Below are 72089 nucleotides of genomic sequence, written 5' to 3' on the forward strand. Positions count from 1 at the left end.
GAGACTATAGAGTTGAATTTTGATAAGAACAAGTTTGAGAGGACTGGAAATTATCTCCAAAGTACTGGGCTCAAGCCAGGAACCCTGGAGAGAATTCTGGAATGCAGAGAGCTGAGGAGGAAGAACTTTGAGGGGCCACTTCCTGTTCCTGAGCTGGAAAAGGAAGGTGCAGCTTTCCTGGACTACCTGTCCTTAACCTGTTTGTGGAAGTTTAGAGGTTCCTTTTCAACCAGGGAGCATCTTAAGGAAGATCTAGTCACTCCTGTCTGTTGGGCTCTGAATTTTTTTCCCTCAGGGTTAGACCCAGCTTTGGGTGGACTCAGCCATCTTGAGGCCACACTTAGTAGATTTTGGAGACAATTTCTTAGAGAAACCACTAAACTAAAGCCTGGGGATGATAGCCAGGTAGATTAGTGAGCTTTTGAGGAAAACCTAGCTAGAAACAGCTGGCAGCATAGCCGGAAGAACAGACGTGTCCATCCTGAGATGTTTGGTTGAAGTATAAGAAATTAGAGTCAGGGTCCTCACAGTCTACACTGATTTCTAATAAATATAGATTTGTTTTTGTTTTTTTTTTTATAACATAATATTCAGGGCTTTTATGTGTACTGGTCAAGTGGAGGGAAGTGAACTTTGCTTCCTTTTACCAAAAGGGAATTGTGATACTTAATAGCCAAATAAGTATCCAAACCAGTTCCCTAGTGTGGATAACATCCTCTATCCACATCATTTCAATTGGGGAGTAAGTAGGACAAGAATCTAGAGTATTTTGTGTTTTTTAAGGATCAATAGCCATTTCTGATCCTTTAGAATTTTTGCACCAGGGGTGTCCCAGCCACCAGTGAGAACTCCAGCAGTTGCTGGCAGTTGTGGTACCTGTGTGGCGCTGATAAAATTGCTTGCTTCAGCTGTGATGAAGCATGCAAGTGTTCCTTTGTAAGTTGTTGGGGTTCTTCTACTTCATTCTTTGTCAAATCAGTGAGACATTTGGAGATGTTAGAATAAACATTGCCCACTGCCTCAAAAATCCACAAATCCCAAGAAACACCCTTAGCTGTCTTTTTGTTCTTGGGACTCGTAGTATTTAGATGTCTGCTATTCTTTTGGTAGAAATTTTTCTAGTGCCCTTTTCTAAGATGAATCCCAGATATTCTACCTTAGGTGAGACCTATTGCAATTTCTTTCTGAGACCTTATGCCCTCTTTTGTATAGTTCTATTAGCAAGGTTTTTGAATCTTGCAGGTATATTTTTAAGTTCTCTCTTACACCTATGATACCTGTTTGTTTGTTTTTCTAGTGACAATGCCAGATTATTTGTATGACCTTCTTGGCTTTGAAATTTTGCAATCATTTTTTGATATGACTATATGGAGAGCCCTGTCATATATGCCGTTACTGTTTATGGTAATAAATAGGTTTTATAGAACTGGCCTGACTAGCAATTTTCTTCAACTACTTGAGCAGCCATTATTTTCAGTGGTCCCAAACTTCCTTATATTTAATTATTTTATAAAATAAACATTTCTACTGTCTACATCTCTAGGGGTATCTGTCTTCCCTAGGACCACAGGATATTGTTGGTGACTTAAATTTATGGAGGGTTAGTTGATCCTTTCTTATCAACTCCTTCCTTGTTTTGACTTTCATAGCCTACCTGTTCTTTCTAAACTTCACCTTCATCCAGTTTCCTCCTTGTTTCACAGACAAGACCTTTCCTCATTTGACTGGGCATTTTCTCTGGCTGGCCCCCATTCCTGCAAGGCTTTCCATCCTCATTTCTGCTACTGACTTCCATCAAGTCACACCTAAAATACCTCTTTTTTCAGGAAGTCTTTCCTCATGTGGTTTTCCTCTCAATTATTTCAAATATATCTTTTATGTAGCTTTTGTACTTAGTTGTTTGCATGTTTTCTCCATTCGACTAAACTAGAGGGCCAACACTGCCTTTTGTCTTTGTTTTCCCAGTGCCTGCAACGTACCCAATAAATGTTTAGTAATTGACAGACAGTAATAGGATCACTGATTTAGAGCTAGAAGAGATCTGAGAGGTGATCTAGTCCAACCCTCTCATTTTGTAGATAGGAAAGATGGGAGAAGAGAAATTGTGACTTCCCAAAGTCACACAAGGAGCATGTGGCAGACAGAATTTGAACTCAAATCCTTGGACACCAAGGCCAGCACTCTTTCCACTGTATACTATGAATAATTTTTGTTCTCTTTTCAACCAAATATTGCTCTTGGTGGAGAAAACACTAGTTCAGCCTTTTAACTATTATCAGTTACCCATGGGTCTTACACAGACAGCCTTAGCTTTTTTGAGCTTCTTCCTGCCTCCACCATTGCTAAAACACAAGAGCATTCCAAATTCCTTTTCTGTTGTCTTTAGCATTCATGGCCAACCTCAGCTGATTCTGATGATCTCAAATTTATCCTGTCTATAGCTATACAAAATTGTTTGCTTATTAGAATGTGAACTCCAGGAGGGCTTCAAGGATTGTCTTCTGATTTTCCTTGTAGTAGCATTTAGTACTGTACTTGCCACATAGTAGGTGCTTAATAAAAGCTAGTTGGTTGCCTGAATTCTTTACTTTGTTCTTCTGATTGTTGCCTCTTACATTAAATAGACCAGCAAGAACTGAATCCACAGTACAGTTTCTCCAAAGAGACGAACAGATTTAGAATACAAAAATACAAAGATGAAAAAAATCTGGCAGGAGAAAATCAAACAACAAAATCTTGAAAGAATACATGATCTTCTATAAGCCATTACCATTAACCTTAAAGACAGGATGAAGAGAGAAAATAAGGATAATCGGTCTACCAGAAGAAAATGACAAATCAAAAAACCTGAACACTATAATGCCAGAAATGTGAATTAAAAAAAAACAACTACCCCAAACTTATGAATACAGAAAAAAAAAAGCTTGAATCAACAGAATCTATAGGTGGCTTCCAGGGAGAAAAATTCTTCAAACTCCAAGACAAATGATTAAATTAAACTATTATGATGGGAAATAAATTCTGTAAGTGGCCAAGAGATCTTCATGTGTAAAGAAGAGGAAATTGAATACTCTCTAGAAACCACCAGAGGGTATGAATAATATATTCTGAAATGTAAAGTAGCTCAGGCTACAGTACAACTTGCAAAGGAGTCTGATCCTCAATTATAATAATTAACATTCAACAAAGGTATTTATTTGAAGCAGTCCTGCAAAGTAATAGGGGCATGAATAGAATATTCCATTTGCAAATACTTGAAAACAACAGAACCATCAGAAAGATTAATAACTGCAATTACTAAAGAAAGAAATGAACTAAAGAAATAAAGAAAACTATACCTTTAGAAGCTGGTTGTAATTGTTATTTTTTAAGAGAATGAGACCTATCTATAGAGTTTAAAAGTCATCCAGTTAAAAAAAATAGCACAGAAGGGCATAAAGATATAAGTAGAATTTTTTTAAATGGACATCAAAATAGAAAAGCAGTATCGAAATATGATGGGTGAAACCCCACAGCCCCAACCTCTATAGATGAATATATTTTGTGGGACACAATGTCAGAGTGGGAAGGGACATTAAGTGGAGATGGCAAGGTGAGGTGGTGGGGTAGATGGAAGGCAGAGGGTAATGCATCTCCATAGGTGAACAGGTAGGAGGAGTGGGGTTGCAAGAGAATAAGAGAGGTGGCAAGTGGAAGAAAAATTGAAATTGGGAGGATGAAATGAGAAGTCTATCTGAGAGTGACCAAGCCCAACAATAGTCTATTGGAGCTCCAACTAATAGGCAGGCCCACAGTTATGTCAATTAGACTCAAGCCTGAGCCAGGAGCTTGCAGAGTTCAGACCAGGAAGGCCATGGTCAAAATGGTTTGAGTCAACTGAGCTGTGTTTGAGATCCTTAAATAATACAACACTCAATGCCTCAAAACAAGCAAACCCCCAAACCCCAGCAGGTTTCAAAAAGACATCAAATGAGGCTAAGCATAGCCAGACATTCCCTCCGGGTTTGTGCAGAGCCTGGCCCTAATGCAAGGTAAGGTTAGAAAAGTAAGCAAACAGAAAAAGATACCAGGTGGAGCTATTATGGTGATAGGGATGCTCAAGACACAAGCCCAGTGGAGAATGACTCCAAAACAGTCCAACAGAAAACAGGTAGGTAGAATTTCAGGAAGAAATGAAGAAAACAATTAGGAAAGACTTGGAAAGAGAATCAACAGTTTGAAACGAGTTACAAAACCTTGCCATATATAAGCAGATTCTTTGAGAATTGAAATGGGCCAAATAGAAATGATTGACTCCATGTGACAACAGGGAATACTAAAACTAAGTTCAAAGGAAGAAAAAGAAGAGAAAGAAACAGTGAAGGAGGAAGAGGAAAAGAAAACCATGGCAGTGATGGCAATGATGACAATGGGAAAAATATAAGGTATCCCTTAGTTCTTTTATTTAATTTTTAAATTAAATTAAATTTTTTTCAATTACATGCTGAAACAAATTTTGACAATTGTTTTCTAACATTTTGCAATTCAGATTCTCTCCCTTCCTCTCCACTTCCCCAAAGTGGCAAATAGTCTGATATAGGTTATTCATATGCTTTCCTGTAATACATATTTTCATATTCCTTATGTTGTAACTGAAGGCATATATTACATATACAATTTTAAAAAACTCATGAAAAACATAAAGTGAATGATGTATATTTTTGGTCTAAGAGAGACAACTGAAAAATCACCGGACTACCTAAAACCTATGACCAACATATTTTTTAAAAATTATAAAAGAAAACTGCGTAGTTTTTCCTTTTAGAAAGAATCCACTAGAAAACTCTCCTAAAAGAAAGCCCTAAATAAAAACTCCCAGAGCTTCCAAGTAAAAAAAAAAAACCCAACTCAATAGCTAAAAAAGAATTCAAGTACTGAAGAGCCCCAGTCAGATATTACAGGTTATTGCCCCCTTTATAGATGAACGAAATTGAGGTTTAGAATGGTTAAGTAACTTGCCCAGGGTTACACTGCTATAGGGTTTCAGAAGCATAATTTGAACCTAGGTCTTCCTTGCTCCATGTCCAATATTATTTCTTCTACACTATACTTCCTCTAATCCATATCCCCCAAGTAGTGCATAATCCACTAGTTTGAGATCTATTGTTGACATGGGCACTGTACCCCAGAAACCCAGGCGAATTATTGTCAAGGAAACTCCCTTGTTGTTTTTCTAACTCTGAGTCTAAAAACACCCAATGACCCCTCTAGGGTCCTGAGATGACTATCTTCCTTTGATCGTCCTCTAGATGGTCAGAAAGATGCACCTTCAGACCACACCTCGATCCTATCGGACATCTGTTTGTCCCCTAAAACTAAGGAATCTTTATGTCCCCAGGCAGACCCCAGTACGATCACCCCACTTCATGCCTGAGTGACTAACTGTTGTGAAGAATGTATAAAATCCCCAGAACTGATGTCGTCAGGGGGACAGCCTCTCCATCCATGCTGTCCTCTTGGGGGAACAGCCTTTCCTTTCATGCTGTCCTCCCAGGGAACTGCTCCCCATCTACCTTGCTATCCTCCTGGCCACTCTCAACATTACTCTCTAAATTAATAAATCTCTTTTTGTTTTTAAGCTAAGTTTGGAGTCATTGCATGCTTGCAAAAGGCATCCTTCCCGAACCCCAAAGGGTATCCTTCCATGCCCATAACATTGTGTTACATGATAAATGAATTTAGAATAATCATTAATAGGTCAATGGTTTCTAATAGAGTAGTGCCCCCAGGAATCTGTTATAGAATTCCTGTTATCAACATTTTAATCTAATTTACATGCAAGCATAAAGGGTAGATGTGTCAAATTTCTAGCTCATGCAAAGTTTTATGGGGTGGATAGCTAACATTCTTGAAGGACAGAATTGATATTCCAAAAGATTAAAATAGATTATAATGATAGGTTAAAGCAAACAAAATGAAATTTAACAGAGTTAAATGTAAAGTTCTATATTAGGGATTACCAAATTAATTTCACAAGTACTGGATGAAGAAGACATAGCTAGACAACAGTACAATTGAAAAAGAACTGGGAAATAGAATTCGCTTCACATTTAACTTTAATCTCAACATAGCAGAATCATAGTTCTAGAGTTCTGCCCTTTGAGATTACCATTCACTCTCGAGCTCTTTAAATCTGCTATGTAAATACTCATTTATATATTGTGTTCCCCATTAGAATGTGAACTCCTTGAAATCAAGAACTGTTGTTTTTTGTTTTTGTTTTTGTTTTTGTTTTTACCTTTCTTTGTATCCTCAACTATGTACTGTTGTAAAGGATTAGCTTTGCAAAAAGCAAGAAGCAAAGACAATCCACAGGGCAATGACAGGGCCAACATTCTACTCAGAATTCCCAGCAGCTGGAACTGGAGACTGAGGCAGTTGCTGACAATTGGTGAACTCCATAGGAGGGAGAAGCTGTTTTTCCCTTGCTGTCAGGATAAACTAGAGGATAACTGTCTGATATTTCTGGGGTGGATCCAGAAAACCAGTGGTTCCTTTACTTTGGCTGTCTTGATATTTCTTTCTGTTCCTACTGCTGATGATACAGAGAAAGTGGATTTCTACTAGTGCTGGTGACATCTCTCTGGGACTGCTGTCTGGACTCTTGGTTGTGAGATTTCTTTGGGCCCTGTTGTCTTTCCCCTACAAATCCCTGAATAGGAGTGATAGAAATACTCAAACCCTAAGTAGCCTTTTTTATCTCAGCCTCTCTTAAACCACCTCCTCATACCCCAGCCTCTGGCCACAACCTCTTTCCCAAGTCTACTTGTAACCAGTCAGTGTGTGTTTCCTTTCCTTCACTCCCTACAGCCTACATAGGACTCCAAGTTCTTCAGTTCGTTGGAAAAAATCCCCTTTCAAAGTGTATTTTCCTGGATATTGTGTTCCCAGAGTCCAGAGCGTGCCTCTATGTGGTATCTTCTGCATGACCCTGTGTGGTGGCCCTTAGAGCATTGTCTCCCTTTTCCTGTTTAGAGACTTGTTCTTTCGGAATGTGGAGAAAGAACTTTGGGGGTAGAAATGCAGAAGAAAAATATATGATTGATCACTTGGTTGGATGGGGATATGATTGGGATGTTGACTTTAAATTATCACTCTATTACAAATATTAATATTATGGAAATAGGTTTTGATCAGCGGTACATGTATAACCCAGTGGAATTGCTTGTCACTCTAGGAGGGGGGATGGAAAGAACAAGAATCATGGAACCATGGGAAAATATTCTTAATTAATTAAATAAAAAATGAAGAAGAAAAAAAAGGCTTGTTCTTTATATATATAATATATATAATATATAATAACAGCACCCCATCAACTTGCCTCTGGTCCTGTAATCCCTTTTTGTCAAAAGGATAAAAATCCCAGACCCCATGCCCTCTAGGAGGCAGTGTCTCCACCTAAAGCTGCCTCCTGGTCATTCAACTCAATAATTCAACTTGCATTCAACTGAATAAGTCTCTCTCTTTTTAAGTTAACCACTGGAGTCAGTCATTCCTGAGGGAGTAGTCCTCCCAGCCCAGGTTTTCTCCCCAGCTCTCCCACAATAGTAATTATGTCCCTGTTTGAGGCATGTATCTAGGGGCAGCTGAGTTGCTTAATGGTTAGAGCACCAGACCTGGAGTCAAGGAAATTTAAATCCCTCCTCAGAGACTTATAACTGTATGACTCTAAGCAAGTCACTTAACCTCCAGTTGCTTCCTGCAAAATGGGGACAATAATATTGCTTACCTCCCAGGACTGTCATTAGAATAAAATGAGATATTTGTAAAGGCTAAGTGAACCTTATAGTGTTAAATGGATTCTAGTTATTAAGGTTGTGTCATTTAAAAGAGATTAAACATGATGTCATCTTTAAAAATTTGAGGCCAGTAGTCAGCCCTTTGGTCTGTAGCATAACCTTCTGTTATATTTGTTAAAGGAAGATTAAATCCAATTTAGGTCATCTTTTATTCATAGCACCTTTGTCCAGGGTCTTGTCAGAAGAGTATAAGTTCTCTCCTGCTTTCTTAGACTATCCTGACTAATGTTTAACCTCTTAAAGATTCAGGGTCATCATTCTGAATGCAATTGTTCTGTTTTACCCTTGTGTTATTGGATTATTGTACCATTGTATCCCAGTTAATTCAGTCATGCCTTCTGGTCCTCTTTGGGTACTTGGGGTTATTTCCTCCAACACAACTTGCCCCCAAATTCACTGCTTGCTATGGCTAATTTTTATGAGTTGAATTTCCTCCCTTGTATCTGTGCTATTATTTCTCTTACTCCTGCCAATGCACCTATCTCTAAAGGACTGTTTCCAGTCTTCTGTGGAATGTAAACCAGATAATAATCAGAACTGTTAAAATAGTGTGTAAATGTTGGGTAATGAGACTTTGAGTGAGGGCTTTTTACTCCTTTGACTGATATCTATGACTATTAGTGCCGGGTCTTGATGATTTCTGCCCTTAGAGGGGCAGAGTAACAGGACGGGGAATCAGATGATCTAGGTCTGAATTCCAGTTCTGCTGCTTATGTTGGTGACCTTGTATAAATCACCATCTCTCTGACCCTCAGCTTCCTCGTCTGTAAAATAAGAAGCTTGAATCAGATGATCTCTCAACATCTTTTCCGGTCCCAAAGCCTCTGGTAGACTATGATCAGAACTTGTTGGCTTATATTCACAATAAGTGAGGTGGCACAATAATGGAGTTCCAAAAGAGTGAAACGCCAACTCCCCTTGAGGCTGAGCATTATGAGGCTATTTGGCTCCTTCTCCCAGGCCATTGCCAGCTGTGCTTTATCCCAGGACTATGCTTTGCTGCCAGATGTCGCATCTCATTGAGGCTAATAGGCAGACATTGATTTCTTGCTACTTTTCATGTCTTTGGACCCTAACTGTAGAGCTATCGTGTGTTCTTATTTTATGGTAGCGAAGCGGGGCCTGAGATATTTGTATTTTCACTTTTTTTCTCATTAGCTCTATGAGAATCTTGAATTTCCGTTTTTATTTCCCCTTCTCTCTCCTTTAACTTGATAGTCTTGAAGGCAACTTAAAGGTCCTCCTTTGTAGAGATGAGCATAGATTCTATCAAACTGCGTCAGATGTTGAAGGTCCTATCATGCTCGAAAGGCTTTCAGGGCAAGTCTAGGACACATGACAGATGCAGTCAGTGTCTCCCATCCCAAGATGAGCTTGGCTAGGCTTAAAGAGGCTGATCAGCGGGCTGGCACGACAACTTTGAAATGTTTTGAATTTGAACTTAATCATGAACAAATACAAGCATTACTACATACATGAAAGATTGTAGAAAGAAAAGAGAAAGGAATATAGAAAAGAGAAGAGACTGAATTCCTGTTGTGCAATTAAAAATAGAGAGAGAGTTACTGCATCACTAAGGGTAGTAAACAAATACAAATGTGTCTTGGGAGAGCTTGTTATCATAGGTTCTCCTGGAGGGTGCTCTCTTCAAGAGTGCCCAGGCGGCGATGAATATCTTTAAACCTAGAGCAATGTACTGAGTTGAATGGCCAGGAGGCAGGTGTGGTTAAAACTGCTCCCTGGGAGGCAGTTGCCTCCCTGAAGAGAAGGGTCCAGGATTCTTATGCCCAAAAGGAACAGAGACTATGTGATCTGGAACAGAAGGTGGGGAGGGGGATAAATAAGGAGGATTGGGTGACATTCCCATGTGAGGTGCCTTGGTGTCTGCGATAGAAGCACAGGTATGTTTGAGATTCAAACAGAAGATGTGCTAAAAACTCTTATCAAAAGGTCTAGGGGAAATGCTCCTGAAGCAAAAGGCCTTTGATCATGCAATTTGTCCCCACGGTGGCATTAGGACCTGCTTCCTTTACCTCCAGCACTGCAGGGGACCAAGATTGAGAAATTCTTCATATATACTCTGCCCTGGGATTCCTCTAGAGACTTGGGGTGTCCAGGGGACCTGTACCCCCGTATTAAATGAATGGATAATAAATACACATAAATAAACATGTGTACAAACATCTATGAATGTGATGCACATTTCTGATAAATATTTATATTCTATATACATGTAGCTTATGGTTAGTAAACAGATTCTTTATTCACACACACATGCCTCTGTCTTAACAAGGCAGTAATGGAATTGCTGTTTCCTTCTGTATTCAGTTTTCTTCTTCTGTACTGTAGTAAGGAAATTAGGAAATATATTGATTAGGTATTGGTAAGATAAGAACTTTGAAAAGGGGGTCTATGAGGGGTCAGACAAGGCAGAGTGCTGTGCGTGAGATCAGAATTTGGAAGGTAAGAAGCAGATAAAATTCTGACAGTTGGTGACTGAGCTGGGAGAGTTACTGACACTCACTCACTCACTAGCTTCAGTTAGAGAGACTCTCTGGCTTCTGGTGAAGACAGACACCTCAGACCTTTGCTCTTTGCTGTATAGATAGGAGAGAGAGAGAGAGAGAGAGAGAGAGAGAGAGAGAGAGAGAGAGAGAGAGAGAGAGAGAGAGAGAGAGAGAGAGAGAGAGAACTGCAACCCAACTGAAGAGGTTTTCATACCCTCTTTACTGTGAGAACTCATCTTGGAGAAAGAAGTTGGCAGATCTGCTTTGGTGGAGGACAATTTTGAGAGAAGAAAGATCAAAGGCTTGTTTTATCTGGACTCTGGACCATCCCAGAATTACCCTCTGGTTTGACAGCCGCTGCCATACTGGGCTTACTGACTTGGTTTTTACTTGGAGACATCTTTAATAATATTAAGTTAATTTTAATAGGATTTTAGGTAGATTGTAGTCAGATAGCATTTTGGGGTTTTTTAGTAAGTGCTAGGCAGTTTCAGAGTAGCTGGAAGACAAAGAAGAGTCAACCATGAGGCAAATGTAGAAGGTAAGTGAAAAGTTTGTTCCCCTTTAGTGTTAAGGCCTTCCTTATTAGTAATCCTTACATTCATATTGTTAAATATAAATAAATAAATAGCTTGTATATAAATATTTAGTCTGAGGGGATAGTGGAAAGATACTTTTGTGAACATCAACAAAGTATTTCTCCTCAACAACATCAATAAACAACCACAATGTTTCAGTATACTTAAAAGTTAATGTCCTTCATTGCCTAGCTCTTCTGCCTTGGAACCAATACATGGTATTACTTCTAAGATGGAAGGTAAGGTTTAAAAAAAATTAATGTCTTTATCTTCATGTCTATGTATCCTCCCATTAGCCCTCTTCCCCACATTCCACCCAAGCCCAGGAGCAGCCCTCTCTGGTTAAATGCAATATGAATGTAGCCATCCACACCTCTCATACAGGGCATATAGATACTTTCTGGGCTAACTTGCTTTTTGTAACTTGTCCTCAGATAAACGTCACTACCATGAATCTACTTTCAAGCTCTCTCAGGATCCTAGGGATACTCCTGTGATGGAAGAATATATTTCTCCTACTGACCACTTTAGTTTTCAAGCTACCACCAATGTGTTTCCATTTACACAAAATCACCTACCCACAATAATAATATTTTATATCTTAAATATAACATCAATAAAGAAGAAATAATAGTATCACTAGTACTCATATTAAAGCAAATTCAAGAATAATAAATGCATTTTTGAAAGCACACAAAAACCTAGGTCATGTTCTCCAACCAATGCAACTCAGTATATATGGAGCAGAGTAGACATACAAACACTAGCCAAGTAATGGTAAACCTATGGCATGAGTGCCAAAGATGGCATACAGAGCTCTCTGTGAGCACATGCACCATGCCCCTCTAAGACCCCCAGAGCTCCATCACTAGAAAGACAGAGGGACTTGCATGGAGCTGCTCCCCTCCCCTCCTCTCCACCATGCCTGAAGACATTTTTTCATATTCCTGCCCCTCGGCCCAGCAGCCCAAAGGGAGTACTTCCTCCCTCCCCTATATGGGGTAAGAGTGGGACAAGGTTCATCTGGCACTCAGTGGGGGGACAGGGCACAGCACTGGGTCTCTGGGGGGAGGGGGCAGGGCATGTGGTTTCTGAAAGATTTACCATCACTGCACTAGCCAAAAAGGAACATAAATGAGGAAGACTCGGGTATTTGGAGTCATTGTATGACTCACAACTTTGGAACTGTAAACTTTGGTGGTGTTTTTCTGTTTCTGGAATTTTCCATAACAGTTCCTTGATCAATATCACCTCTAACTTAAATAGATGTGTCCATTGCTAAGATAAGTTGATTTATGCTTTGCTTGACTTAACACCTAACCAGATCCAAAGTATCAGCCAAGCCAGTCAATCTCCAGAATGACTTCATTGATTCTCTGCTTTTGAGCTGTCCTGCTGCTCTGCTAGACTTACTTCTCAATACAGCTATGGACTCCATCACTTCTAGCTTCCAACTATTGAAATCTGTCCTTTTATTAATCTATCTCTTAACTTCCTGGGTTGAAACTCGGAGTCCTCTCAATAAAAAAAAAAACTTATCATAGGTTATAATTAGTAACTACATTCTAATCTTCTATTATCAGATAAATTACATTTTATCCTATAATCACAGTTTGAGAGATAATGCTTGTAAAGTATTTTGCAAACCTTAAAGTGCTAAATAGAAATTAGCTATTACTGCTATTAACTCTCTCAGAACTCCGAGTCAGAGTACTTACATTTTTAGAACTTTAAGTGGGTCAATGCTTCAAACAAATAAACTGTCAAAGCAAATTTAAATCAGCACCTGCTGTTCTTAGAAACAAACTCATGTCCTGTACAAATCCCTCTCTTAAAGGGTTATTGTTTTACACATCTGATTCAGTATCCCTAGAGGCCACCACTTCTCTGGCAGGAGGAGTGCTTGTTTCATCATTAGCATGTGGAAATCATGAGTGATTGCTGAACTGCTCAGAGTTCTGAGGTCTTTCAATGGTGTTTTCTCATATACTATCACACATATATGGTCTCTATATAAACTGTTCTGCTTCTGTTTTTGATCATCTATATTGGTTCATCCAGTTCTGTTCAAAATTCTCTGAAGTCAAAGAAACTTTATGGCACAAAGTGATGACTTTTTTAAAGCTATGGTAGGGCTTTTATGGTTCTGGCAATAGGCTAAGTCTGTTTTTCAAGGACCAGCCTGGCTAAATAGGAAGAAGATTGCCTGCATCATACTGGTGACTTGGTGATGAATTTTTTGGCTATGGCAACCATGAAACAAAAAAAAATACATGATCCTCAGTCAGACTCTCTTTTGTTTCGTCAGTGATGAGGGGCAGAATGGTAGAAAAAGTGAAGGGTCAATCAATCTTAGAACATCTATAGGCATTCATTTAACAATTTAATTATTACCCATTTATCTTTAATCTTTATTAATTATTGCTATTCTAAATATGAGATCCTCATCAAATAATAATTGAGTAAATATGGTATGTGCTGTAGTGGATGAATGAAGTCAAGAAGATTTGCCTTTGAATCCCTCTGAAAACACTAGTTTTGATCCTGGCCAAATCATCTAAGGTCTCAGGGCCTCAATTTCCTCATTTGTAAAATGGAAGTCCCTTCCAACTCTGTCTGTGATTCTGTGATCCTGTTAGCTGCATATATCTGGACTTTCTGACTATAAATTAAGCCAGATGAAAAAAAGAAGTTGCAGCTAAATAGAAGGATGACATACAAGACATTGATGGGATTAGTTTTATTGAGACTAAAGGCAACATATATTATTTCATAAGATATTTGATCATCTTATATTGATTGTTCATTTTAAGCATTTGCAAAAAGCCTGTGTTGCAGGGCAGCTGGGTGGTTCAGTGGATTGAGAACTGTATTATTATCCTATAATACAAAGTTTAAATTCTTTTTGAGAGTAATTTTAGGATAAGAAACACTCATGCCATGGAAGGCTGGGGAGGTAACATGGTCAGACTTCAAGTTTAGGAAGAGCAAGATGGCACCTAGTGGTGCTTGTGAACTCCAGGAGTGGGAAGGGAAATAGTAAGGATCATATAACTTGGGGAAACCTGTGGAAATTTGTTATTAAAATAAAATAAAGATAAAACAAAAAAAAGTAACCAATCTTCATTATGGATCAGGGTCATCTGGCCTAAGGTCATGGAGAACTTATTATCCTGGGGCTTCCAGGTGACTCAAGGGATAGAGAATGAGGCTTGGAGACAGGATGTCCCGGGTTCCAACCTGGCCTCAGACACTTTCTAGCTGTGTGACCCTGGGCAAGACACTTAACCCCAACTGCCTAGCCCTTATTGCTCTTCTGCCTTGGAACCAATACACAGTATTGAGTCTAAGATGGAAGGTAAAGGGTTAAAAAAAAAACGTGGTTATTCTCTTGCATGCAACCTGTCTTGAATGCCAGATTCAATGCCAAGATTTGCCCATATCACCATGTACTCAATGTTCTTATATCCACCTGCCAGGATTCCGTCATCCCTGCGAGTCCCAGGGCTGTAGATAACCCAACTTTGCTCCTTCCGAGACCCCTGCTGAGGGTTATTGTTCTGCCTTGGCATCATTAAACACAACACACCTGGCCATCATTCTAACTCCCATGTCTCCCAAGCAAGGCATCTATCAACAATCCTTCTTCATTTCTCAAACCCTCCCTGGGAAAGAGCTGTCAACTGTTGACTTCTGGGTACTTCAGTGGCTGCAATGTGTAGGGGCTTTGCCACTGGAGGTGATAAAATCACTTCTGTCTACCTCACCTTCCATCTTAGAATCGATACTGTGTATTGGTTCTAAGGCAGAAGGGCTGAGACACAGAAAGGTCCCAGGGAAAATTGTTTCTGAGTCATCATTTAAACCATGGTCATTATCAATTTAAATTTAGGGCTCTAGCCACCATTGTACTGTTTTTTTTAAACCCTTACCTTCCATCTTAGAATCAATACTGTGTATTGGTTCCAAGGCAGAAGAGTGGTAAGGGCTAGGCAATGGGGGGAAGTGTCTGAAGTCAAATTTGAACTCAGTACCTCCCATCTCTAGGCTTGGTTCTCAATTCAATGAACCACCCAGCTGCCCCACCATTGTATTCTTTTATATATATATATATATATATATATATATATGCATGCATAATAAACAGATGGACAGTGGACAGGAACACACTGGTTTCAAATTCCACTTCAGACATTTAGTAACTGTGTGACCCTGAGCAAATCACTTAACCTGTGGACCTCAGTTTCTGGAACTGTAAATTGGAGATAATAGTAACACCATCTCTTGAGGTCCTTGTGCCTGACAAATAGTAGGTGCATTAGAAATGCTTACTTCTTTTCTTCTGATTAAGAAAAAAAAGCTAGGAACCAGACTTGTGATTTCATTGATATAAAGCATGCCTGGATGCAGAAGCTCTCTACCAATGGGAGTGGGCATCTTCTTGGAAAATTCAATTTTTGATGAATTCCGTCAGAGCCCAGAGAAGTGACTTGGCCAGTGGAATGTCCGAGGTAGGACTTGAACTCAGATGTTCCCGGGCCATTTCTCTGTGTGTGTGTGTGTCTGTGTGTGTCTGTGTCTGTGTATGAGAGAGAGTTCAGTGAGCAGCGCTGGGTGCTTCTGGAGCCATCACACCCCTGTAGCTGTCCAGTCCCTGCCCGGCCAGCTAGGCCCCGCCCCCTTCCTTCCCAGGCACCCCAGGACTCCACCCCAATCCTCTTCCTCCTCTGCCGGCTGCCAGCCCAGCTAATTCTTCCCTGCTGGCTGGCTGCCCGGAACAACTAGGACTGAGCCAGACGCCCTTGGCCATGGGTTTAGCAGCTGGGGGGGGCGGCCGGGCCGGGGGGCGCCTAGGCCCGAGGGCATCCTGGACACTCGCCCTCTTCGTGGGGCTGCTGCTGTTGCAGCTGCAGGTGGGGAGCCGGGCCAGAGCCGCCAGCCTCCTCACGGGGCTGCTCCCTCCTCGCTTTAACGTGAGCCTAGACGAGGCGGCCACGCAGCGCTGGCTGCCCGTGCTGCGGCACTTCGACCCCGGCTTCCTGCGGGAGGCCTTGGCCACCGTCATCGGGTCAGTGAGCGGTGAGAGGAGACCCGGAGGAGGGGGTAGGGGGTGGGGAGATATGCCCCTCTTCCTTTTCCCTAACGGTCCCCAAGTGCTGGCCAGGGGCTAGGGCGGGCTGGGGAAGCCCAGCTCTGTCCTCCAGGCAATGGAACGGAATCGCTCCATTTGGAATCGGTGTTGGAAGGCGGGCTCTGCTGCTGGCTGTGTTACCTTAAGGAAATGGCCCAACCACTCTGGGCTTCGGACTCCTCTGGCAAATGAGGGGCTTGGGGACAAGGGTTGTGGGGCTTCCTTATGGCCCTTCTAGCTGGAAACTTTATCCTCCTAGCATCTTTACGGCCCTTAAACGTTAGGGACTATTTGAGGCTGGGCCATTCCTCCCCAACAGGGTGTATGCCCATAAAAAAGGGTGGGAATGACACCAGGCGTGTAAGTAACCAAACCCAAGAGCAAGTGGGGACAAGCTAAAGGGAGAAGCTTCCTGAGATCTGCACACTGGGACATCCAGCCTCACGCATCTCTGCGCCAAGAATCAGGGGTTTGGAGCTGGAAGGGGCCAGTGAAGTCATTCAGTCCAACCCCTTCTTTTTACTCATGAGGAAAACTATTCATGCCCAGAGAGATAAAGCTACTTGGCCAGGCCACACAGGAAGCAAGGGATAACACACTGGAATGGAAGCCTAAATCCCCAATTCCAAATCTAGTATTCTTCCCCAGACTGGATTGCCCCTCTAATTCATCTAGTCATCCTACAGAAGAGGAAACTGAGGCTTACATAAGTAATTCACCCAGGGCCACAGGGGAGAAACAGACGCCTTCAGAAAGCCTACTCCTGCTCCCCCCCCCCCCCAATTTTTCTGCACAGAAAGGTCAATGAATATTTGCTTTTTTTCCCTCTTTTTCAGGGAGGCTGTTCCCAGCTGGGTTCATGCTGTGATCCAACCGGTGGCAGATGAAATGGAGAAATTCCTGCCTCAGCCCTTTGAAGGCGAGATTCGGGGGATGTGTGACAGCTTGAGTCTAGATGTTGGGAACTGTATCCTCATCAATCTTGCCTATGAGTTCAGTGCGTGAGTACCTGTTCAGATTCTGGGTCTCAGAAACACTTAGGGGCCCACTGCCAGCCACTTGAGTTTGCTACTGGAGAGAGAACTGAAGGACAGCTGCTCAGAGATCTCATTTCAAATACTCCCCCCCCCCCCAGGGCAATCTCTGAATGACTCCCACCTCTGCAGGTGGCAAAAGGGATAGAGCACAGGACCTGCCATAGGAAGTTGTTATTGTTCCATTTTTTCCCATTTGGAGTTTTCTTGGTTTGCCATTTCCTTTTCCAGTTCATTTGACAGGTGAAGAAATTGAGGCAAACAGGGTTAAGTGACTTGCCCAGGGTCACCCCGCTAAGCAAGAGTCTGAGGCTGGATTTGAATTTAGGAAGAGAACTCTAAGTCCAGAACCCTATCCACTGTGTTGCCACCTAGCATATACTTTTCCATGTACCGAACACCGTGCTAAGTTCTAAGGATACAAAGAGAAAAATCAGCATAGTCCTGGCTCTCAAGGAAGAATTCTCAAGAATCCACAACAATGTCAGTTGAATCATAACTGATGCTTATATAGTGTTTTAAGGTCCATAAAGCACTTGAAGCACACAATCACATTTGATCCTTATAAAAATCTTGTAAGGTAAGTACTATAGGTCAGGTCAACACTTATTAAATATCTACTGCGTGCTAAACACTATGCTAAGTATTGGAGATTCAAAGAAAGAGGGGAAAAAAAGAAACAAAACCAACCACAACTTACAGGTCTTACTATTTGTATTTTACAGATGAAGAAACTGAGGCTGAAACACATTGTGACCTTAGTCACTTAATTTCCCTCTCAGGTTCCTCATTTATAAAATAAGGGAATTAGACCAGATGTCAAAACTCCATCTATAATCTTATGGAATTTTAGGATGCTATGATCCTATGATTTACCTATGATTACAGTTAGAAAGTGAGATTTGAATTCAGGTCTTGCCTCACTCTAATTCACCTGCTTTATTCTTTTCTCTTTCTTCCCCCCCCCCTTTTCTTTTTCTTTATTTTCATCTTTCTCCCTGTTTCTTTCTTTCTATCAAATATTATTTTTTTTCAATGAAAATTGAATTCTTCTCCCTCTTAGTTGCCCTCCCATCACTGGAAGAAAACAAAGAAAGAAAAACAAAACTAGTGTAACAAATATTCACAGTCAAGCATAATAAATTCCCTCATTGGCCATGTCCAAAAAAATATATCCTGCTACCACCTTTCTGACAGGAAATGGGTGTCATTTATCATTGTTGGGCCTCTGGATTAATGAGGCATTCCCAGTATTCTTTCCTATACCATGCCACCCACTCATAATATTCCAGATATTAATTCATTATTTAATAACGACTTAATACATGGTAGTAGCAGCAATTTATACAGCACAATAGACTTAGTCCAGCTTCATATATATTATTTTACTGGATAATCACAACAATCTCATTTTTCATTTAAAACCTAATACTTTGGGGGGCAGCTGGGTGGTTCAGTGGATTGAGAGCCAGACCTAGAGACAGGAGGTCCTGGATTCAAATGTGGCCTCAGACACTTCCTAGCTGTGTGACCCTGGGCAAGTCATTTAACCCCCATTGCCTAGCCCTTACCATTCTTCTGCCTGGGAATCAATACATAATATTGATTCTAAGACAGAAGGTAAGGGCTTAAAAAAACCTAATATTTTTGTAGGACTTCAATTTTACAAAATAGTCTACATATAGTCTAAATTGGATGCTCATGACCGCTTTTTTTAGTTGAATTTATTTATTAATTTTTAACTATTTTCCCATGGTTATGTGACTCATGTTTTTCCCTCCTCTTTTCCCTTCTCCCTTCCCAGAGCCAACAAGCAATTCCACTGGGTTACACATGTATTATCACCCAGAACCTATTTCCATATTATTCATTTTTGTAATGGAGTAATTTTTTAAAAAACCCAAACCCCAAATCATATACCCACACAAACAAGTGACCAATCATGTGTTTTTCTTCGGTGTTTCTACTCCCACAGTTTTTCCTCTGAATGTGGATAGTGATTTTTCTCATAGATTCCACCAAGTTGTTCAGGATCACTGCATTGCCACTAATGGAGAAGTTCATTACATTCGATTGTACCACAGTGTATCAGTCTCTGTGTACAATGTTTTCCTGGTTCTGCTTTCACTCTGCATCACTTCCTGGAGGTTGTTCCAGTCTCCATGGAACTCCTCCATTTTATTATTCCTTTTAGCATAATAGTATTCCATCACCAACATATACCACAATTTGTTCAGCCATTCCCCAATTGAAGAGCATCCCCTTGCTTTCCAATTTTTTGCCACCGTGTGCAGCTATAAATATTCTTGTACATGTCTTTTTCCTTATTATCTCTCTGGAGTACAAATGCAGCAGTGCTATGGCTGGGTCAATGAGTAAGCATTCATTTAAAGCCCTTTGGGCAGAATTCCAAATTACCTTCCAGAATGAAGGGTTTAATTCGCAAGTTCACCAGTAGTGTATTAGTGTTCCAATTTTACCACATCCTCTCCAACATTTAGCACTTTCCTCAGAGTTGTTTTGATTTGCTTTTCTCTAATCAGGAGGAATTTGGAACACTTTCAAATGCTTATTGATAGTTGCTATTTCTTCATGTGAAGACTGCCTATCCATATCCCTTGACCACTTGTCAATTAGGGAATGGCAATTTCTTGTACATTTGACTTAGTTCCTTATAAATTTTAGAAATTAGGCCTTTGTCAGAGAATTTTCTTTTAAAATGTTTTTCCCACTTTGCCTCTTTCTTTCTAATTTTGATTGCATTTGTTTTGTTGTACAAAACCATTTAAATCTAATATAATTGAAGCTATTCATTTTATATCTTTTAATGCTTTCTGCTTCTTGCTTGGCCTTAAATTCTTTCCTTTCCCACAGATCCGAGTCATACTATTCTATGTTCACCCAATTTACTTATAATTTCCTTCTTTATATTCAAGTCATTCACCCATTCTGAGTTTATCTTGGTGTAGGGTGTGAGGTGTTGATCCAAACCTCATCTCTCCCACGCTGTCTTCCAATTTTCCCAGCAGTTTTTATCAAATAGTGGATTTTTGTACCAAAAGCTGGGATCTTTGGGTTTGTCATAGACTGTCCTGCTGATGTCATTTACCCCTAGTCTATTCCACTGATCCTCCTTTCTGTCTCTTAGCCAGTACCAAATTGTTTTGATGACTGCTGCTTTGTAATATAGTTTGAGATCTGGGACTGCAAGACCACCTTCCTTCATTTTTTTTTCATTATTTCCCTGGATATCTTTGATCCTTTGTTATTCCAGATGAACTTTGTTATAATTTTTTCAAATTCTACAAAACAGTTTTTCAGTAGTTTGAAAGGTATGATGCTGAATAAGTAAACTAATTTAGGTAGGATTGTCATCATGATTTGGAGGGGAGGTACCACAGGTATTATCATTGTTTTAGAGATGAGGAAACTGAAGTTTAAAGATGATACAATTAAGAAACATTTTACCACAATATTTCAGTTCTTTTCTTTAAAAAGTTTTTATTGTTTCAAGATTAAAAGAATGAAAGGGAAAAGGATTGTGTAAAGAACACTGAATTTGGGTTTTTTTTGTGGAATTGAACTTGACAAATATTTGATAGTGTGAGCATTTCCATATGCAAAGAATAGAAAAACTATTAAGCATCAGGTGTTCATTTTGAAGCTGTGTTGCTTGTTTATTTCTCTCTGGACTATATTTTCTATTTATTATTAAAAATTTTTTTAAATTCTTCATTGACTGTTTTTTCTTTAGTCTTTAGGAGTTACTATTGGCAGCTCTCCTCTCCCCAAAATAATAATCCTCTTTTGGCCAACTGTCTTGTGACAGAACTTTTCAGGTTAGTTAGGGTGGCTTCTAGATGACAGATGCTCCATTAATTACAGCTAAGCAGTTCTCTCTTAAAAAAATTTTTTTTTCACCCATACTTCTCTTAGAATCAATACTAAGTTAGGGACAGTTAGGTGGCTCAGTAGATTGAGAGGCAACCCCAGTGATGGGAGGTCCTGGGTTGGAATCTGGCATCAGATACTTCCTAGCTGTGTGACCCTGGGCAAGTCATTTAACCCTCATGGGCTTACTCCTTACCTCTCTTCTTCCTTGGAACCAATACATAGTATTGATCCTAAAACAGAAGGTAAGGGTTTAAAAAATAATTGATAAAAGGCAGAAGAGGAGTAGGTACTAGGCATTTGGGGTTAAGTGACTTAAGTGACTTGCCCACAGACACACAGCTAGGAAGTGTCTGAGGTCAAATTTGAACCCAACTCCTCCTGACTCCTTTGTGGTGTTCTATCCACTGTGCTACCTAGCTGCCCCTAGTTCTCTCTTGGTAGGAACTATGAGGCCATGTGCTCTATTGGCACCATCTTTGCAAATCAAGCATCACCCCTCCCCCCCCGCCCCCCCGGCTGTGACTGTGATAACATCTGGGTGGGATTCTCATATGATGCCAAATGAGTCAAAATACTCAGAAAATGGAACTTGAAAGAGGTCTGTACAATTGTCAATATAGAATTGTGGTGAGGATAAGATGACATTTTTCCATTTTGAAGAAGTAGGAAATTGTTTGTTTATGAGAAACAATTTTTAAAAATTAGACTTTATTTTTCCTTCCTCTTTTTTGTGTTTTCATTTGCTCAGACATTGATGTGCTTCTCTTCCCCCGGCCCCTCGCTGTTATTTTCAGATTCTGCACCAGCATCATTGCCCAAGATGCCAATGGCAACATTTACCATGGCCGGAACTTGGATTATGCCTTTGGAAATCTTCTGAAAAAGCTGACAGTAGATATTCAGTACATAAAGAATGGGCAGGTACAGTGGGGTCTGCCATGAATCAATTGATTCTGGCCTCAGCAAGGGGAACAATATTCAAGTGTGCTTTCAGTATAGAACATAAAGGTTAGTGTACCAGGGCTCAAGTGGAGAGAGCCAGACCTAGAGCCAGGAGGTCCTGGGTTCAAATGTGACCTCAGATACTCCCTAGCTGTGTGACACTGGGAAAGTCACTTGACCCCCATTGCCTAGCCCTTACCACTCTTTTGTCTTAGCACCAATACACAGAATTGAGTCTAAGCTGGAAGGTAAGGGTTTAAAAAAAGAAAAAGAAGTTAGAAGACCAGATGAGAGTTAAGAGACTTCTTGTAAAATGTCAGCTTTTACCTTCACACTCCACTGAGATCTCTCTTCTCATTCAGATCAACTGGTAAAAAGCAAGGAACCCTAATTTTTCATGTGTTATTGACTAGTAGCCCTGTTACCACTTTCTCGCTAATTAAAAAAATCCAACTAATCCAATTGAAAAAAGACCCCCGCCTTTCAATCTTCTCATCTCTCTCTCTTTCTCTCTCTCTCTCTGTCTCTCTCTGTATCTCTCTGTCTCTCTCCCCCTCTCCCTCTCCCTCCCTCTCTCTCTCTCTATCTCTCTCTCTGTCTCTCTCCCCCTCTCCCTCTCTCTCTCTGTCTCTCTCTCTCTGTCTCTCTCTCTCTGTCTCTCTCCCCCTCTCCCTCTCTCTCTCTGTCTCTCTCTGTCTCTCTCTCTGTATCTCTCTGTCTCTCTCCCCCCTCCCTCTCCCTCTCTCTCTCTCTGTCTCTCTCTCTATATCTCTCTGTCTCTCTCCCCCTCTCCCTCTCCCTCTCCTCTCTCTCTCTCTCTCTCTCTCTCTCTCTCTCTCTCTCTCTCTCTCTCTCTCTCTCTCTCTCTCTCTCTCTCTCTCTCTCTCTTTCTCTCTCTCTCTTCCTCTCCCCTTCCCTCCTCCTTTCCTTATCTCTGCCTCTCCTGCTTTCTTGCTCTTTCTCCTTTTCCCTCTTGGAGTCTTTCTCACTAAAAATGTACTTGCTTTCCTTTTGTCAAATAATTTTTATCAAATCCAAGTACCATACTTGGTGCTGGGGAGCAGGGCAGATTCAATCAACAAGCTTTTTTAAAGGGTCTACTATTTGCTGAGGAGATGATGGCAAAGAATGAAATTATTTTTCCTATCAATAAGCTTATAGTCTAACCAGAAACGCAAAGAAGCTTTATCTATAGAATGGGGTAGCTAGGTGGCAAAGTGGATAGAGTGCTGGGTTTAAAGTCAGGAAGACTTATCTTCTTGGATTCAAATCCAGCCTTAGACACTTACTAGCTGAGTGATCCTGGGCAAGTCACTTTATCCTGTTTGCCTCAGTTTCCCCATTAATAAAATAACCTGGAGAAGGAAATTGCAAACCATTCCAGTATCTTTGCCAAGAAAACACCAAGGTGGTCACAAAGAGTCAGACACGACTGAAAATGACTAAAGATCATCATCATGTCTCACTGTTGTGAGGAAAAAAAATGAAATAACACCCCCAAAGTGTTTTGCATATCTTAAAGCATTATATAAATGTTAGCCATTCTAGATATGAATCCTGTGATCCAGTGACAAGGCAGGCAGAGAGAAAAAGCCAAGGAGTCAGGAAGCTTGGATTCGAGCCATTTATTAGCCATTTGACTAGATGCAATCCCTATGGTGTCTCTAAACTTCACAGGATTTTTATGAGAGCCAAATGAAATAATAAATTCAGGGGCAGCCAGGGGGCTTAGTGGAGAGAGAGAGCCAGGCCCAGAGATGGGAGGTCCTGGGTTCAAATATGGCCTCAAACACTTCCTAGCTGTGTGACCCTGGGCAAGTCACTTAACCCCCATTGCCTAGCCCTTACCTCTCTTCTGCCTTGGAACCAATACACAGTATTGATTCTAAGACAGAAGGTAAGGGCTTTTTTTTTAAGATATAATAAGTGTAGATGTACTTTGAAAACTTTTATGCTCTGCAAATTTAAGATTGCTGTCATATTTTTTGGTTAGGTCTGCCACATTTCTTTTTTGTTAAATTAATTTGTCAATTTAGAACATAATTCCTTGGTTACAAGAATCACATTGTTTCCCTTCCTCTCCTGTCCCTACCCTTCTCATAGCTGAAGCACAATTTCATTGGGTATTACTTGTATCCTTGATCAGAACCTATTTCCATGTTGATGTTTGCACTAGGACGTTCATTTAGAGTCTACATCCCCAACCATATTCCCTCGACCCATCTGCCACATTTCTTGAACAAATATTTATTAATCCCCTGCTATGCCCAGTTCACTGTCTGGAACTCTCTTCTCTCATAATTGTCTCCCTAACATATGCAAAAATTATTTAAAAAACCGTGACAGATAGGAATCTGGGGCTATCTTTATTTCAAGTTCTCATATATGTATTTGAATTATTTGTCAACAGGAATATAATTTGGTTTATAAAAACTCAATATAGAGGCCATTAGGAGGCTCAGTATATAGAGAGCTGGACCACAAGTCAGAATGACCTGAGTTCAAATGTGAGTGACTGAGCAAGTTACTTAGTCCTGTTTGCCTCAGTTTCCTTATCTGTAAATGAGCTGGAGAAGGAATATTCAAGAAAACCCCAAATGGAGTCCGAAAGAGTGAGACACACCTGAAAACAACTGGACAGCAACAAAAGAGTGGATAGAGCCCCCATCTGGGTTTAAGGAGAAAAAAGAATGATGTTCTTTTATTGAAATTCCCGATGCTATTCAGCAGAGGAGAGGAGGGAAACATAGTAAATAAATATGATAGTATTTGAGGCAAGAACCGTAGAATCATCTCATCTCCTTTGATTTCAGATCGCCTACACAGGAACTACCTTCGTGGGATACGTCGGTTTATGGACCGGCCAAAGTCCGCACAAGTTTACTGTTTCTGGTGATGAACGAGGTAAGCCAGGAAACCGACGAGCCCTTCAGTAGACTAAGTGGCTTTAGCACCTGAAACGCTGCCAGTCTTGAAAGTGAAGTGTGGCCAGACTTTGCATGAGGCCAAGAAGCAGCAAAGATGATCGAGGAGAGAGCCAGCCTCCAAGTCAGGAAGACCCAGATTCAAGTCTCTGTCCTCTGACACCCATTGGAGAGATCACTTAACCTCTCAGAGACCGTGTCCTTGACCTTTTCTGTCTTTGGCACTTTGGTATTGGGTGAAGTTTTCTCAGAATAATGTGTTTAGGGGGCCAGTGGATTGAGAGCCAGGACTAAGATGGGAGGTTCTGGGTTCAAAGGTGGCCTCAGATATTTTCTGGCCATGTGACCCTGGGCAAGTCACTTAATCTCCCCCCACCCCTCACCCCTATTGCCTAACCCTTCCCATTCTGCTTTGGAACCAAAATGCAATATTGATTCTAAGATGAAAGGTAAGGGTTTCAAAAAATTATTTTTAATTTAAAAAATAAGGTTTTAAAATGCATAAAATAAATAGCATTACAAAAGAAACCTTTTATACTGAAGCACAGTCATAAAAATACTTTAAAAAATTCACAGACTCTTGGTTTAGAAATTGTTCTAAGGTTATAGACTGAATGATAATTGTTGATCTGCATTGTAGAAGGTCTTTCCTTACTGGGAATTCCCTACTCTGTTGAATTCACAGGTTTGGCCCACCATAATATTTCATGTTCTACTCCAGGACCTTGAGAACATAGCCTCCATGGCTTCATAGCTTCACCCTAGGGTTAGGTTGGGGCAACTAGGTGTCACATGGGATAGAGCACCAGGCTGGAGTCAGGAAGACTCGTCTTCCCGAGTTCAAATCCAGCTTCAGATACTTACTAGCTGTGTGACCCTAGGCAAGTCACTTAACTCTGCCTTAGTTTCCTCATCTGTAAAATGAGCTGGAGAAGAAATGGCAAACTCTTCCAGTATCTTTGCCAAGAAGATCACAAATTAGGTCACGAAGAGTCAGACATGATTAAATGATTGAAAAATGACCAAAAAAAAAGGTTAGGTTTGACTTTCAGTTCAATTTTGTCGGGGAGAGGGTGAGAATTTTTAAAAATTTTTTACTAACTGCATTTTTAGGCAACTTGACAGAAGTGAAAGCAAATTTTCTAGTCTATTTAATTCTTTCTTAACCCTGACTTTCTGTCTTTGAATGAATACAAAGTACTGGTTTCAAGGCAAAGAGCAGTGAGCCTGGCTTTCTCTCCATTGAGCCATCTAGCTGCCCCTTGTTCTTTATTTTGTGCATATTTATTTGTGGGTGATTGGATGGTAGCCTGTAATAGGGGTGGGCCTATGGGGGTCAATCATCAAGCTGAACTGGGATTGCCTGGTTCTGTACTAAAGTGCTCTTTAGAAATGTTAGAGCGTTGTTATTCCCCATGGATTTTAAATTTGGAATGATGTAGCCCTGGTCAGCATATTGGTTCTATTGATGGCAGTGGTGAAGGGCATTAGGGTACCAAAGAGGATCCACCACCACTGAGTTGGGAAGAGTTGCTACTCAGTAGATGTTAAAAGGAGAGGCAACTTCTGCTCCCTCTCTCTCTCTGACTTTTTTCTGCCCCTCTCTCTTCTGTTCTCTTTCTCTCTCCCTCTTCTCTTCTCCTTCTCTGTCTCTTCCTCTCTCTTCCCCTCCTTTTCCCTCTACCTCCTTTTCCCTCCTCCCTCTCCTCCCTTTCTCTCCCCCTTCCTCTCTCTCTCCCTGTCCCTCCCCCTCTCCCTCTCCCTCTCTCTCCCTCCCTCCTTCTCTCTGTCTCTCTGTCTCTGTCTCTGTCTCTGTCTCTGTCTCTGTTTCTGTCTCTGTCTCTGTCTCTGTCTCTCTGTCTCTCTCTCTCTCTCTCTCTCTGTCTCTCTCGCTGTCTCTCTGTCTCTCTGTCTCTCTGTCTGTCTCTCTGTCTGTCTCTCTGTCTCTCTCTGTCTCTCTGTCTCTCTCTCCCCCTCTCTCTCCCTCTCTCTGTCTCTGTCTCTCTCTCTGTATCTCTCTGTCTCTCTCCCCCTCTCCCTCTCCCTCTCTCTGTCTCTGTCTCTCTCTCTGTATCTCTCTGTCTCTCTCCCCCTCTCCCTCTCTCTCTCTCTCCTTCTCCCTCTCCTTCTTCTTCTCCCTCTCCCTCTCCCTCCCTCTCTCTCCCTCTCCTTCCCTCTCTCTCTCTCCCTCTCTTTCCCTCTCTGTCTCTCTCTGTCTCTCCCTCTGTCTCTCTTCCTCCCCCTCTCCCTCTCTCTCTCCTTCTCCCTCTTCCTCTCTCCCTCTCCCTCCCTCTCCCCCTCTTCCTCCCTCCCTCCCTCCCTCCCTCTCTCTCTCTCTCTCTCTCTCTCTCTCTCTCTCTCTCTCTCTCTCTCTCTCTCTCTCTCTCTGTCTCTGTGTGTCTCTGTCTCTGTCTGTCTTTCTGTCTCTGTCTCTGTTTCTGTCTCTCTCTCTCCCTCCCTCCCTCCCCCACTTCTCCATTTGTTTAGCATATCTAGATCCTTGAACTTTCCCTTAGATTTCCATTGAGGGGAGGAGGAGATCTTAGCCCACTTCCCCTGACTTCTTGCAACATCGGCCATCGATCACATGTACTGCCATACACTCTTTGCCAAACATGCTCTGGGACATAGTTTGTTCATATTGTGGAACTTGAAGTTATTTAGGGAAGCCCCATAGTCTTTGAACTTCTACTTACTTATTTTAGCTTTCAGTTCCCTCTTAATCATTCTTTTCTAGTCTCCTCAATAATGGAAATAGAAGTAGAAATTCAAGGTTATACCCTCTCCCTGGCATCTATTCTTATCTTTTGATACAACCTATGCCCTTGATTTTGCCCACAACATAGATATAAAGACCAAGCCTATTCTGTTGTCTTCAGCTTCATGTGCTGCAGTGGATAGAGGGCCAGGCCACAAATCAGGAAGGCTCATCTTCCTGAGCTCAAATTTGGCCTCAGATACTTACTAGCTGCGTGACCTTGGGTAAGTCACTTAACCCTGTTTGCCTCAGTTTCCTTATCTACAGAATGAGGTAGAGAAGGAAATTGCAAACTACTGCAATGTCTCTGCCAAGAAAACCTCAAATGGGAGACTGACATGAGTGAAAAATGACTGAACAGCAACAGAACTCCCAATGGTCATTAGCCTTCGTCAGACCTTTCTTACCATTTTCCCCTCTTTATCCTCATTTACCTTCCTTTTCCATCTTTTAAACAAATCCTTCTTTGTTCTTATTTCATTGATGAGCTCCCTAGACAGGCCAGCTAGCTCTTTAAGATAACTTTGCTTTTTTTTCCCCATTGGGACTAATGGCGATTGTTGGTAATGTTTCATTATTGAGAACCTCTTTGTAACTGGAGTTCCAGATCATACAAACTATCTCTTGGAACTTCTCAAAATCAAATCATTTACAAGCTGGGATACATATGCCTGTCAGACTATGCCCTGTGATCCTCTCCTTATCACTTATGGACCCTAAGATTGTGCAATCATTATCTCCCCAAATTCTTAGCATTGTTTTTTTAATTAATCATTTACTTTTGTATAAAGCTCATGAACTATTTAAGTTCTTTTCTTTAGTTCAATACTTTTTATTAACTTTTCACAGGGTCAGATTTATTTAGAGATGGAAGGGACCTCTAAAGCCATGCAGTCTAAGTCCCTCATTTAAGTAAACTGGGTCCCAGATCGGTAAGATGGCTTGCTCAGAGATTTGAATGCAGGTCCTCTGATTCCTAGTTTTCACTGAGGTCATTATTATTATGCAGAGCACAATAGAATTCTTAAAAACAACTCCCTTTATTTTTGGCCCCAGGAAATTAATAAGTAATAGTAGATAGAAAGCTGAGCTCAGAGTCAGGTTCAAGTCCTGCCTAGGACATATACTGACTGTGACCCTGGCCAAATCACTTAATCTGTGACACATCCTAAGGGACTCTCTATGTTGCATAGCAGATATTGACCTGTTGGCAGAAGGAATTTGCTCAATGGAATTCCCTACATATATGAAATTTTAAGTACAGTGTCCACCATGTTCCCCTCTCTCCTCTCCTTCCCTTCCCTCCCTCCCTCCTTCCCTCTTGCCCCCTCTCTCCTTTCTCTCCCTCACTCCTCTTTCTTCCCTTCTTCCCTGTCTTCCTTCTCCTCTCCATTTCCTTCCTTCTTTCTTCTCTCTTTCCCTCTCTACCATGGGCAAAGTCCACCCTTGCTCGCCACTCCAGGGTTTCCTGACAGGTGACGAATGGTCAGTCAGCAAAAATAACAAATGGAAGACAGCTTAATCATAACAGCCATGGGATTGCTTTGCATCTGATAGCTGCTCCACCATGCCCAGGCTTGGATTTTATTTTTATACCCATTTTCTTGGCACTCAAATACACATAATCAAAGAGAGATAATTGGAAAAGTGATAAGTTAACTTTTAACAAATCACTTGATTAACATTCTATATTCTTGTATTGTGATTACAGACAGAATAAAGGTTACACACAAGATAAATGATTTCATCACAGATGACTTGATTTTCTCATTACCCTGTGAGAAGCTCTGAGCTTACAAACAATCAAGGAAAATTACTTATCACTTTTAATAAAATGGAATAATTAATCAGCAGTTCTTAAAAGACAATTCAACAATCATGTCATTGAGGCTGAGGGGTACTGGGAACATAATTCAAATTTAGACTGGTGGCTTCTAGGGAGTTTCTGAGTTACTGATTTGTGTAATCGAGTCACTGAGGCATACTGAAGCTTGATGTACTTGTACTTATCACGTGGGCCTCTGTGATTGATTCGTGTCCTGGCTTCATGAGAATAGGTTTCTGTGAGTGGAAACGTTTTTGGGGCTTGGCCTGTAGCTGTGGTTTTGCTGGGAATTATGTACCTAAATAAAAGTTAACCCATGATAGTCTTTTTGGGATTGGGCTTCAGGGTCTGATCTTTTGTGATGTTTTAGAGAATTGGGGTACAGGTGTTTTCTCTTGCATTATTTCTTTTGAGACTGGGGGAATAATAATCATGTCAATTCATAGGTAAGGGGCATTGATGAAAGAGGTCATGCAAGGGGGATAGAGTGGGCAGTCACATCTCACCAAGGACCACTCTGTGGTCTCCCCGGCTACCACGTGTGACTCTGTCAAGGCGTCGTGGACTGATGGCTCCCAGCACCTCTCTCTCCCTCCTTTCCCTTTCTGCTTCTCTCCCTCCCACTCAAATGCCCTCCTTTCTTCCTACAAAAGCATCAAACCCAGTAAACAAACTATTTAGTGAAAAACTTGTGTGAGATACTACAGTCTAGTGTGGTAGGGTGGGTGGAGCTGTGCTTATGAAGGGCGCAAAAAGGTGGTGAAGTAGATAGAGATCCAGTCCTTAAATTAGGAAGACATCTTTCTGAGTTGAAATCTGGCCTCAGATACTAGCTGGTGTGACTCTGGGTAAGTCACTTAGTCCTGTTTGCCTCAGTTTCCTCATATGTAAAATGATCTGGAGAAGGAAGTGGCAAACCTCTCCAGTACCTCTGCCAAGAAAACTCCAGATAGGGTCATGAAGAGTCAGACAACTGCAAAACAACAAAAATGCTTGTGAAGAGATCAGTCCTATTTGTCTAGTAGATTCATGTGTATAAAGAAGTCATTGTGTCCACCTAACTAGCCCCCAACAACCCAATGTTACCTGATATTTGCTTTACTGAGACTCATCCTTTAACCACACTCCTTCCTCCAAGGCTTCTGGTTGTGGATCCAGGAAAAGCAATGGAAACTCTTTAGATTTGGGAACTTTTAAAAGAATGTGGTTTAAGCAGCATCTGTATAATCATCAATTATTTATTTTTATTAATTCGTTTATGTAATGATCAATAAGACCTGCTTCTACCCTAATATTCTTTCCCTACTTTTGTAGATAAAGGTTTTTGGTGGGAGAATGCTGTGGCAGGTCTTCTCAGAAAACACCATCCTGTGAGCTGGCTTGTCAGGAATGTAAGTATGGTTTCTGAGGAGCCGGTTCTACATTTATTTTGTCCTCCGTACTGTGATTCATGTTCCCATGTTCCATCCCTCATATGCATGTTTCAAAGATAAGGCAGCTACATTTCTTAACAAGCACCTAAGCCAGTGTTGGTGAAGGCGGGGCACCCATGCAGAGCTGGCACTCGGGGAGCTGCTCCATTCCCCCTCTTCCCTAAGGACATTTTTTGCATGCCCTGCCCCTCTGTCCAGCTGCCCAGAGTGAGCACTTCCTCCCTTCACTCTTTGGGCTAATGTGGGGGGCTCATTGGCAGCTTGAAGTTGCAGTTTGGGTACCTGAACTAGGAACCTGAACTGAACATTTGCCAATGCTGACCTAAGACACTTTGGTATTTGCAAAGTCCTTGAAAATGGCCAGGTAAATGTTTTCAGCAAGACCCCAATTGCACCAGGTGGGTCACCAGGAACAAAGTGTTAAGGAACTTTAGAAATGAAAGGTTCTTTGAGATTTTCTTGTCTTACTCTGTCATTTATTAGATCAGGAGAAATAAGAGAAAAAGTAACTTTTCCAAAGTCACAAAGGAATAAAGCCTAGAGTAGAAACAGTGTGCTAACTAAGACCAAAAGATATGCAATAAGCCTCATCTACTGTAAGCTGATCAAACCACACACACACACACACACACACACACACACACACACACACACACACACAGAGTTTGGGTGACACATTTTAAGAGGAACATTGCAAACGGGAGTTTGTCTGAAGAAGGCAGGTAGCTAGATGTGTCTCTCTTGAAAAAAATAAATCAATATACAAAAGTCTGAACTTGCAAAACTTGCAAAAAAAAAGGAATAATTCCTTTTATCAGAGAAATCATGGCAAGACTCCTTTATTTTATTTTTTGAAATTAAATCTTTTTTACTTTTAAAGTATTTTTTTTACTTTAAAAAATTTTTACTTTTAAAGACAGCCTTCTCTCCCTCCCAATTAATTCCCTCTTCTTTTCCTCATGTGAGAAAGCAAGAAAACAAAATCCCTTGTTACAAGCATGTCAAGCAAAACAAAATTTCTCGTAGGTATTATTTTAAAAAGATGTCTCAAACTGTGTCTGACTCTATCACCTTTCTATCAGGAGCTATACACCATGTTTAATTAGAAATCTTCTGGAATGTTGGTTGGTCGCAGAGTTATTTATTTATTTCTTAAAAAACCTTCGCCTTTTGTTTTAGTATCAATTCTTATACAAAAGAGCAGCAAGGGCTAGACAATTGGGATTAAGCAACTTTCACAAGATCACACAGCTAGGAAGTGTCTGAGGTCAGATTTGAACCCAAGTCCTCCTGACTTGCTGGTCTGACACTGTCCACTGTGCTATTTTGCCCCTATACACATATAGTTATAAACAGCCAAGATCTGCTTTCTCACTCTTATCCCTTACCCCTATTATACATGTGTAAAGTCGATCAAAACATATTCCCACATTAGTCATGTCCTATAAACTATTTTTTCTCATTCTGTATTCTAAGCTCTTTTCCAGGAGATGGGTAGCATGTTTCCCAAATTCCCAAAAGGATATTAATCTTTTGGAATTGTGGTTGGTCATTACTCTGTGAAGAGTTCAGCATTATAGTATTCCTACACATTTATATATCATAATGATATATATATATATATATAACACTATATGTGTATATATATATACATCCATATATATGTAAAACTATATATATATATATAATTGGTATATATTTCTATTCTATTTATTCTCCACTTATGCACATACCCTCAGATTCCCATTCTTTGCCACCTTAAAAGGAGATGTAAATGTTTTTTGTATATCCTTAGAGTTTGTCTTGCTTGGGATTAATCCCTCCCTTTAATCCTTTCTCCAACCATATCTCCTTTCCGTCCTGTTTCATATTAACAGAATGATATTTCTGTACCCAACTCTGGGTTTTGTGGGTATTCTTTCTCTTGACCAGTTCTGACAAGAGTACAGTTTAAGTGTAGTTTCTCACCCTAACTCCTTCCCTCTTATTTGTATGGTGGTCTCCTTATTCAGCTTACTATGTGAGATATTTCCCCTAACTTTCCTTTCTCTCTCATTCCACGATGAATTCCTCTTCTTCTCTCTTTCCATTCTTTTCTTAAGATCAAGACAGCCCAGAAACACTCCCAGGCTGTGTCTCATTAGACTTGCTCCATGACTTGAGGTGCTGATGGGGTTCAGAGGTGCATGTACCATCCTTCTGTATGAATGAAAGTAGTTTATATTTGTTTAATCTTCTGTCCTTTGTCTTTTTTGTAGTCACTGCTTCCTCTTATGTGCCTTTTAATGTTTCCCTTCACACTTGCATTTGAATTTTAAAGTTTCTCTGTAGCTCTTTTTTTAAAAAAAAATCAAGAATGCTTGGCTGTATTCTATTTCATTAAAGATACACTTACCCTCTCACACCCCCCCCCCAATAAAATTATATTCAGTTTTTCTGACTATTATTCTTGGCCATAAGCCTTTTATCTTTTGCCTTCTGACTCTTATTCCAAATTCTATATTCTCTTATACAGTGATAACTATTAAATCATTCATTGTCCTCATTGGATCTTTTGTACTTGTCTAAGAAACATGGCCTTACCTAAAATGAAAATACTTGCTTGATTATGAAGCAGAAAAGCCCTTTATTAATGTCCTTGTAAGAGAAGACGCCCAATCAAAGTTTGGTCACAAGGATACCTTGAGAGCAGTCACAACAGGACACACACACACACATATATATATAGTCTAGTGAGGGAAACACTTCCCTGTTTCCTCATTGGCTGAGAAAATCCAGAGGTTACAGTCTATCCAAAAAAGCTAACTAACCTATATTAGCCCTGACCCTCGATTGCCTTTCCCACTGAAAACCATCTTTCCTTATATAATCTTTCTCTACCCCTTGGTCATGAGACAGAGTTGAACTCTGATACAGAACTAGCTAAACTGGTTTTCTGCTAGGTTTGCTTCTCTGGGACCACAGTTTTGACCACAGGGCTCTTTCTGATTGGCCAAGGGATCAAGGTTTGATGTTTGGAGAGCAGAAAAGGTGTGATCCAATCAAATTTGGTTGTAGATGCCACATATAGAAATCCCCATTTCCTTTGCTTGAACTCTTTCTTTTTGGCTACTTGCAGGACTTTTTAAAAATGTGACTTTGAATCTCTAGATTTTGGCTTTGATGTTTCTGAGAATTTTCATTTGGGAAGTTTTGTTGGTTTTTTTTAAGGTGGTCACAGTGTTTTTTTCTACTTCTACATTGCCCTTTGGTTCTAAAAGATCTGGGCAGTTTTCTTTTAAGACTTCTTAGAATAGGATATCTAGGCTCTTTTAAAAAAATTTTATCATGATGTGTAGTGGTCCAATGATTGTTTTCTCCTTGATCTGTTTTCTATATCAGTTGTTTTTGCTTTAAGATAACTTAAATTTTCTTCTTTTGTTTTTTATTCTTTCAACTTTGATTTATTATTTCTTGTTGCCATAAAGAGTGATTGACTATTACTTGGTCTACTCAAATTTCCAAGGAGTTTGTTGTTTGGGCAAGGTTTTGTATCTTGTGCAAAGCTATTAATTCCCTTTTGAATTCTTTCTTCCATAGTTCTCATTTTTTCTAATTTTTCCTCAAGTGCTCTAAAAATATTTTCAAACTTTAAAAACCTCTTAATCCATTTCTTTCAGTAATTTTAGTTGAATTTGTGCCTAAGCTGTTTTTCTTGGAGGTTTTGTTAGTAGCTGATTTGGAGTTATTCTCTTCTTTTGCATTTGTGTCTTGAGTGTCTCTGATACCATAATAACTTACTACATTGAGTTCTTTTTTTTGTTGTTGTTTATTGTTCTTCCCACCTACTTTCTGACTTTGGACTTGTTGTTAGGACTGAGCTATGTGGCACTTCTGGAGGGAAGGTGTAAGCTAGTTCTGTTGCTGCTTTCTGGGGGTACTGAGTTTCTCAGGGACTGCTTAGGCTGGGGATCTACAAGTTTTCAGCATTTCCAGAGTGGTCAGATGTAAGGCAAAGTCTGCTTGCTGTCCCCTAGTCTGGGTACTACTAGTTTCTTGCCTGGGTTTGGGTCTGAGCAAGAGGAAATGCTAATAGACTCTGCACCTTTCAGCCACCTGGAAAACTCTTAGCTTAGTGTGGCAGTATTTTAGGACTCTTCTTGGTCTGGAATCTTTGCCCTGAATTATTTTCTAGGTTGACTTAGACATGAGAAGTGAGACCCTTTTTAGTGTGTCTGAGATCTATGGCTTTTGAACTTCTTTTTTTCTCTTGTATACTAGTCTGGGTCTCCCTGCCCAGGGACAACCTTGCTTTATGAAACCCTCAAATTTACCTTTGTCCCCTTGGGAACTTGCCTTCAAGGAACTCCCAGACTGACCCTTGTCCTAGACCAATGACAAATCTTTTGGAGACCAAACTGCAATCCTCACAGCACATGTGAGCTTCCCTTTCTTACCCCAGAAAGGGGAGGAAGGAAATGCTTCCATTTGGCTTCTGGGCAGAGGGAGGGTAATGAGAGAAATGTCCTCAGGTGCTGGTGGAGAGGGGGAGGAGAGCAGCCCCTTCTAGCAGGCTTGCCATAGTTTTGCCAACATGGCCCTAGACTGAACCATGAGCCATCAAGCACCCATTAAGCACCCTAAATAGGAGATATAGAGATAATCTAATCTTAAATATCCTTTTGACTTAGAAATTTCTCCCATTATATCTATGCCTCTCCCAGGTAGTCCTGACTTGGAATCCTCCTTCCTTAGCCTCCATGTGAGCCAATCAGTTGTCATTCCTTTCCTTTATTCCACAAAGCATATATAAGACCCCAGTTCTTCAGTTTGTTGGGAAATCCCATGAGGAAATTCCCAAAATGGACATTCCCATTCATGGTGCATTTTCCAAGAGCCATTGTTCCCAGAGTCCCAGAGCTTAGCTCTGTGAGGTGTATGTTTATGACTCTGTATGGTGGCCATAAGAACTCTGTCTCCCTTGTTCTGACTAAAGACTTGTTCTTGGTAAATACTTTAGTGATTCTGTGTTTTTCCAGATTGTCAGAATGCCACTGCATCCTGAATCGGTGACCCAGGACTAGATAGTGGATGCCAGCTGACAGTGGGTACCTGTCCATTAGAAGTAAGGGGCCAGAGGTGGCCCAGCATTGTTCTAAGACCTCCTCTTGCCCTGATAGACAACCTCTCCCTCAATCTTAAAGTACTCCATGTACTGCATACTTAGCCCCTCATCTTTCTCCACTATATGCAAACTTCTCTTTCTGTCTCCTTATGCCAAGGTGAGCTAGACAAAGGATGCACTGTGACTTTTTCTAAATTTCCCCATCAGGATTTGGTCTGATTCCTTTTCCTGATATGTTAGGAGAAGTTCCTGGACATGAGCTCACTGCCTTGCTTCCTATCTCTCCATCTTACCACTTACCTCCTGACTCCTTTATTTAAAAATAAGTTTTTTAAACTTTTGTTATGACACAATAGGAAAAAAAACAATTAAGGGTGAGGGCTTGTGGGTAGGTTCCTAAGAATGGTTTTTATATTTTAAAACAAACCTTTATTGTGTTAAAGATTTATTGTATCTTAAATGTAAAACCTATTCTTCGCTTCCCTGGCCATGTAAAAACAGGCAGTAGGCAGGATTTGGCCCTGGGCTCATAGTTTGCCAACCCCCTGCAGTAGAGCACAGTATGGCCTTAAATGTTCTTGGACAAGGTGTCTCCCATGAATACATTCAACGTATTCAAAAGTCCTTGAAGTGTGTAGCTATGGGGTAGAACTTTGCTTGATGGCCCTTTGCTAACTAATATCAAGTGAGATATAAAACAGAGATTTTGGCCAAAGGGATTTGCCAGTTATAGAAGATGTTAAACAGAGATTTGAAAGGGGAAAGCAAATCCTAGTTTGGGGGGGTTCTTTTTATATTCTTGTTTGCAGATGATATTGTTTCCAGTCCTGAGACAATGAAGAACCCCCAAAATGACAGCCATAATCATTTAAAGCCTTGAGCCTTCTTGTCCACATGAGAAAAACCAACTGGTTGGAGAATGCCTGTTGTCCAGTTGAATTGCTGGCTCCGACAAAGCCGGTCCATCAGATCTTGGATGTGGAAAGTGAACTGGGTTTAGAATTAAGGAGGAGGAAGCAGGCTGAATTGCATTTTCAGCTATGTGCCATGTCTTTAATAACTCCAAGGTTCTCCCCAAAACAAGAGCCCTAAAAACACTCTGCTTCTGCTGAGGCTGCATGGCTGTTAGTCATGATATGCCATAGTCTGTGCAGAGTTGGGTCTGCAGGTAACTCAGAACAGGTTAGGCTTGAATAAACAGCAATGTGTCATCAACAAAGAACTGTCCAGGGGGGCAGTGGTAAGATGATCATTGGAGAATCGTAGAGCCAGAAAAGGAGGGGGCCCTATCGGGGAGAAAGGTGCCTGGTGGCCAGCTGGGGTGATGCATTGGTGTGAACACAGCATCAAGAGCTCTGGAGAAAGGTCTGTGGGCTCACTCTGGAGACTTATGGGAGAACATAGAGAAGAGACACACAGCATGACAACTACTGGCCAACTGCCATCCACTGGAAGGGAGCCCCAGGAGCCACCAGACCATAGGTCAGGCTTCCTGCCCAGCTCTCAGAGCCATCCTCAGCAAGTGGCACTCACAGGACAGGAAACTCATCGTGTGAAGCAACGGGGCCCCCTCAGAGAGACAGGAGGGAGGCAGCATATGTCTGACATGCCAAAGTACCACCACCATCTTGACCACTGTCACCCTTGAGACCCTGAATCCAAAGGAGCAGCGGCGCCCTCAGCCATCATCCTAGGAAGGTGCCCCAATGGAGATGTAGCCTGGAGACTGGCCCCATGGGAGGCTGCAGCCCCAGCTACTGAAGATGCTGAGAAGAGAATGCTTGCTGCCAAAGTCCTTGGCTCTGCCAAATGGTTCAGCATCCCAAGGTAATGTGATTGCATCACTGGAAACAGCCTGAAAGGAGAAGGATTACTCTCTACCTTATCCCTCTGCTCAGAGGAGCATGAGACTTTTTTGTCTGACTGGGGAACCTCATCTATTGTTTCCCTCATGAGGAGGTGAAGCCCTTGAGAGCAGGGAGTGTTCTGTTGTCTGACTAGATCCTAGCACAGTGCTTGGCATGTGTGCTAACACCCTGGAGCAATCCTGCCATTGACAAAACCATAAAAGCTTCAAAGGATGGACAAGAAGGTCAGTAGAACTGATCAGAGACATGGAAGAAATTATGGAGGTGAAATCTACCAGTTTAATTATACCAAGATAAAATGATTTCATGCAATAAAAGCATCTCTACAATGAAAGGATGAGAAACAGAATGGGGAAGACATTTACCATAACAGCAGACTAAGATATGACAGAATACTGCTCCTATATATATATATATATATATATATACATATATATATATATATACATACATATAGATAGATAGATTGATAGATAGATAGATAGATAGACAGACAGATAGATAGATATAGATAGAGAGCTACATCTTTTACAGATACATGTTATATACATATACATATGTGTGTGTCTGCATATATGTGGGGATATGTGTATGCACACACCCACACAGAGGCACAAAGGAGACAAAAAGACATTTTTTGAAGGGGGAAGCCCAAACTGGCAATTAGTCTGAACAAAAGAGGATAACATTTCCCAGTGATCTTTGCAGTCCAAACCTAGATAGACTTCAGATCCCTTCTTACACCCACTAGCATACCCCACATGACAGAAATGATAAAAATTCCATTTAGATCTGCTTAGAAAGGAATGATGCATTAGTGTCAGTAAGGTACAAAATGCTTGGAAAGTAGATTGTTTTGTCCCAGAGACAACATACAAAGGGGTAGAAGAACCTATTTGTCCTGGGCCAAAAAATAGACCTAATTTCTAGTTGTAACATTGAGAGACTGGAAAATGGTCGAGTGGATTATGGCACATAAAGCAATGGAGGCTTCTGGTGTAACAAAGCAGCTACCGAAGAATTCATGGGGAGGAGGTAGACTGTGAGTATGGAGGAGACCTTTCCCAAGAACAAGTGGCCCAGAAGGCAAAGAAACCAAGGTCAGAGTAAATGAGAGGCAGCCCTTAGGACTGACAAGAACAGAATTAGCTTTAGGATTTTTGTGTCTAGAGGGAGATTTCCTGCCCCACCAGGATATTCTGACAAGGCTGCCATCAGAGAAATGCATCATCCTACTGGAACAAACCTGATCTTTGCACCTGGAGTTCCCTGAGTGAACAAGAGCTTCCCTGAATCACCTGCTATCCTGTCCTGATTCCTGTGCCTCCTAAATAAGGGAAGTAGCTGAGCAGCCTCCAAACACCAGCTCCTCTGAAGATGGCCTCTGAAAATGCCATCTGAAGTTCTGTAACACCCTCTAGATGTGTGTGTCTCCCCTTGGGGTGCAGAGCTACTCTCCACCTGGAAATTGCCCACTGGCTCCAATGGGCCACGCTGGGAGGGATTATTGTCCAGCAAGATTTTGGGCCCTCTGGGCTGGGGAACTGCTTAGTAACTGTAAGAAAATATGGCAAGAACTCTGAAGTGAAGGAAAGCAAAATGAGCAGAAGCAGAATTCTGTGGAGACTGGCAGATAGTATTGATTGACACACAGTTGAGTTAAGAAGCTGGGCAGAAGCATGCTGAGCAGCTACTTCTGGAGCACAAACATTGTGGCTTGCTTGTTGATTGTACATTGTGAAATGCTAACCATCTTTTGTGAGGTGTCATTCCTCATTTAATATTTTGCTTCTAAAATGGTTATTAATGTATCACAAGTAGGATTGTGGACCCATTTGCCTGTTCCCTTCCCTGCTGTGGACTCTTTTTCCTTAATGGTATGAATAATCTCTCTCTGCTCTGGGAAATTAAAGGAGCTATAATTCTCTCAGACTTTTTTTTTCAGCTCTAAGTCCCCAGTCAGAGAGAGCATTGTGGAGAAACACCTGAAATCTATTCATCTTTCTTTCTTGAGGAATCCCCTTCTTCCAAGGGAATTTCCAACAAGTTCACCCAGACCAACAGAATTTTAAAATAGTTAACACTGTTTCTAATGACCAAAGAAGGTATTTGAAACAAAGGTAAACCAATTTTCCCTAAAGAAGAGAACCCAAGGAAGGAAAGGATATATAAGAGTACTGCCTTGTGGTTATGGTTCAGAGCAATTTTAGCAATTCAGCTTCTACCTCACTACTCTCTGCCTGATCTTTCCATGTAGCCTACCCTCTGCTATTTCCTTTTGTGGCAACTGCTTCTCCCCTCACTTCCACATGCCCAACTCCACATGGTTTCTCCCTTTGACAAATCCACATGCCTTTTATGAATGTTATCCAGAGCGGATTTCTTCTCCAAATCTCTCTTCTGAACTCAGTGAACCATTTATAGGTTCAAGGAGGCATGGCCCATCTCTCTTTATCCCTATGATTTATTGCCTCCAATTTGAATTATTAAAAAATTTCTTTGTAACTTCTAAAGAATGACAGTGTAGTTGCATTTGTACAATTTAAGACCTTGTTTGATCCCTTTTCTTTGATCAAGTCTGGCTAGACCAATTTTCTTGCATTTAAGTTTGTAACAAAAAAAATTAAAAAACCAAATTCAAGTCTATCTTTGCATGCATTTCTGTCATTCATTTGCATAGGAACCCAGCATGTTCAAGATTAATAGTTTTCATTCTGAATTTCATTCTTAATTCATTCATAATTCATTCATTCATTCATTTTCAATGGTTAGACTCTGGAAGAAGCTGAGGATTTTGAAGCTGCTGTGATCAAACTGGCCAAAATGCCCATTATTGCAGATGTTTACTATATTGTTGGAGGCACATCACCCAAGGAGGGAGTTGTAATCACGAGAAATAGAGGTGGTCCTGCAGACATCTGGCCTCTTGATCCCACAAATGGACAGTAAGTAGAATTGGGAGCTTCATTCATTCTCTTCCTGGTACCTGACATTTACAAACCATTAGATTCACAAAGAGGCTTGATGAACAATGATCATTTATGCTAATTTTTGTGGGTTCTGAATGATGCAATCCAAACTCTGTATTTCTACACAGGCGTTCCTTGGGATCACCTTTCTCATGTTCTTTTTAAATCTATTGTGTTGTAGGTGGTTCCGAGTTGAGACAAATTATGATCACTGGAAACCACCTCCCATATGGGATGACCGAAGGTAATTTCTTCTCTATCAAAAAGGATGACTCTCTTCTCAGGTAGCAACCTGAAAAGTCCTAGAAGCAAAGAAGCATATCTTCCCAGGAATATGTCTTTGGCTTTCCTTGGTAGTGTCATGGCTATGTAAAGAATGATATAGAAACGTCTCCTTGGTAGTCTCAGGAGTAGCCATTTAGCTTTAAAAAATTGTCTGGCCAACAAATTTTGCTGAGAAAGGCAAAGGGGAGATTTGTTGGTGGAAGAACTATTCAGAAAGCAAGTAAAACTAGTTATTTCTTGTCAGTTTGGAAATGAGGTCTGCTAGTCTTATTGTCTTTCCCTAAAAATCCTTCTGTCTACTGAATTTCCCTATTTCTGTCAAAAGTATCTGTCACCTTTCTTCCAGCCCCCTTTGCTCAGAATCCTGGCATTGTATTCTGTTTCTCTTATCTCTCACCCCATATAGTAGATCTATTGTCAAATCTTACCATTTTTGTCTGTACAACATCTCTTGCATCTGACCCCTTTTTTCTACTCCTGTCACTGTTTACACCATATCTTCCTTGTTTATTAGGGGACTTTGGAATAGATTGCCTAGCTTTAAGTTTCCCCTGTTCCAAGCTGCCCTCCACATAGCTGCTAAAGTCATTTATCTTAATTGCAAAACTAAGCATGACATTCTACTGCTCAATAAACTCTGTCATTCAGTCATTTCATTTGTGTCTATCTTTTTGAGATCCTATGGACCATAGCTCCCCATGGGGCTTTCTTGGAAAGGATACTGGAGTAGTTTGCCATTTCCTTCTTCAGTGGATCCTAATAAACACTGGCTCCCTATGGCCTCTGGTTTTATAGTATCTTCCCAATATGGCAAGAACTATTAACCATTTTTGTAGGCATCGTTTTGTAAGGGTCTTTTTGGCAATCTAGTGAGACCTATGGACTCCTCAGAAAAATGTTATGTTAAATGCATAAGTTAAAATCCCTAGGAATACAAAGATACAAATATTTAATATAATTTCAATAATAAAGGTAGAAAAAATTTTCCAATCCAAATTGACAAATCTCTCCTCTTTTCTCCTATATCATCAAACTTAATCCACGGATCTATGGATCAAAGATCTCTGACTACTCTAGGGTCTAGCTAAACTGATCTCTCTATTTCTCATACATTTTCACTCCATTCCTGTTTCTCTGCCTTTGAACTGGTCATCCTCCAATGCTTAGAATATTTTTCCTCCTCACTTCCATTTTCTAAGATTACCGTCTTTCTTAGGTGCCACCTCCTTCCACAAGAAGAGCCTTTATCTGTAGTGTCCCTCCTAACTACCTTGTACTTAGTTTATATTTCTTTGATATATACTTGTTCAACCTACTTGTGTGTGTGTATGTGTATATACGCACACATACACATATATAAGTTTTCTCCCACAATAGTTTGGCCTTGTACTAGTTAACATTTTCATTAATGTCTTAAAGCATATATGACTTTCTAGCTATGTGACCCTGGGCAAGTCACTTAACCCAATTGCTTCGCCCTTACAGTGGTAATTGCAGAATTTACATTAATTCTAAGGCAGAAGTTAAGAGCTTAAAAAAATAAAGGCATCCACGGCATGCTTAGCAATTTTGTAGATGATATAAATTTGGAGAGATGCCAAATGTACTTGCTGATAAATTCAGGATTCTGGAGTCAAGGTCCAAAAAAAAAAAATTCGTGCACTAAAAAATTGAATTGATTCCAAGAAGATAAAATTGAATAGGAAACAATGTAAAGTTATACATTTGGGTCCAAAAGTCAATTTCATACTATGTTGAGAACTAGCTGTAGAAGACAGGAGACATAGTTAGCTAAGTTTCTCTGAAAACATGGACTGCCAGATCAGTATTCATTTACATCATTGTTATGGCAGCCAAGAAAGCTAATGCAATCCTGAGTAGCATTTAGAGAGACATGACTGTCAGGAACAAGAGCTCCGCCATACTTCGTCCTAATCAGACTACATCTGAAATATTGTGTTTTCTAGGTGTCAGATTTTAGAAAGGACATAAATAAGTTGAAAAGTATCGAGGGTAAGGCACTCTGCCCTTATCAGACTACAGCCAAAATACCGTATTTGGTTCTGTAGTTGCTAGATTTTAGGAGAGATTTAGATAAGCTGAAGGGCATCCAGAGTGAAGTAATCAGGATGTGGTGAAGTGCCCATGCCATGTTTGAAGGCATCAGTGATAGAGCCTCAGAAGAGAACACGATCTTCTAATATGCCTAGCAAATTTACATGTGGAGGAGGGTAGACTGATTCTGCCAAACCCAGAGAACCAAACCAGGAACACCCAGTGGAAGCTATGAAGAGGCATATTTGAGGCTTGGAATCAGGAAAACTTCCAAATGATGAGAGCTGCCCCAAAGGTGAACGGGCTATTTCTGGATAGCTACTTATTGGGAAGATTGTCATAGGTATTCTTTCAGACTGAAATAGGTTGTCACTCAATGCCCCTTTCCACTCTAAATTTTGTCATTTGATTATTTATTAATAGTGTCTCTAATGTGTCTTGGAGATTTGGTGATGGACAATTAATATTCAATGATTTCCTCCACAGAACACCTGCCATCAAGGCCCTTAATTCAACTGGACAAGAAAATATCAACTTGGATACACTTTTTAAGGTACTTTGAGTTTGGTTTGGTTTTTGTTTTGTCATATTCAAATATGGGGCAGCTAGGTGGTACAGTGGATAGAGTCCCAGACCTAGAGTCAGGAAGACCTGAGTTCAAATCCAGCCTCAGATACAAACTAGCTGTGTGACCCTAAGCAAGCTATTGAGCCCTGGTTGCCTCAGTTTCCTCATCTGTAAAATGATCTGGAGAAGGAAATGGCAAACCACTTCAGTATCTTTGCCAAGAAAACCCTGTAATGGGGTCATGAAGAGTTAGATGTGACTGAGTAACAGTAATTCAAATTTTTGCACAAATTTTCAGAATATCAGGATAACAAAATAGTGTCAAGATTTGAAAACAAATGTAGCACATTATATTTGGTTATCTGAGAGAGACTGATGAAATAACTTGTTGAAATATTACCCAGCAGAAATATGTTTACTTTTATTTTTAATAAAGGTTGATAATTTCAGATTTGTTGTTTAGATGAAATAATTACATGTCCTCCTTTTCCCTCCCCATCTACCATATCCAAATTATTGTCATGCCTTAGACCTCTCCTATCCTATTTGTCCTACCAATTTGTTTCCAAATATTTGTGTATAATAAGATTTTCATGTCTTTTATTTGTGTTTTAAATGCAGGTTTTGTCAGTGTTTCCAGTTTTGAACAAGTAAGTATTTTCAATGTCAATAATTGGAAAAGTCTGTTTTTACCTATTCTGGGAGGAATGGTCTCATGATTATCTCAGCAAAAAAGGAAAGTCTATAGGGAAAATAGTGTCCATCGTCCATAATCATGAATTGGATTTGTTTCTTACCAGTCACAAAATATGGCTTTGCACTTACCCCCTCTCACTTACCCCCTTACGATCTGACTTTGGGATCCACCAGTTGACTGAATCTGCCCTCTCTGATGTTAACAAGGATCTCTCAATTGCAAAATCCAATAGCATTTTCTGTCTTCATCCTTTGTGAGCTCTTTGCAGCATGTGTAAAATGTGTTTAATGCTAATTTACCTTACTCTCCTTTCTCTTGACTGTCATATAATGCATTCTCCTGGTTCTCCTCCTGTCTCTCTGACCATTCTTTCTTAGTCTTTTTTGCTAGATTATCATTAATGTCCTATTTCTAAAAGTGGACATTCCCCACAGTTCTGACCTTAGTCCTTTCTTCTTTCTACATTCTTTTGACAACCTCTTCAACTTCCATGAGTTATATTGTTAATTGTATTTTTGCTCTGCAGATGATTCCCAGTCCTAATGTTTCTCTTTATCTTCAGACTCATATGATCAAGGCTTCCTGGCTATGGATGTCCTGGAGGCATCAGAAACACGTTTGAAAGAAAACTCACTATCTTTAGTCATAAACTCATCACTCTTCCTAAAGTCCCCTCTTCTGTTGAGATTACCACCATCTTTCTAGTCATCCATACAACCTTGGAATCTTCCTTGATTTTTCATTTTTTCATTCTCAGTATTTAGCCATTTGCCAAATCTTGTCAATTATACCTTCATAAATTCTTATTCATACAGCCACCACCCTAGTTCAAACCCTTATTGCCACTCACCTGTGGTTGTTCAGTTGTGTCCCACTTTTTGTGACCCCATTGACCATAGAAAGCCATGTCCATGAGGTATTCTTGGCAAAAATACTAAAGTATTTTATCATTTCCTTCTGCAGTGGATTAAAACAACCTATTTGGTCTTCCAGCTTTTAGTCTCTTTCCTCTCCAATCCTTCTTTCACATAGCTGCTAAAATAATTTTTCTAAAGCTCAAGATTTGGCTATCACTTCCCTCAAGAAGCTTCAGTAGCTTCCTATTACCCCTAGGATAAATTTAATTCAACTCATTCAGCATTTATTAAATGCCTTATATGTATTGGGCTCTGTGTTAGGTGCTAGGGATACAAAAATAACAATGAAATAGTCTCTGTCCTCGATGAAGTTAATTTATTAGAATGCTTTCCTTGTTTGGAATCCTGTTTTCCTCTTAGAATCTCCAACTTTCTTCTAAGCTTAGCTCAGTTGCTCCCTTCTCCATGCTCTTCCCTTCCACCTCTCCCAAAATTATTTTTTTATTCATTGTACATAACTCATTTTTATACATTTATATCTCCACACTCTTTAGTATAATGATAATATAAGCACCTTGAGGCAGGGATGGCTGCATTTTTGTCTCCATATCACCAGCTGCACATTACAGTAGTGCACAGCAGATGTTTAATAAAGGTCTGTTGAACTGAGCAGAATGACTACTGTTGTCTCCTACTGGGCATCTGCCAACATTGATGATCCTCCTTCTTTAGATCACGTTAGGTCTTTCCAAATATATTTATCTCCTTTTGTCTTACTTCAGCAGTATATAATTCCTGATTTATGTTCCAGAATTTTCTCCCAAGCCTTTTTCCCTCTGTGATGATAAAGATATCAAGACTTGATTTTCTATTGTTATTTCATCTCCAATGAAGTTTGTTCTCCAAACATGCCTTTATCCTTTCCTGCCTTTTCTTATTTTTTTCTATTCCTGGATTGTATCCCCCATTTCCAACTATTAGGATCCTGTCCATCTTTCAAGACCCACCTCAAATTTCCTGTGTACCATGAAGACTTTTCTCATTTAGCAGATTAGAAGCAGGTGAGAGACTGGTCTGGACAAGTAGGTGGTGCCGTGGATAGAACGCTGGAATCAGGAACATTTGTAATCAGGAAGACATCTTCATGATGTCTGACCTCAGATGCTTACTAGCTATGGGACTGTGGGCAAATTACTGTTTGCCTCAGTTCTCTCATCTGTAAAATAAGCTGGAAAAGGAAATGGCAAATCACCCCAGTCTCTTTGCTAAGGAAACCTCAAATGAGACCACAAAGAGTCAGACATGACTGTAAAATGACTGAACAACAAACCATAGCACATTATGAAATCATCAACTATTATTATTATTATTGCATCCCATTTAGACTATAGAATATATGTGGAAAGAAGAAAAGAGAGAGAAAGCGAGAGAGTGAAAGAGAGTAAGAGAGAGAAAAAGGGAGAGAAAGAAAGAAAGAAAGAAAGAAAGAAAGAAAGAAAGAAAGAAAGAAAGAAAGAAAGAAAGAAAGAAAGAAAGAAAGAAAGAAAGAAAGAAAGAAAGAAAGAAAGAAAGAAAGAAAGAAAGAAAGAAAGAAAGAAAGAAGGAAGGAAGGAAGGAAGGAAGGAAGGAAGGAAGGAAGGAAGGAAGGAAGGAAGAAAGAAAGAAAGAAAGAAAGAAAGAAAGAAAGAAAGAAAGGAAGGAAGGAAGGAAGGAAGGAAGGAAGGAAGGAAGGAAGGAAGGAAGGAAGGAAGGAAGGAAGGAAGGAAGGAAGGAAGGAAGGAAGAAAGGAAGGAAGGAAGGAAGGAAGGAAGGAAGGAAGGAAGGAAGGAAGGAAGGAAGGAAGGAAGGAAGGAAGGAAGGAAGGAAGGAAGGAAGGAAGGAAGGAAGGAAGGAAGGAAGGAAGGAAGGAAGGAAGGAAGGAAGGAAGAAAGAAAGAAAGAAAGAAAGAAAGAAAGAAAGAAAGAAAGAAAGAAAGAAAGAAAGAAAGAAAGAAAGAAAGAAAGAAAGAAAGAAAGAAAGAAAGAAAGAAAGAAAGAAAGAAAGAAAGAAAGAAAGAAAGAAAGAAAGAAAGAAAGAAAGAAAGAAAGAAAGAAAAAGAAAGAAAGAAAGAAAGGAAGAAAGAAATTATCAGCATATTATCTCCCCCCATTATGGCATGAGCTATTTGACAACTGGCATTGTATTGCACCCTCTCTTTGTGTTCCCAGGGCTTGTGAGCATAGTGCCTGGTAAATAATAAATGTTTGTTGATTGATTATTGGATACGACATTATCCCTCTTATTGCAGGTTTGCAGTCTATTAGGGGAATAAGTTACAAACACAGATAACTACCAAATATTGTGTATAACTATAATAATCAAATGTAGATAATAATAATATTACATGATAAACATATTTGTGTCACAGCTAGTCCTTGAGTCTTCTCATTCCACATCTGGTGCTCCTTCCCCTTAATAGACTACACTGTCCCCATCGTCATCATTTCTGCAAATGTGTATATTTGCAGATGGAGCTAGATGAATGTGTGAGAGCGTCTTAAGTCTCTGAGGAGTCTTTACTCTGGTAGTGGGTTAGTATTCAGATATGGGGACTTTGAAGTGTTCATCTAGAGTACCTGGACTCCTGAGTGACAACCTTGCGTAATTATACCATTTCTCCTCATTTGTTCTTGACCTGGGGATTATAACAATGGGTGTACTCTGGCACATAGTTATCTGCTTGGGACAAACTGAAAGGTGTGGCTGGTTATTCCTGCCCTAGGACCCTGTGGGAACTTAGATCAGGTTTAGAAATGACCAGGCTAGCATCATAGTAGCCTCCTGAGTAGGTATGAAGCAAGTGGAACCCACAAGCCAGTCTTATCGAATTGTAAAGGGTGGAGAGAGATGGACTGCAGGCTTCCTGGAGACTTTGGCCCTGAATGTGAAGCATTCCTGTCAGAGATACCCTGTTTGTCCCCTCACCAAGGAGAGCAGGCAGCAGCATAGCCCCTGATAATCTTGCTTTTATCTGCATTAGGGACAATGTAGGCATGAATAATCCTATCTTTTTTCTTTCAGTCTCACAATTTACACCACAGTAATGAGTGCAGCAAAGCCAGACAAGTACATGACTCAGATCAGAAACTGAGGGAGAAAGATGTAAGTACAAACAGGAGGGATTTAATGTGACCCCGAAAATGCCTACTATTTCACTGGTTGAGATTCTGCTTTCAAAGGGAAGGAGCCCTAGATCACCCGCTTGACATATGATGTGCAAATCTTATTCTTCCACTAGACCAGAAGTTCCCTGAGAGCAGGATTAGTGAACCAGTTAACTTTGCATTTTCCTTAGCAAATCTCTGCTTGTTTCTCACTTAATATTAGACAAGACTAAAAATGATTGAACAGCATTTATATATATGTATATAGCACCTACTATGTGTCAGTTACTATCCCAAGTGCTTTACAATGATAACCTCTTTTGATCCTCACAACCCTCGAAGTAGGTGCTATTATTATTTACATTTTATAGATGAGGAAACTGAGACACAGAGTTTAAGTGGCTTGCCCATTCACTCAGCTATTAAGCGAGAACAGATTCTCTCAGTTCCTCCTGAGAGACTCCAGGCCAGTCTCTCTATCCATTGTACCACTTTTATTTTCTTTGAATGTTGGCATAGAAACTGAGCTCCCATGTTTACAGAGAAAACTTGCTCAGTCACTCATTTGCTGTGAATTCAAAGACACAGATAATGGATGAGAGTTTATGCTGAGCTCCCAGAACCACCCCAAGACCCTTTTGTAGGTGTTGGTTGAGGTTGGTCACAGGAATATTCCTATTGCCTGCGCTAGTACTAATGGTATCTCTTTAACTCATGGAATTTGAAGCATAAGTTTCATTTGCCCTGTTTTTATGGCAAACCAGATATTGCATCCATAACGTGGCTTATTCCTGGATTTTCAACTACTGGTTCTTTGGGCAATACTGAGATAAGAATGTCGCCTTGGGGGGAGCTGGATAGCTCAGTGAATTGAGAGCTAGCCCTAGAGACAGGAGGTCCTAGGTTCAAATCTGGCCTCAGCCACTTCCTAGCTATGTGACCCTGGGCAAGTCACTTGACCCCCATTGCCTAGCCCTTAACATTCTTTTTCCTTGGAGTCAATACACAGTATTGACTCCAAGATGGAAGGTAAGGGTTTAAAAAAAAAAAAAGAATGTAGTCTTAAATAACTATAAATTAAGAGAGGTCTACATATCCCCCAGGTATTCCTTAAAATTTGATAATCATAAAGATGAATTCTTTAATGTTTATTTACCTTTCCCCCCATAGGTGAAAAGAAAAAATTGAATTCTCCAGGAGCTGCAATTAAAAAATAAAACCAGCCAAATGCATTGTAATCCTTTGTGAAAGGCATCCACTTTAAACTGCTCTATCATATCCGCATGGGACCCTTTGGAACCAGTTTTAGCAAAGAATGATGGCGGCAGCTGCTCAACGGCATTGGATTTTTTAATCATTCACCAATGATATTCAGAATTTCCCTATTTTTATTTATTTCATTTTGAAGATCCTAAAAAGAGAAGAAGTGGATGCTGTGGGTCTTACTCCTAGTCAATCTCAGAATTCATGCTATCTCCGTGTCACAGGCTATCCACCAAGAAAGTGAACTGGGGAAGACGCATGAGCCATTGTAAAGTGAAAGCATTGATGCCTTCCATTTTGGATAATGAAAGTGTGATGATCTTTTATTATATTTTTCTATGCAATTGATATTTTTGATCTTTTATGAATTTTCTGTTTAAATTTTCTGTTTCACTTGAGTCAGTTTAAAAAAAAATAGCCCATTTTCTTACTGCTCCTAAATAGTGATCTGTCATCCCAGCTATTGCTATGATTATGTCGCTTGCTGGGCTGGGCAACATAGTGTTAGGGATACTGATATGTCATTCCGAACAGCTAAATAAAAGTTTTATAGAAATACTGTACTGGTGTTTGTGGTATTCTCCTTAATTTCTTTTAAATCAGTCAGAAGACTATGGTTCTGATCCTCTGCTCTCAAAGAACAATATTTTATTGATTTAATAAAAGCCATGCAGAATAAATTGGTTTTAGAGAAAAAAAAATCCTTAAAGGGGCAGCTGGGTAGCTCAGTAGATTGAGAGCCAGACTTAGAGATGGGAGGAGCCAAGTTCAAATGTGGCCTCAGAAACTTCCTAGCTGTGTGACCCTGGGCAAGTCACTTCACCCTCAATGCCTAGGTTTATTGATCTTCTGCCTTGGAACCCATCCATGGTATTGATTCTAAGACAAAAGATAAGGTTTTAAAAAAACAAACAAAAAACTCTCAACCTTCTATCCTAGAATCAGTATTAAGAGTAGAAAGGGCTAGGCAATTGGGGTTAAGTGACTTACCCAGAGCCACATAGCTAGGAAGTGTCTGAGGCTACATTTGAACTCAGATCTTCCTAACTCCAGGCCTGACCTAGCTGCCCTTTTTTTTTTTTAAACAAGTTCCAGAATATTTCACATGGTAGGAGAAACAGCTTGGAGTGTCTCTGCCATGTAGGCTGTGCTACTTTAAGCCAGGGAAGCTGTACTAAAGCTTGATTAGTTCAAGGTGCTATTGTAGTGATGGAAACCTTTTAGAGACTGAGTGCCCAAACTGCAACTCTCATGCCGCATGTGAACTCCCTGTCTGGTAGGAAGCACTTCCATTGGGCTGCTAGGCAGAGGGATGAGTGATGTGAAAAAATGTCCTCTGGCACACATGGAGGGGGAAGGGAGGAGCCCCCTCCAGCACATGTGCCATAGGTTCACCAACATGGGGGATAAGACTCAAGCTTCTAGGTAGTGTGGGGCAGAAAATGCCTTTCAGTCTTAGTGAATGTCAGCCATTTAATCACCATACCCAACAAATCCTGCTGACTGGGGTTTTCAGTATGGTTATGATTATGCCAACTTAAATTAGTTTTCAGTTCTTAAAGAGGATCCTTACCATGCTCCCTTTAAGTCAACATTTTTGTTTAGAGTTGGATGGTCTCAAAGAATGTCATTTCATTTAAAACCTGATCTGGAACCACTAGACCAGCCATACTCTGTGGCACTAATTTGGAATTACAATCTAAAGATGCCATCCCACTTGAGATTTCACCTATATATTGAGGGAAGCCTTGGATTAGATCATCTAAAACCAGAAAATTGAGATGGACTATATTGTGTTATTTTCCCCTTATCCCCCATCTCAAGGAAAGACTGAAAGTCTGAATCTAAGCTGAAGCTACACAGAATTTCTACCCCAGGCTGTGAAACTGGGTTGGATGCTCCCTTTTGTTGAAATGTTTGTTGAGGATAACAGATTTGGGTCAGGGCTGAGCAACACTACTGGACCCACTTGAGAAATTAAATTGTCAGCAAGCTCTAGTCACTATGAGCTAAGTAGCCATATTGACTTCACCACACAGTGGAGAGGAAAAGGTCTTGCTAGCATCCTTAACACCTGCCTCTTTCTGTAATGAAGTAATGAGGGAAGGGTTGAGGTCTCTGAGCCCACCTCCTCAGTGACTGTTGACCAATCATAAATGTCTTGGGAGATCTAGGGGAGGGATTGAGTGATGATGGTCCAAAGGGTATATATTGGTAGCTCAGATTATGAAGAAAGTCCACAGGCTAGTTTAGATTTTCTTGAGCAGCCAATTAATAAACTAACTTAAAAATGAAAAATATTGCTTTCCAAGAAATTCAGTCATTACATTTCCTGTGTATTGGATCATTTGACTATGGTGACCAAACTAAATTATTTATGCACACTGATATTGAATCATAGGCAATAGTTAAAACTCCCAGCCTATGAGAAAGAAGGAACTCTTGGTTCAGTTCAATTTAACAACACCCAAGTGGGACGCAGCTCCATTAGTTATGGAAATGGGAAGATCTTTGCCTTGGTCACATTCTAACTATATGCATCTGGGCAAATCCCTTAAACTGTCTGAGTCTCAAAGTATTCATGAAGGGAAAGCAAAGCATTTTGTAAAGCTTAAGGCACTGTAGAAATATGATTTCTTATTATTATGTGATAAGGGCTTCAAGGAATAGAGAAGAAGTAGGAGATCTGATATGTCTCCCCTTAAGGAGCTGGGCATCTAACTGGGAAGATGAGCTAAAGGCATGTGAAGCAATTAGGAAACCGTGCAAAGAAGTACATGATCCAGTGCCAATATGAATGGTAAGACAGCACAATTATTGGAGGTTAATATGAACAGAAACAGGCGAAAACTGGAAGGTCAGGGAAACTATAACAATATAACAAAAACAAAAATAAGGCAAACAACAATAAATGACATTTAAAGCTCCAAAGGGATAGGAATGATATACCTAAAATTTGTATCTCTCAGTGCCTAGCAGAGTAGTCAACATAAATAGGTACTTGCTAAATATTTATTATGTTTTTTACAGTTTAAAAAGCTCTTTCATTATGGCTATACAACAAGATATTTGATTTTACAGAAGAGGAAATTGAGGCATGGACAGAGTGACTTGTTTATGGTCACAAAGCTTACAAATGGCAGAGGCAGGATCTCAATTCAGATCTGTCTTTTTGTTGGGAGCAACTAGTTGGTGCAGTGGATACACTGCTGAGCCTGCAGTCAGAAAGACTCTGAGTTTAAAGCAAAAGGGTCAAATCACAAAGTTTTAAGTTATAAAGAGGCAACTACATGAAGTCATTCTTCCTAAGGCATAGATAGATAATTTCTTGAATGAATCAGATAGGAAGCAGTAACTCATAGGATAAAGGATGATAAACTATTTCTCCTCGAAACTGAGGCAGTCTCTGCGAATGCCTCAAGGAGAGAGAGAGAGAGAAAGAAAAGATAGTAGATTGGATTTCGCGGGGAGCGTGATGGAGCCAGGTATGAGATGGCAGAAATGAGTCAGAAACCAGGCTGTATTGATTACAATGGAACCACAGCAGAACTTCGATCTATCTGGACAACACAAAGGCATCAACCATCCAGTGATCCAAAATTAACACCACACAGGTTGGAGACATGATGGAGAAAAGAAAGTGCCTGGCCGAAGGCCAGGCACCAGGTGAGAGAGATAGAGAAAGAAAGGAATTAAAGATGGTGGCCAAGCTCCAGCAAAGACAGACATAGGTGAGAGCTAAGATCCAAGAGAGGGCAAAGACTGCTGTGGCTGCTCCTTTAATGTCTTTGACATGCAAATGTACCCAATACATATCGATGAATTACATAGTGTATTGCCATTGTAAATTACGACAAGGTATAGGTGTGGTTTATCTTAGCCAGGTGAACACAAAGAAACCTGTTTTCCCGCCTAACCTGGGGGAAGCTGGGATCAGGGGTTAGAGGCTTTACTAGCCAAGACTGAGCATGCTCTCTTCTAAGCCACTCTGTACATTCTAAATGTTTCCCTTGTCCATAGCTAGGTGTGGACTGCTACAGAGACTTGAAGAAGACATCTTTTCTTTATGATATAAAAGACAACGATTTGGCAGGAAAAACCATGTGGAATTGGGCATGTGGAAGTGTGGGCAAAAGCAGTTGCCACAAAAGAAAATATCTGAGGATAGTGTAAGGATAGAATCGTTACAGTAACACTTCTCAGGTATTATTGATCTTTTTTTTTTTAACAGATGCCTATCAGTTGGTGTGTGTGAACTTTTTGAGACAGTTTATAACAAAACCTGCTTAATAAATTAATAAAAATTCAAGGAAGGGAAGGAAAGAATAAATATAGGATTAAGGATATATTCCCCAATTCTCAGAAAACTCAATTTTCCCAGTATCCCACTGACTCCCAAAGGACTCTCTTCTTATTTGAGTTTCCTCAAGTCTAACTTAAAATTCCTTAATCTATAACTAATTCCCCAAATCTATCTTACTAAGCTATTCTAATTAATCATCTTCATATATATGTATATGTGTGTATACATATATATGTATATATAAATTCACTGTCTCCTTTACTTCTTTCAGATAGAAATCAATTCAGCCTCTCTCTTACTCTTCCAGCTTCTGGCTTTCTTCAGGGCCTGAGTTGGGCGTGCTTCTCCCTTCAGTGACCCAGAGAAAGCCGGTTGTCTCTCCTTACACTTGATCTTCTTTCACCACAACTTTCCCAAATCTGCAAGTTTTTCTCTAACACCATTTGTCATTGGCTATTCCAAGGTTTTCCAGAGAGCAGATCCAAAAAGTCACCCTTAGAGTAAGCAAATTCCAAGAGTCAGTTATTTTCCCAACAGATTTCTTAGGGACCTGACAATTCTCCAAAGGAACTTCTCTCAAGATTCCAGCTGGCCCTTCAGGGAACCTTCACTCTTCTAACTCTATTTCTAGCTATCAAGATCCTAATTAGTCCCAATATTTAATTAACTCCAATAGTAGGCTACATGGAAAGATCAGGCAGAGAGTACTGAGGTAGAAGCTGAATTGCTAAAATTGCTCTGAACCATAACCACGAGGCAGTACTCATATCTCCTTTCCTTCCTTGGGTTCTCTTCTTTAGGGAAAATTGGTTTACCTTTGTTTCAAATACCTTCTTTGGTCATTAGAAACAATGTTAACTATTTTAAAATTCTGTTGGTCTGGGTGAACGTGTTGGAAATTCCCTTGGAAGAAGGGGATTCCTCAAGAAAAAAAGATGAATAGATTTCAGGTGTTTCTCCACAATGCTCTCTCTGACTGGGGACTTAGAGCTGAAAAAAAAGTCTGAGAGAATTATAGCTCCTTTGATATAATTTCCCAGAGCAGAGAGAGAGTATTCATACCATTAAAGAAAAGAGTCCACAGCAGGGAAGGGAACAGGCAAATGGGTCCACAATCCTACTTGTGATACATTAATAACCATTTTAGAAGCAAAATATTAAATGAGGAATGACACCTCACAAAAGATGGTTAGCATTTCACAATGTACAATCAACAAGCAAGCCACAATGTTTGTGCTCCAGAAGTAGCTGCTCAGCATGCTTCTGCCCAGCTTCTTAACTCAACTGTGTGTCAATCAATACTATCTGCCAGTCTCCACAGAATTCTGCTTCTGCTGGTTTTGCTTTCCTTCACTTCAGAGTTCTTGCCATATTTTCTTACAGTTACTAAGCAGTTCCCCAGCCCAGAGGGCCCAAGATCTTGCTGGACAATAATCCCTCCCAGCGTGGCCCATTGGAGCCAGTGGGCAATATCCAGGTGGAGAGTAGCTCTGCACCCCAAGGGGAGACACACACATCTAGAGGGTGTTACAGAACTTCAGATGGCATTTTCAGAGGCCATCTTCAGAGGAGCTGGTGTTTGGAGGCTACTCAGCTACTTCCCTTATTTAGGAGGCACAGGAATCAGGACAGGATAGCAGGTGATTCAGGGAAGCTCTTGTTCACCCAGGGAACTCCAGGTGCAAAGATCAGGTTTGTTCCAGTGGGATGATGCATTTCTCTGATGGCAGCCTTGTCAGAATATCCTGGTGGGGCAGGAAATCTCCCTCTAGACACAAAAATCCTAAAGCTAATTCTGTTCTTGTCAGTCCTAAGGGCTGCCTCTCATTTACTCTGACCTTGGTTTCTTTGCCTTCTTGTTCTTGGGAAAGGTCTCCTCCATACTCACAGTCTACCTCCTCCCCATGAATTCTTCGGTATCTGCTTTGTTACACCAGAAGCCTCCATTGCTTTATGTGCCATAATCCACTCGACCATTTTCCAGTCTCTCAATGTTACAACTAGAAATTAGGTCTATTTTTTGGCCCAGGACAAATAGGTTCTTCTACCCCTTTGCATGTTGTCTCTGGGACAAAACAATCTACTTTCCAAGCATTTTGTACCTTACTGACACTAATGCATCATTCCTTTCTAAACAGATCTAAATGGAATTTTTATCATTTCTGTCATGTGGGGTATGCTAGTGGATGTAAGAAAGGATCTGAAGGTCTATCTAGGTTTGGACTGCAAAGATCACTGGGAAATGTTATCCTCTTTTGTTCAGACTAATTGCCAGTTTGGGCTTCTCCCTTCAAAAAATGTCTTTTTGTCTCCTTTGTGCCTCTGTGTGGGTGTGTGCATACACATATCCCCACATATATGCAGACACACACATATGTATAATATGTATATAACATGTATCTGTAAAAGATGTAGCTCTCTATCTATATCTATCTATCTATCTGTCTGTCTATCTATCTATCTATCTATCAATCTATCTATCTATCTATATGTATGTATATATATATATGTATATATATATATATATATATATATATAGGAGCAGTATTCTGTCATATCTTAGTCTGCTGTTATGGTAAATGTCTTCCCCATTCTGTTTCTCATCCTTTCATTGTAGAGATGCTTTTATTGCATGAAATCATTTTATCTTGGTATAATTAAACTGGTAGATTTCACCTCCATAATTTCTTCCATGTCTCTGATCAGTTCTACTGGCCTTCTTGTCCATCCTTTGAAGCTTTTATGGTTTTGTCAATGGCAGGATTGCTCCAGGGTGTTAGCACACATGCCAAGCACTGTGCTAGGATTTAGTCAGACAACAGAACACTCCTTGCTCTCAAGGACTTCACCTCCTCATGAGGGAAACAATAGATGAGGTTCCCCAGTCAGACAAAAAGGTCTCATGCTCCTCTGAGCAGAGGGATAAGGTAGAGAGTAATCCTTCTCCTTTCAGGCTGTTTCTAGTGTAACAATCACGTCACCTTGGGATGCTGAACCATTTGGCAGAGCCAAGGACTTTGGCAGCAAGCATTCTCTTCTCAGCATGTTCAGTAGCTAGGGCTGCAACCTCCCATGGGGCTAGTCTCCAGGCTACATCTCCATAGAGGCACCTTCCTAGGATGATGGCTGAGGGCACCGCTGCTCCTTTGGATTCAGGGTCTCAAGGGTGACAGTGGTCAAGATGGTGGTGGTACTTTGGCTTGTCAGGCATATGCTACCTCCCTCTTGTCACCCCTGGACAGTTCTTTGTTGATGACACATTGCTGTTTATTCAAGCCTAACATGTTGGGGGCTCAGTCCACAGATCTGATTTACCTGCAGACCAAACTCTACACAGACTATGGCATATCATGACTAACAGTCATGTAGCCTCAGCAAAAGCAGAGTGTTTTTAGGGCCTTTGTTTTGGGGATAACCTAGGAGTTATTAAAGACATGGCACATAGCTGCAAATGCAATTCAGCCTGCTTCCTCCTCCTTAATTCTAAACCCAGTTCATTTTCCATGGCCGAGATCTGATGGTGTATTAAAAAAGGATAAGAGGAGGGAAGTTTTGCACCCCAAGGGAAGCTTGGACTTTTGGTATGGAGAGGGGGAAAGAGAGGAGAACCCCCTTCTCAAAGCAGGGTTCAGGGAAGACAGTAGATATAACAGGGTGGCTCAGAGAGGAGAAGGAGTTTGAAGATTTTTCCCCCTTCTGCCTTCCCTCCTTAGCTAAAGTTGCTCTCCCAATTAACTCTTATCCCTCTTGTCCTCCCTCCACTACTTGAGATCAAAAGGTCTCCCCTTGATCAGTTCACTCACACTCATCTTGGGGAACAGATAACTTTTAATGTTAACTCAATCAGATAATACAAAAGGAATAATGGGCAGGGAAGAATGGGAAAAGGAAAGTGGGAAAAGGGGGTCCCTGTCTCTATCTAAACCCTTTCCCCTCCCTCCTGTAAAGGTAAAAATTATGTTTGAGACTGAATGTAATAATTATATTTGGTCACCAAGGATTTTATTTATAAAATCCTAATGAAACACCCAAACTCAGCTGGAAATTTTAAGGTGATTTCATTGATATAGTGGAGAAGATTAAGAAGAAGGAAGAAGGAAGGAGCTAGTACCAGGTGGGAAGATTAGGAGATCCAGAAAGTAAGGTTTTGAGTGTGAAGGAGGAAAGAATCAGCCTGACCTCCAAAGGGGCTCAGCTAAGATGCCTGAGCCTGAATCAGCTCAAGGGCAAAACTCACCACCAACACTCTAAGAAGTCAAAAAGCCTAGCACACTCTCAGCCAGAGTCACCTCTCCAGGGAAAGAGCAAGAGAGAGGAAGTGACGTGCCTTATATGGATGTTTTTACGTCACTTTCCTGCATCTCATCTGTACCAATGATTGCTTAGCTTGACTTAGGAAAGCCCAGAGTTCTGTCCGTTTTTCTGCACATGTCTGTTGAAGGCCATTTCCTCAGATAATAAAATCTTGAGTTTGATGCAGACCTTCCTAATCTTGTTAAACTAAGAAGGGTGGAGAAATGTAGAGTTTCCAAGACCTGATTCTGTTATTCCAAGGATCTCCATTGTTACTGATCAGGAAATAGCTAAATCAGATCTTCTAAAGAACAGTCTGATTAGGGTGGAATAGTTTTAAAATTCACACTCCTCGAGTTTGGGAGGAACTCAGGCCTTGGCAGCCTGAGACCCCTGAGAGAAAGTCAGGTTGACTCACCCCTGGGCAACAGGAGCTGAGGTAAAGTCTACTCAGGTTTCTCTTCAGAAGTCCCTTCAATTGGGAAGTGTTGGGGGGAAAGATTTCCAGTCACCAGCAGAAAAAATGGGTAACCCTCAGGAGAAAGTCTTTTTCCACCTTCTCTCTTTGGCTTCTCAAAACCAAGAGACCTTCACTGTTCTCCAAGCCAGAGTCTCCTCCTCTCCATTCCACTCCTGAGGCCCCTCCCCCATCGAGGTGATCAATTTCACATACTCTTCAGTCTGGCACTTTTTCTCTAGTGCCAGCCTCTGTCACAATGGACCAGCTTTGTAGGAGCCAGAAATTCAGCTGGACAATAGGCATTCTCCAACCAGTTGGATTTTCTTATGTGGACAAGAAGGCTCAAGGTTTTAAATGATTACAGCTAAGGTTCTACAGTAATCAGTGGAGAGAGATGCAGGAAACCCCCAAACCAGAACTCCCTTGAGCTTCTGATCCCCCAAATGCAGCCTGGTCAGAGTAAACAGGCCCTGGTAACCACTGATAAGTGGATTAAGATGGCATTTGGGTTCCATACTCACATCTCATTAAGAGACAACATTCCTCTTGTCCCCTTGGAAATCACATGTCACCTCATCCCCGCATCATCCCTGAGAATTCTGCTACATGTCATGTAGTTAGCTTTCCTGTGAAACACATAGAAATCCAATCTTTTGTTACTTTGAGGAAGTAACCTCCATCTTGGCAACCTCCTGGCCATGGGACTTACTAATAAATTGATTTTCTGAAGACTTATTGGGCCTTGTAATTCCTTACGTGGGGAACTCCTTGTGAATCAGGATTGTTCTCCCATAATATTCAGAACTGTATACAATGTGGTCTGCAAAGAAGAGTATCAGAAAATCCTCACCAGAGGCAGCTAGGTGGCTCAGTGGAAAGAGCCAGGTGTGTAGATGAAAGTACTGGGTTCAAATATAGCCTCAGACACTTCTTAGCTATGCGACTCCTGGGCAAGTCACTAAACCTCAATTGCCTAGTTCTTACCACTGCCTTGGAACCAATATTTAGCATAGATTCTAGGACAGAAGATACCTGTCGCCTATCACCTGTCACTATCACCCTTGGGACTCTGATGAGGATAGCTCAGGACCCTGAATCCAAGAGGCTTGGGAATAGCAGTGCCCTAAGACATCATTCCCAAAGGCTACCGCCCACTGTTGGAGAGGCAGCCACAGCAACTGAAGGTCACTTTTTTTAAGCTTACCAGAAATAAGCATTCTCCTTCCCTTTTCAAATATGTGTTTAACACCTTCTATAACTATCAAATCCCTTTAGCAAATGTTCGCCTCTCTGTTTTATATCTCACTTGATAATAGTTAGCAAAGGGCCATCAAGCAAAGTTCTCCCCCACAGCTACACACTTCAAGGACTTTTGCATGATTTGAATGTATTCATGGGACACCTTGTCTAAGGAGAGCATTTAAGGCTGTACTGTGTTCAAGTGCAGGCGGTTGGCAAACTGTGGCCCTGTTATGGGGGGCTGGAGATTAGCCCTTGGTCAGGGGATGGTGCCTTTTCAAGAATAACAGACCCCAGTGGGAACCCTTTAAAGACAGATTTATTTAGGCTGAATGGTCGCGAGGCAGCATGCTGGACCAATTGCCTCCCTGAACAGAGACAAGTTCAGGATTTTCATATCCCGAAGGAATGGGGTTTGAGAGATTTGGAAAGGAAAGATGGGGAAGGGGATGAGCAATGGGAACAAACGGGGGGCACAATCAAGGAAGGGAGAATAGGTAACAGAATAGATGCCTTGGGTCTGGGGGCTTAAATATAAGCATGCGTTGTTTATGACATCCTGATCACAAAGGTGGGGAAGCTACCCAGCTTGAGAAACCTAGTAATGTTTGAGGCCACAAGTGATGTTTGAGCTGTAAGGGTCATAAAGGTGGCTAAGTTATCCCGAGAAACCTAGCGTTTAAAAGATTACTCTCATGTCACGCTCACCCTCATGCTCACCCCCTTATCTTAAGGTTAGTGTAAATACATCCAAAGCTTAGCGGTAGAGGATCCTATATTCGTTCAGCTACCAGCCCTACCTCATGTAATCTCTGACCTGTGATGTGTCTAGGAATTTGGGGTGTGTTGGGGGACCCTGGTGCCCACAACAGGCCAAGGGCCAAATTCTGTCTACCGCCTGTTTTCATATGGCCAGGGAAGCTAAGAATAGGTTTTACATTTAAAATACACTAAAACTTCAACACAATAAAGTTTACTTTTAAATGTAAAACCTAGTCTTAGGAATCTACCCACAAGCATAACTGCCCCTGAAAAACTCAGTATCCCGAGAAAGCAGCAGCAGGACTAGTGTACACTCTTCCTCCAAAAGTACCAAACAGCCCAATCTGAACATCAAGCCTGAAGTCAAAAAGTAACTGGAAGTATGGGCAAGCCAAAAAAAGAATCCACCATAATAGGCTATCATGATGTTATGGACATGCAGCACACAAATGAAAGAGAATCATTCTAAACCGCCGACAAACAAAACCTCCAAGAAAAGCACAGCTTGGCCACAAATTCAATGAAGATTCTTGGAAGAAATGAAGTAAGAGGTGGGTTTTTTAAGTTTTATTGTCTTATTTAGTGGAATGAGAGCTCTTAAAAAATAGAAAAGAAAATGAGAACTATGTGCCATGGGAGAAATTCACCCGAGTTTGCAGCAGGGTCTCGTCTCAAGTATGAGAGACTCAAATGGCATTCCATCCAGAAGTAAGGAAAGAATCTTATTTGAAGTATAAGTGTGTTTTGGTGGTATAATAGCCTAATAGTTGGTGGAATAGTCTAGGTGCTAATCAGGTAGCCTTAGGGCTGATGGGCAAGCCCAGCAGCTGGTAGAGTAGCCTCCTTGGAGCTGATAGTATGGAATAGCCACTCTGCTATAGAGTGGCAGCTTCCATTGTGGAGTGGCAGCTTCCAACATGGAGTGGCAGCTTCCACACCCTGTGGGTCAGTGTTGTCATATTTATTGGGGTCTGTTAGCTTGACCACTCTCTTTCCAAACTCAGGTGGAGGTATGTTTTGGGGTTTATTGCCATAGGGAATAAGGAGCATGCAGAAGATTGGGGGATTCTTCTGGAATGCCAGAGACCCCAGTGCACAGGTTCCATGTTCCTCCATTGGCCTCCTTGTCATCATTTCTGAATGCAGGAGAGATCTTGCTGCCCTTCTAGAGTGGGAACATGGTGGGTGATGTGGTACATTGGAGGACCACTTTGGTAATTGATTCTTTCTAAGGACACAAAGCTGATACCAAGTATAGAATATTATATATCCAGAACCCAGAGTGGGTAATTGAACAATCTACAATTCATGATTGACTAATGCTGAAATTACAGGTTTTGCTGTTGATGTTTAACCAGTGCTAACTGGTTTGCATACAAAACCTTGCCCAAAAAACAAACACCCTGAAAATTCGAATGGACTAAATAAAAGCCAACAAAGTCAGAAGAATGGAAAAAAAAGAAGAAAATACAAGTTATCTTAGAACAAAAACAATTTATCTAGAAAACAGATCAAGGAGAATTTTTTTTTTCTTAATCATTGGACTATCATCATAAACAAAAAAGTATAGACATTCTATTCTAGGATAAACCTCTCAGATCTCTTAGAAGCAGAAGGCAATGGTGGAAATTGAAAGAACCCACCAGTATCTCCTTACAGAAAGTCCCAAAATGAAAACTCTTCGGAACATCATAGTCAATATCCAGGTAAAAAAAATATTCAAAATAGCCAGAAAGAACAAGTTCAAGTACCAATGATTTTATTGGAGTGTGGTGGTGCAGTAGATACAGTAGTAAGCCTGAGTGCCAGCAGGGATGAGCTCCAGCTGGGAGGCCCTGGTGTACACACACAAGGTCCTCATGTGGCTGGGGCCTTTTCCTTCTCTGGCCCACTTTGTATCATTTAATAAATAATTATAAATTAAGCTACAGTCTCCAGAGAATTTTAATCTTAACATATACCCAGTAAACAGAATATGATGCTCTGGTGCGGGTGGGGGAGAGGGAAATAAAGAGCTTCCAAGAATTCCAGATTAAAAAAAAACCCAACAGAACTGCAGAGAAACTTTAAAACACAAATAGGAATTAAGAAACCTAAAAAGGCATACAAGAAGGAATGATGAGAAAGAACTAAACAAGCATAAACTATTTACATTCAAATATGAAAAGATGCTCTCCATCTCATCCCTATCATCATTCCGAGTCACAGAGGGAGTCTAATTAGACAAATTTTGGGAGTTTCTGTTTTTTCTTGGTCTTAAGAAAAGAATGGAGAGGGGAAGAGGAATACTCTGGAGATTAGGGAAGAGAGGAAGGTTAGGTTTCCCTAACTCCCATAATCTCCCATAGTAAGGCTGTACAAGGAGATAAGTATACAAATAAGGAGAATAGGGTGGGGACAAACTGGTCCAAAGAAAGAAAACAAACACACACAGAATTCAGCTTAGAAATGTAGTTCAGTCAACATAAACTAGGAGGAAAATGGGGAGAATATGGGAGAGAGGATTTAATGGAGGGATTAATCTCAAGCAAAACACATTCTAAGGACGTACAAAATCCATCTATAATTCTTTTTAAGGTGTCAAAGAATGGGAATCTGAGGGGGTATCTATAAATTGGTGAATGAATGATATATAAACACATACCAATGATCTATAAAATAGATATATACATTAACATATAGTTATGGCACAGAAATGTGTTTTTAATACTATTGTGATGAACACAGTATAATGACCAATCATAAGTCCAAAAGACTAAGAATGCTAACAACCTCCTGATTGAGAGGGAAAGGGCTCAGAATGCAGAATGAGACAAATATTTTTTAGGATATGGAAAATGTAGAAATATGTTTTGATCAACTATACATAAGGTAGAAAGAGTATGAATAAGAAGGCAGATCTTGGCTTGTTTATGTATATATATATATATGTGTGTGTATCTATGTATATGCGTGTTTGTATGCATATATATATGTACACACATAAATATATGGGTGTAACTAAAGAAAACTTGGGAGCACTGAACAACATGATGACTAACACCATTCCAGAGGATTCTTGATTAAACATAGTGCCCAAACCCTGCTAGAGAAGTGATGACTTGGACATAGTTTGAGAGAGATATATTTTTAGATATGGCCATTGAGAAATTTTGCATTGCTTGATTATATATGCTTGTAACAGGGGTTTTGTTTTCTTGCTTTCTCAGTGGGAATTGGAAGGGAGAGAAGGCTGATACTTTGAAAGTAAAATGAAATAAAGGAGTCTGGTCATGATTTCTCTTGTAAAGGAAATGTTCTTTTTGCGGGCTAAATAAAAAGCTCTTTATTCATCTGTTTTGCAAATTCAGATGCTTGTAAGCTGGATTTAAAAAAAAGAGAGACATGGGGACAATTGGGTGGCTCAATGGATTGAAAACCAGGTCCTAGAGACGGGAGGTCCTAGGTTCAAATTTGGCCTCAGACACTTCCTAGTTGTGTGACTCTGGGCAAGTCACTTAACCCCCATTGCCTAGCCCTTACCACTCTTCTGCTTTGGAACTGTATTGGTTAAAATGGGTGGTCACCAAAAATCATAATTAACCCTTAAGTCACAAGATTGTTAATAGCTAGATTTATTGGTAAGAAAAAGAAAATAAGAGAGAAATATAGAAAGGAGGTGAAGAATTTCCTAGCCTAATAATCCAGAGCCTAACAACTCAGTGTCTGTCTCTAAATCTCAGCCTCAGAAAATACCTCCCCCCCTCAACTTCCTGCTGGGTCTCATCTTATAAATGCTTACTACCACCACTAGCTCTTTTACATCACTCCCCAGGAACCAATCCCAGTTCCACAATTAGCCTGGCACCACCTGGGGGGTGGGGGTAGGGGTGGGGGGAGAAGCAGTGCCTGTGGTATCAATTTCATGGTTGCTGATTAACCCAAATTCAAAACAAAATGGAAGGGAAGTTCAAATCTCTGATTGATCAAATCAACACACAAATTCACAGAACACAGTGTAATGATGGGGAGTAGGAAAAAAGAACTGTTGGGGGAAAATGGAATGTTGAGAGCTCTACAGTTGCATGAGGCAGGAATGACAGTTGGAAACTGGACAAGGACTTCTGGGAAATTCTCCCGAGGAGGGGGTCTTGAGTGCTGAGATATAGAAGGGAGTGGAAGGAGGAGCTGTTTCTTGGGGCCAGTCAAGACACCTTTGGGGATTTCTGTCTCTGACAAAAATCCTAACATCACTGGTTCCTATGAACAAACCGTAACTTCTCTGAAGACTTTCATTCCATTAACTATTGAGATACTGGACTCAATTCAGTGAGCAGTGCTCTCTCCCCTGCCTACAGGACTAATAGCGACTGACAGGGGCAACTAGAAAGAAATTAGGGTGACCCACAGCCCCCTAATCTTTACCTGCTTCTCCTTTACCCCAATTCACAAATAAATCACATTGAGCAGTCAGATAATGAATTTAATTTTGTTCATTTACATCTAGAGAGTAAGCTCATTGACAGACTCCATCCTGCTGCCAACTTTCAAGAAGACTGGAGGGGGAGGCTTGTGAAAGACCCAAAGTAATGCATATCCAGATTGAGATCCCACATACTTCTCCTTGTAGAGAAGACTTCCCCACCACCGGCAGGGCCCTCAAGGGGCAAGCCTTCATGGAGGGGAGATCGCCATTGTGTCTCCTCTCAAGTAATCCAGGGACTTCAGGAGAGCATAGTGAGGAAGCCATTTCATCAACCCTTTCCTCACTGCCTTCAACCCTTATTTCTCCATCTAAGGAACAAGAATCCCACCAAATTACAACAGTATTGATTCTAAGATAGAAGGTAAGGTTTATAAAAAATAATAACAAAATAAAAATTGACAATAAATAAAAAGAGAGGCAAAATAACAATAGTGGCTAACTACTCACCTTACTCCAGTTTGCAGCCTTCCTCTTAAAAATGTATTATCCAGGGGAGGTGGAGTCAAGATGGCCACATAGAAGGAGCAGAAGTTCAGACCTCTGAAAACCCTTCCTTACTAATCACAAACTGAATGCTCCTAGGGGACTGAAAATCAAACCCAACAACAAGACAGAGCCAAGGAACCCTCTTGCTGGACTCAATCCAAAAGGTACACCCCTCAAAAGGTAGGCCCCCCACACCCCCCAAAAGCCAGAATCCGATAACACTCAGGTTTAAGGGAAAGGCAGGAGGAAGGTCTCAGAACCCATCCCCTCCCTCACCTAGAGCACTGGGCCTCCAGCAGCAGCAGGAACCTCTGGGCAGGCAAAGGCGCTGGTCTGGAGGTGTACCTTGCAGGCAGGGCAGTGCCAAGCTCAGAGTGTCAAGCCCAGATGGTGGAGAAGGAGCTGGAGAGGGAGCTGGCAGCCTGGTCAGAGCCTTGGAGATCTTCCATATTGCTCCAGCCTTCCAGGAGGTTTTTGGTCTCAGAGCACACCTAGCCCAACCTAGCTGAACTTAATCCCATCAAAAGTCTTCAGAACTCAGGGGAGCCTAGGCTGCAACACTGACTGCTGGACTTTAATCCAATCAAAAGCCTCCAGAGGACAGGGAAGGGCAAACTCCAACACTCCTCCCCCAGAGACTGCACTGAGAGATCTAACAAAGCTCCAAGAGGGGAGACTGACAGAAAGCCCCAAAATCAAAAAAAAAATGAGAGGAGCAAGAGCACAGACAAATACAGGGAGCAAAGAAGGGGTAAATATGAGCAAACAACAGAAAAAGAAGAAAGAAATTACAATTGACATCTTCTGCATAGGCACTGAATCAAGAACAGACAATACACAGGAGGATGCAAGTAATAAAACAGAAATCCCAGCGAATTGGACACAGGCTTTGGAAGAACTCAAAATGCAATTCAAAACACAACTAAGAGAGACCGAAGACAACTGGGTCAAGAATTTTAAAACTAAGATAAGTCATCTGGAAACAGAAAATAGTGTTTTGAAAACCAAAATCAACCAGCTTGAAAATGAGGCAAAGGAGATGAAAGATGAGGCAAAGAAGCTGAAACATGAGGCAAAGAAGATGAAAGATGAGACAAAGGCGATGAGAGATGAAGTAAAGAGAATGAAAGATGAACTCCAAAGAAAAATCAGACCAGAAGGAGAAAGATGACCAAAAAGCCAGGGATGAAATCCAGTCTTTAAGAACCAGAATACAACAAATAGAATCAAGTGACCTCACAAGGAAGCAGGATACTATAAAACAAAACCAAAAGAATGAAAAAATTGAGGAAAATATGAAGCATCTCATTCACAAAACAGAGGATTTAGAAAATCGTTCAAGGAGAGACAATTTAAGAATCATTGGTCTACCAGAAGACCATGACAAAAGTAAAAGCCTGGACACAATACTACAGGAAATTACTCATGAAAGCTGCCCCGATATTCTGGAATAAGAGAGAAAAGTGGAGATTAAAAGAATCCATAGATCACCTTCTGTTCTCAATACCCAACTGACAATACCCAGAAATGTTATAGCCAAACTCAAGAACTATCAGACCAAAAAAAAAAAAAGATATTACAAGCTGCTAAGAAAACGTCATTCAGATACCATGGGACCACAGTGAGGATAACACAAGATCTGGCTGCATCCACACTGAAGGACCGAAAGGCATGGAGTATGATATTCCGAAAAGCAAGGGAACTAGGCTTACAACCAAGAATCAACTACCCAGCAAAATTGACTATATTTTACAGGGTAAAGTATGGTCATTCAACAAAATAGAAGAATTCCAAGAATTTTTAATGAAAAGACCAGACCTGAACAGAAAATGTAATGCCCAAGCATAGAACTCAAGAGAATCATCAAAAGGTAATTTAAAAAAGAGGGGGAAAAGAAAAACAAAACAAAACAAACAAACAAAAATGTCCTTTTTTTTAAAGAGACTCAATAAGTTAAAATGTTATGTATCCCTATAAGAAAAAGAGGTCATTGGTAACTCTTAAAAACTGTTGTTATCACCTGGGCAGCTAGAAGAATTACACTTAGAGGGAACAGTGACAAACTGTATAGGATGAAAGGACAAGACATAAATAGGTATATAGATATATGCAGGCATAAATACATACACATGTGTGTGTGTGTGTATATATATATATATATATATATTTACAACTAGAACTAAAAAAGAGGTTAATACTAAAAGAAATGGGAAAAGAAACAAAAGGGGGTAAATGTATATGTCACAAAGAAGCTCATGATGGGAGGGGGGGGAGAACATCAATACATTGGAAGGGTAAAGAGATTGGAGATAGGAAATACTTAAGTCTTACGTGCATTGAAATTGACCCAAAGAGGGAAGAACAATCCAATCAATTGGGGCAGAGAATATATTTGCTCCTTATAGGGGAGTAGAAGGGTAACAAATGGACTGGTGGGGAAGGAAGCAGTATAAGGGAGGGAGAGGGGGTTAGTTATAGAAAGACTACAGGGAAAATAGGGGGGGGAGAAAGGAGGGGTGTCAAAAGGGAAATAAAATAATGGTGGGAACTAGGGGGACTGATTAAAAACAAACATTGGTGTAGAAGGAAATAGTGAAAGAAGAAAAGGCAGGACCAAGAGTAGAAATCAAAATGTTGGGAAATACACAGCTAGTAATCATAACTCTGAATGTGAATGGAATGAACTCACCCATAAAACGCAAGCGAATAGCAGAGTGGATTAGAATCCAAAACCCTACCATATGCTGTCTGCAAGAAACACACATGAGGAAGGTAGATACGCATAGGGTGAAGGTAAGAGGATGGAGCCAAATCTATTGGGCATCAACTGATAAAAAGAAGGCAGGAGTCACAATCATGATATCTGACAAAGCCAAAGTAAAAATAAATCTAGTTAAAAGAGATAGGGAAGGTAATTACATCCTGATAAAAGGCAGTATAGACAATGAGGAAATATCAGTACTCAACATGTATGCACCAAATGGCATAGCATCCAAATTTCTAAAGGAGAAACTAGTGGAGCTCAAGGATGAAAGAGATAGAAAAACTATACTAGTGGGAGACCTGAACCTTCCTCTATCTGAACTAGATAAATGAAAACAAAAAATAACTAAGAAAGAGGTAAGAGAAGTAAATGAAATCTTAGAAAAATTAGAGTTAGTAGACATGTGGAGAAATTTCATTTAAAATCACCCTAGACAATATAATATTTAGGAATCTATCTGCCAAGACAAACACAGGAACTATATGAACACAACTACAAAACACTCTCCACACAATTAAAACTAGATCTAAACAATTGGAAAAGCATTGATTGCTCATGGGTGGGACGAGCTAACATAATAAAAATGACAATCCTACCCAAATTAATTTACTTATTTAGTGCCATACCCATTGAACTACCAAAAACTTTTTTACTGAATTAGAAAAAAACCATAACAAAGTTCATTTAGAAGAACAAAAGATCAAGGATATCCAGGGAAATCATGAAAAAAAAATGCAAAGGAAGGAGGACTTGCAGTCCCAGATCTTAAAGTATACTATAAAGCAGTGGTTATCAAAACAATTTGGTACTGGCTAAGAGACAGAAAGCAGGATCAGTGGAATGGACCTGGGGTAAATGACCTCAGCAAGACAGTCTATGATAAGCCCAATGTTCCCAGTTTTGGGGACCAAAATGCACTATTTGATAAAAACTGCTGGGAAAATTGGAAGATAGTATGGGAGAGATTAGGTTTAGATCAACATCTCACACCCTACACCAAGACAAACTCAGAATGGGCGAATGACCTGAATATAAAGAAGGAAACTATAAGCAAATAGGCAAATATAAAATAGTATACTTGTCAGATCTTTGGGAAAGGAAAGACTTTAAAACCAAGCAAGAGCTAGAAAAAATCACAAAATGTAAAATCAATAATTTCGATTACATCAAATTAAAAAGTTTTTTTTTTTACAAACAAAACTAATGCATCCAAAATTAGAAGGGAAGCAACAAATTGGGAAACAATTTTCATTACAAAAACCTCTGACAAAGGTATAAAGAGCTAAACCAATTGTACAAAAAACCAAGTCATTCTCCAATTGATAAATGGGCAAGGGACATTAATAGTCAATTTTCAGTTAAAGAAATCAGAACTACTAATAAGCACATGAAAAAGTGTTCTAAATCTCTTACAATGGAGGAAATGCAAATCAAAACAACTCTGAGGTATCACCTCACACCTAGCAGATTGGCTAACATGACAGCAGCAGAAAGTAATGAATGCTGGAGGGGATGTGGCAAAGTTGGGACATTAATGCATTGCTGGTGGAGTTGTGAATTGATCCAACCATTCTGGAGGGCAATTTGGAACTATGCCCAAAGGGTGATAAAAGACTTTCTGCCCTTTGATCTAGCTAAAGCCCTGCTGGGTTTGTACCCTAAAGAGATAATAAGGAAAAAGACTTGTACAAAAATATTCATAGCTGCGCTCTTTGTGGTGACAAAAAAAATTGGAAAAGGAGGGGATGCCCTTCAATTATGGAATGGCTGAACAAATTGTAGTATATGTTGGTGATGGAATACTATTGCACTCAAAAGAATAATAAAGTGGAGGAATTCCATGGGGACTGCAACAACCTCCAGGAATTGATGCAAAGTGAGAGGAGCAGAACCATGAGAACATTATACACAGAGATTGATACACTGTCCTACAATTGAATGTAATGGACTTCTCCATTAGTGGCAATGCAGTGACTGAACAACTTGGAGGAATCTATGAGAAAAACCACTATCCACATTCAGAGGAAACACTGTGGGAGTAAAAACACCAAAGGAAAACAATTGCTTGAATACATGGATGGAAGGGATATGGTTGGGGATGTAGACTCTAAATGAACATCCTAGTGTAAACAACAACATGGAAATAGGTTCTGATCAAGGACACAAGTGATACCCAATGAAATTGCGCGTTGGGTGTTAGAAGGGTGGGTGGAGGGGAGGGAGGGAAGCAATGTGATTATTGTAACCAAGGAATAATGTTCTAAATTGACTAAATAAGCTAATTCAAATGGGGAAAAAATGTATTATCCAGGATTAAAGAGTATCTCCCAAACTCCTTATGTGGATCAACTCCAAGTAGATTTGAACCCAGGACTTCACAACTCTTGGCCTGGGCTCTCAATCTACCCAGCCACCTAGCTGTCGTCCCCTCCTTTTTAAATTTTATTCCCCTGGTTACATGATTCTTGTTGTCTCCCTCTCCTCTTCTTCCCCACCCCCATCCCCAGTCCTTGAAACTGACAAGCAATTTCTCTGGGTTATACATATACTATTACTCAAAACCTATTTCCATATTATTCATTGTTGTAATAGAGTAATCTTTTAAAATCAAAACCCCAAATCCTATACCCATATAAACAAGTGATAAATCATATGTTTTCTTCTGAATTTCTACTCCCCTTTTTATAGGGCTACACCATGTTGGGTTATTTAAGGATTTAAGAATTAGATACTCAGACTAGATACTACAAGCTTAGTTCATTCAAACCAATCTGATCATGGCCTTTCCAGGCTGAACTCTGCAAGTTCCTGGCTCAGGTGTGAGTTTGATCAACCCAGCCATGGGTCATCCTAATGGTTGGAGGTTGAACACTCTACTGGCAGACTCAGCCTCTGGTCTTCTTATTTTATCCTCCCAATTTCAATCACTCTTTCACCCGCTACCTTTCTCATTCTCCAGCAACCTTTATTTCTCCTGAGTCCTATGGATTTGATAAAGGTACACTACCTTTCCTCCTTTGTCTTCCCCCTCCATTACCATCTCCATTTATGCACCTTCCCACTCTGAAGTTTTGTTCCACAAAATATATTCACTCTATAGTGGTTGGGGCTATGAGGTTTAACCCATCGTATTTCAATTCTGCTCTTCCATCTTGATTACTCTTATTTCTTTAAATTCTACTTATATCTTTATCCTCTCCTGTGCTATTTTATATCTCAAAGGCATTTTTAAAGCTCCGTAGGTAGGGTAGGTCTCTTTCTCTTTAAAAATGGCAGTCAACCTCTAAACATGGTATAGTTGTTTTTTTTTATTCAATTACCCTTTCTTTAGTAATTGAAGCCATTAGCTGTTCTGGTGTTTCTGTTGTTTTTGAGTATTTGCAAATGGGATATTCTATTCATGCCTGTATGACTTCCCTTTGTTGAATGCTCATTGTCATGATTGATGATCAGACTCAGGTTTGTAGGTTGTGCTTTTCTGGATTGTAGGCTGAGCTATTTTGCTTTTCAGAACACATTTCATTTAAATTCATTCAATTTCCTGTACTTTACATGTGAAGGGTTCCTGGCCACTTGCAGAATTTGTTATTTCTCATTGAACTTGTTGAAAAAGTCTTAGAGCTTGAAGATTCTTTTCCCGATGCC

General features: G+C 40.4%; 1 protein-coding gene across 1 annotated transcript; it reads left to right on the forward strand.

Moving 5' to 3' along the window:
* The first annotated feature begins 15612 nt into the window (after positions 1-15612).
* NAAA (N-acylethanolamine acid amidase) lies at positions 15613-50235 on the forward strand. Its single transcript, XM_007495691.3, has 11 exons — positions 15613-15991; positions 16891-17055; positions 21777-21903; positions 24738-24828; positions 30746-30822; positions 40609-40781; positions 40987-41049; positions 43632-43698; positions 44334-44362; positions 48327-48407; positions 49580-50235. The coding sequence occupies exons 1-10, from the start codon at positions 15732-15734 to the stop codon at positions 48394-48396; spliced, it is 1122 nt and encodes a 373-aa protein (XP_007495753.1). The 5' UTR covers positions 15613-15731; the 3' UTR covers positions 48397-48407; positions 49580-50235.
* The last annotated feature ends 21854 nt before the right edge of the window (positions 50236-72089 follow it).

Source organism: Monodelphis domestica, chromosome 6 (genome assembly GCF_027887165.1).
Source record: "Monodelphis domestica isolate mMonDom1 chromosome 6, mMonDom1.pri, whole genome shotgun sequence".
NCBI lineage: Eukaryota > Metazoa > Chordata > Mammalia > Didelphimorphia > Didelphidae > Monodelphis > Monodelphis domestica.

Excerpts from the sequence above, each read along its gene's own strand:
- NAAA (XM_007495691.3), top strand. The coding sequence starts at position 15,732 with ATGGGTTTAGCAGCTGGGGGGGGCGGCCGGGCCGGGGGGCGCCTAGGC. Across the intron at positions 40,782-40,986 it reads CTTGATCCCACAAATGGACA|GTGGTTCCGAGTTGAGACAA; the intron begins GTAAGTAGAATT and ends ATTGTGTTGTAG. Across the intron at positions 43,699-44,333 it reads ACTTGGATACACTTTTTAAG|GTTTTGTCAGTGTTTCCAGT; the intron begins GTACTTTGAGTT and ends TTTTAAATGCAG.